General features: G+C 39.3%; 2 protein-coding genes across 3 annotated transcripts; one reads left to right on the forward strand and one right to left on the reverse strand.

The window, feature by feature from the left end:
• Window positions 1–10,762: 10,762 nt before the first annotated feature.
• Window positions 10,763–32,377, forward strand: si:dkey-183c6.8 (protein O-GlcNAcase). Of its 2 annotated transcripts, XM_042401447.1 has the most exons (17): window positions 10,763–10,999; window positions 13,592–13,643; window positions 17,640–17,737; window positions 18,159–18,289; window positions 19,863–20,034; window positions 20,127–20,225; window positions 21,266–21,535; window positions 22,683–22,769; window positions 22,986–23,461; window positions 23,657–23,831; window positions 25,575–25,631; window positions 26,067–26,152; window positions 26,263–26,367; window positions 26,968–27,059; window positions 27,197–27,386; window positions 28,514–28,673; window positions 28,836–32,377. In XM_042401447.1, exons 1-17 carry the CDS (start codon window positions 10,957–10,959, stop codon window positions 28,970–28,972), a joined length of 2,430 nt encoding a protein of 809 aa, XP_042257381.1. In that variant the 5' UTR covers window positions 10,763–10,956; the 3' UTR covers window positions 28,973–32,377. The 2 variants fall into 2 exon arrangements, with proteins under 2 accessions (XP_042257381.1, XP_042257382.1); XM_042401448.1 differs by lacking the exons at window positions 10,763–10,999; window positions 13,592–13,643 and adding an exon at window positions 16,448–17,134.
• Window positions 32,378–32,708: 331 nt separating this feature from the next.
• si:dkey-183c6.7 (urea transporter 1) lies at window positions 32,709–50,235 on the reverse strand. The gene is made up of 8 exons (XM_042401492.1): window positions 50,109–50,235; window positions 49,366–49,555; window positions 48,612–48,740; window positions 47,505–47,694; window positions 43,402–43,549; window positions 35,133–35,267; window positions 33,278–33,327; window positions 32,709–33,021 (listed from the first exon to the last, which is right to left on the reverse strand). Exons 1-8 carry the CDS (start codon window positions 50,233–50,235, stop codon window positions 32,839–32,841), a joined length of 1,152 nt encoding a protein of 383 aa, XP_042257426.1. The 3' UTR covers window positions 32,709–32,838.
• Window positions 50,236–72,089: the final 21,854 nt, after the last annotated feature.

Genomic DNA, 72,089 nt, shown 5'->3' on the forward strand with positions numbered 1-72,089 from the left:
CACCAGAATTGTTTTTCTCACTTTCCTATCAGGGCTTCTGCATAATCCACAATATAGAGAGTATCAAGTATATACAGCATAATACTGTGCATCTTATTTTGAGGGCGTGAAGACCTGCTCAATTGCTTAATTGAACATTCATGAAATTATATATCTCACCAGTGACTGCAGTGATGTTTACTCCACTGCTTCTGATGTTCTCAAACACAGAGAAGAGAGTGAATGTGTATTTAGTTCCAGCAGTGAGAGATGAGACTGTGTGAGTTACTGCTCCATCTCCATCTGGTGCAGTGATGTTTATCTCTGTACCATTAAACTGGAGAATAAAGCTGACATTGTTGTTCACTTTATTCCACTGCAGAGTGATGCTGGTCTCATCTTGTCCTGTTGATGTCAAACTGTTTGTGTTTGGAGGAGCTGCAAAAGAAAAGAAGTAGAAATTTATTTCATTTAGAAAGAACTGCCTGCAAACAAGTGTTTCATTCCATTGAAAAGAGCCGTAAATATAAATGTCACTCTATTAATGTGTTGATTCCTTTTACTATTACTGCTGATAAATACTACTAACCGTCCTATCACACCAGGTTCTACATGTGGTACGTGGTTCATTACATGATATTGTTGCTGCTAAGTGTTTGCTGTTCATACTTGCTGTTTACAGTTGCTAACAGTTATGGCCGCTACTAACTGGCATTGACTAGGTTGTCGCTGCCACCACAATTCAAGCTAATCCATGAACAGTTAGGTGACCATTCATACATCTGAATACATCTTTTATTATCTATCAGGTTGTCATATAGTATGTCAAGTAATTGACAGAACAACTGTGTTATGCCTGATTCAAAATAGATAAATTAAAATAATATATCATATAGTAAATGTGTGAAATATCTCACCAGTGACTGCAGTAATGATCACTCCACTGCTTCTGACGTTCTCAAACACAGAGAAGAGCGTGAAAGTGTATTGAGTTCCAGCAGTGAGAGATGAGATTGTGTGAGTTACTGCTCCATCTCCATCTGGTGCAGTGATGTTTATCTCTGTACCATCAACCTGGAAAATCACGTCGTCGGTGATGTTCGCATTATTCCATTCCAGAGTAATGCTGGTTTCATTTTGTGTTATCAGTCTGAAGATTTCTGCATTGGGTGGAATTGAGACAAAGAGGACAACATACAAGACAGAGATGACATGAAATGGTATAAATGTTTTTTTTTCATATTTGCTAATCCATCAGCTTTTTAATATATGTATTGTAACACATATATTGACCTATAGTACATCATGATGATCTGTTATATCAATGTCATAATCACTATTCTCAATGACAATCAACCTCCACTTATAAATCAGTTGATGAATTTACTTTTGTTACTGTAGGTAATCTACAGCATGCCTTCTTACATCAAACAGTATAATACTGTTGAGACACATTTAAGTAAGCCATGCTAACATTATGTACTAATATTTGTTATTAATGTTTAAAATAATACAGTTTCTATTTGAAATTACTGTATGTGTAGACAGTGGACAGTCAATCTCTTCTACAGTAACTTTTCGTGTTTTCTTTTGTTCAGAAAAATGTATTCTGAAATGAGAGTATTCATTTTATATGACTTGATTAAGGTTATGTGCCTGTTAACAACATTTTATTGATGGCAAGCATTCGTCTCATAGACGACAAAGTCCTTTCATTATCTTCTTAAATATCGTGCTATCAATATAACAAGGTGGAGATTTCCACAGGCTTATGTGTATTGTATTATCGCCTGATGAATTAGCCTCATTTATGCTGTACATCAGAACTGTAAAAATACAGAACCTTCCCGTTTCTATTTTTCTTCCCTTTTTTTAGACAGACTTGTCCATGTACACAAATTCACAAATCTAAATTAAACTGTCTTCTTTACATGTAAATTTGATTAGACAAACAGATTTGCAGTGTTATTTTCGGAATGATTGTTTGACAATATATCGTAAGCTGCCTTATAACAATAATGAAACTAAATGTGGGAGCAGGATTCAAGATGCATTACTTGTTTTGTAACAGATGAATGGAAAACTGAGGGCACACTCATCATCTGACCACTGTCCTGAGTCGCTAAACGATGTGGTGACACACTCCTCTGAGGCTAAGTTGGGCTGTGAGCTGGCCCAATGTCGAAACAGAGAGGTGCTCCCATCAGACCACAATTTTTCCCGGTAAAGACCAATCCACACAGTGATCCCACCCGTCAGGTTTGTGATGATGTCATTTTCTGTCTGGTTTCTTATACTGTAAGAGAAACAGTAGCATATGCATATCAAAATTGAGCATAACTGAAGAGGTAAAACATGACAGACATACATACAAAAAAAGAATCCACTGCACACTGCAACAGATTGTCAGTGATTGTTTGAGAATATATCATAGAGCCTTATGTAGTTATTTTAAATATTTGCTAATCAACCAAATGGACAATATAATTGACTGATTAAAAGTAGAAAACTTTAAGGACTTGTGGTCACCTTGGCAGCGTTTGGTGATGTAATTGAATTTTTATGAGATAAGCCTGATTTCATTAACAAAAGAGATAAAAAATTAAGTAGTTGGGTCAGCAGTGCACTTTGTCTCAGAGTCTTCATTAGGACATACTGTACCTGGCTAGATCCACATAATTCTCCCTGCAAAATCTCTGAGCTTCGGTCCAATTTAAACTTGTGGTGACCATAACAAAGGATGGAGTGCCATTTACTATACCTGGTTATATAGAGATGGAGATAAGTTGTAAAAAAAAAATGTCAGGATGAACTTGTAGGAAATACTCATATTGCTGCAATGTATGCATGAAGTGTCAATGAAAGAAAAAGTAGCAAGATCTGATGATCCGGATTAAGGGGGATAAAATATTGCTCATGTCTACTCCATGCCAAATGCCATATAGAAGATCTATTTGGACCTTTGTTAATTCTAACTTGATTAGAAAACCCACCGTTGTAGCACACAAAGAATTTTGTCTCGCTGCATGGCCTGTCTCGCCATTTGCCAGAGGATTGAAAAGATTCCACACAGTGGTCTTTCCCATTAAGACCATTGGGTTGACCAGTATTCCAGTTTCTAAACTCTGTCTCTCCTTCACCGTAGAAGCTGCTGTTACTCAGGGACCATCTCCAGCTGTTCACCAAGTCATCATAGAGACCGATCCAAGCACTGCCTGTTCAAAAAGATTTTCATTCTATGAAACAACTGCAATATACAGTATAGTGAGAAATAACTTAAAACATAAATTATTTTACTGAATAGACTTTGATCAGTTGATATGTTCTGAATGTTGTGTCTCCTCTATTTATCATTTTTTTGACATTACAAATAATATTTTATAATTGCCTTTATGTGTGGCAAGTTTACCAAGATGATTGCATGGTTAATGTACAGTACAGTACTTGATTCCAGTATTGAGAACTTGCCTGTGTAGTTTGATGCGATGCTGTTAACAGCACTGACGTCAGCTGTGTTTTCTATGGTGGCCAGGTCAGTGTAGACCTGTCTGCAGAAGCTCTGTGCTTCAGTCCAGTTCACTGATGTGTTCACAAAGTAGTACTGACGAGACTGACCAGAGGCAACACTGACTAGTGCTCCTAAAACAAAGCATATTCATTTATTTTATCACTTACTAGGGTGAAGCTTTATTTGTTTGCTGTTTACTGTTTGAAGAACAGTAAACAGCACTTTGTAAAGAGTTGAAATGTTTTTGTATATTTTTCATAGTGAGGCACAGTGATTGATTTACATCTAAGTTTCTAATTTATTTGTAATTATAATGAAACCCTCTTACCCCACAATGTCTGCCATGTAATTGACTACGGTGAGCTGTATCATCACTGTAGTGAATGAAAACATTGAATGCTCTACTGTACATGAACAAAACAGCCCCACAAGACTTTATCTCTAATGCCGTAACAATTTGTCTTGAGCCAGATCAAGTTTCCAGCTAAATCAGTGTTCACTACTGACAATAATAACAAAAGAACCAGTTCAACTACCAGTTGAAATAAAGCAGAATGCACGAACTGTTAAAGAATTGAACTACAGTGAGATAAAAAAGTGTTTTATTTATCCTCATAGAGCCTTTTTAAATAAAACAAGAGTGAGTTAAATGTTTAGGCTGAGACATGTACATATTCTCTCCCTAACATATTGCCTATTGGTTGACTTTCTTTGTAAATAAAAACCATTGTATCATAATCTTCATTTAAAACTATGATTTTAAAAATTGACCCTACTTAACAACTTTTCTGTACTGAGAATTCCTCCCCCAAAACCCTGTGTGTAGGCTACAACACTGAGAAAGATTGATTAAAAAAGTCAAACAGTCAGAATAATCAAACAAAAGGCACCAACCTGTGAGCACACTGATGATCAGTCCATAATCCATGTGTTAAACCTTTGAAAACCTTTGAAACTATGCCTTTGGAAAGATAATATCCTTCTTCTCATGAACTTTTGATTTAATGGATATGCATGTGTACCAGTATTTAAAAGCCATTTACCTAAAAACTATGGCACAGTTATTGATTCTACTTACTATTAGCTCTTTAACGGCCTCCTGCTTAAAAATGCACGACATCAAATGCCCTTGACTGTCAGTTACTCTGTGCTGCTTGATAAATACTTGTATGATGGTTATCAGTGCTCAGCTGCTGAGTGTTCAAAGTCCTTAGCACCTTCGTGAAGGAATCAGGAAGTAAAAGCTAAACCTAACTATCCTCTTTTTTCCTCTTTCAAATGCGGTGATTGAAAAGGAATGCAAGTTTGTTCAAACCCAACCTGTTCAACTCTGTGAGCTTGTCTTCATCTGTCTCACGCAACATCGCTCAGAGCAAAATCTTTTGTTCTCTGGTTGTCAAAAGTATTGATTCACATTAATGTTATTGGTTGACTGTTATGCACACTTGTACTGTACATATGGTACTTTCATTGAATAAGAATGCTGCTTCACCACATTTTAAATCACACCCATTACAAATAATATGAGCACTAAATCAAACTGCACCAGCATCACATTGTCAATACTGGGTTGATAAATTCTGCACATAATTAATGTACTTTAATTTCTTTTTTTAAAGGAAAAAAATAAAAATGATCATTTAGTGTATCACCTTTGCATTTAAGTGTGATTCTCTGTGGTTTACAGTTTTGTGGAAAGCAGGACTGGCTCCCTTTCTGCTGAACCTCTGAATGAACTGTCTTTCTTAATACAATGCCTGATCTGTGTACCACATTTATGTGTTTAATAACGTAAGGTTGAAATATAGCCCAGCTTGCACATTAACCCTTTCATGTTAATCTGAGACAAGAGAGTGCCTTCATTAGGGAAATGCCTTAATTTAATCATCAATGTGTTTCCTTTTATTGAATGTAACTAACATGTCATCTGTCACTAACATCTTTGTTCTTATGCATATGCACACAGCATCGATTCCTCAGTGGTCGCTGACTATCACTTTATAGGTTTCGGTCCTTTTGTGTAAAAGCTTAATAAATATACAAAGACAAATTTCTCTTTGTTGGTCTCCTTTATTGGGTCAACTTCCACCACAGTTTTGTTGTTTGTCTTTTTTGTGAAATAATGATATTAATAATAAAGTTACTAATCAAATAAACTACTACTAAATTTTATTTTATTCTATTGTTACATAATTGAATTATTTAAAGCAAATTGTGTTTGCACCAGCAATTCCACCAAAAAGGCATAAAATTAATATTTTAGTACAATATTTTCCTCTTTACAAACCTGATGCAAGCTTAATAGTTATTCAGCTTAGTACAGTTTCCCACTAAACCCAAGCTCATATTGTTTTTTATAATTCATATTGTTGAAATGACCCTTCAGGTGAAGTAAAACCATGCTGAAATCATTCCTGCAACACATAAATGAGTCAGAGTCTAAAAATCTGAGTCTGTTTGAGGTAATGATTAAAGAACTATTTACCTCCTTTATAATGTTTTGAATGCTATGCTTAGAGGAGGACAATGCCTACAAGTACTGAGGAATTTCCCCTGCAAATCTCTTGCAAGTAGAAAACATGAGACCTCTGATAATAATCATCATCATCACTCTTCTCTTTAGCTAAAAAATGTTCCTTGTTCACAAGGTTTATTTAAGCATATTAGGTTGATATTTTTCACTAAAAAGCTAACATCAAATGTTATGTCCCTGATTCCTCTTTCCTTACAAATATTCAACAACGCCCTCTGCCAAACATTGACTAGAGAGCAGAGGAGATCTCAGCATGATCATAAATTAAATCAAAGCCACATTTTCTGATGTGCTAATCTCGCTCCCTGGTTTCTTCAAGTACAGTTAAAGAGCCAACCATAAAAATACCTTACAGATTCTTACAAATTTAGAACCGGTTCCTATTCAGAATCACGTTTCTGAACAATAATCCCTAATTGTTGGGAACTTTGAACATACTGTATCTTTATAGTACACCCTCTCCAGGCCAACTGCATGAACATTTAAAAAAAAACAGAATAAAAGTTATGATTTCAGTTTCCTTACTGTAAATTAAAGTGAGGAAGAAGAAATGCAGCACAGTGTTAGTTCAGGCAGAGCCCTGAAGTCACTCGTTTTGGCTTCAGCTGTTTTCAGTATGCTTAAGAACCATTAGCTTATTGATGGCTGTGTGGCCAGTAACATCGACTCATATTCATCCAGGTGTACAGCATGGACATCATAACTTGACACTATTACTGCTAATCCTGCTCATGCCAAAGCCATCTGCTGCCCCTTACCTCCTCCCTATGTGGTATTTCGTATTGTTGATTTAACTGTTTATTGGGGGAATAACTCTCTCAGGAGAATGCTTGTCGCTCAAAGCACTTGACACAGTATCGACCCCCGGTATCGACCTTTCAAAGCAGAAGTATCTTGAGTTTTTGACACCTCGCTTCACCAAGCCACCACCAAGCCCTCCCGTGACGAGGCCTCGTTACACTCATATCAGAGAGTCAGGGTCAGCCACAGGATTCCCCTGAAGCTTGAGGGGTTTCTCTCTCTTGCTTAAGGATGCTAAGGAGTTTGAATCAAGTGATCGAGCAATAGTCTCTGAGGGCAACAAACTACCCTGCGTCCTAATGTCTCAATGTGTTTTCCACTTCCCCATCTGTCCTGTACTCACCTTGCTGGTGTTGTTGGCCTGGTTGCTTTGTCACTTCCCCTCGGAGAACAGTCTGACCTGGACAGCCAGTACGGTCCAATCATAACTCATGTAGGTCAACTCCTTCTGTAGCTTCAATATACTGGATAGGTACTGATACACACACACAGACACACACAAACTGAGATAGATGAACACTTAAAATATGAAATGGTACATATACAGAAGGACTAGCAGAGCAGAATACACGAGTCAAACAAATCCTGTAGCAGAGGAATGAATGGCAGCACCTGACACAAATAAGGGGATAAATTTTTTTGGTTGAGCTCTCTTCATAAAACACTTGCAGTGATTTTGCATAGATTTTAGAAACATGACAACTCATTTAAAACAAGCAATTCATTCAAATGTTCATACATTACATGTTAATACCTCTTCAGGAACTTTTTAATACTACTATTACGACTATCTGTTGGTCAGGGACAGTTTTTGCCAATTGCCAATACAGATACAGCACTTTCAAAACCAGTATACTATAAAAAATGAAACAAATTAAATTATTTGTTTTGGTTTGTGTTTGTATTCAGAAAATGTTTTTTTGTCAGCACATCCTGCTTCTTCTTTTTCAGGGAAACAATTCACACCTGGGAAAACCCCAGGTACACCACATCCTACTTGCCCAGGGGCATCTAGTTGTCAAGACTATTCGGAGTGTAATTTAGTGCATGATACTTTTGTATCTTTAGGAATGTTAACATTACACTTCCTGGTATACATACAGTACATTTCATGACCTGCTATTAAGTCATTACTTGAGATGTGGTATGTAGCCAAGAGGAAATTGTTTAGCTGGTGAATTCAGTCATTACATGTCTGGTATGAACGCTAAACTACTGTATATAGCATGAACACAAAATGCACACATGTTTCTCAAACTTCCAAACTGAGAGCTAGACAGGGTGGTACATGCTAACTGTACAGTAAATAACTGCTGGCTCCCTGCAGATCCACAGTGCATTTTACTGTTAGACTTTCTGGTCCACCTGCTAGTAGCTCCAGCAGCAGCAATCCCATATCAACCTGACATCAAATAATGAATTATTTATGAGAAAACATAATTCTATTTAATAAATCTACATTATAAATATCCATGCATTATATTTTTAATGTGTATTTTATGTGTGATAACTTTGCTGAAGGTATCTGGATGTCACACATAAATTATAGGTAGTGTCTAATACAATATTTGTGTCATCTAGTATTTTTACATACTTTTTCAAGTTAATGTTATGTATTCATGAAAACTTGCACATATTTTTGATCTGACCAGGTGTCCACCATGAGAAATTAACATGACCTGCTATCAGGTCACCATATGATTAAATGTGGCACTGGTGTAATTATATTTAATTCCAGCGAGGGGTGCTCAGAGTCAGAGAAAAGAAAGCAGTAGCTTATTTATTCACAATGATTGTAATACATGTATAATTTCTGAAAGATATTATACATATATCTAGTTATAAATGTATTTGATGTATGTATTACAATACTATGAGGTGTACAATGGTGTGTAAAAATACAGCAGTGTGTAACAGATAAAGAGCAATTATCCCCCATCATCTCCAAGGTTTGTTGATTGATCCAAATATGGGAAAATGAATAATGAGACTGTCAAGATACTCACTCACTCACTCATTCACTCACTTTCTCACTTACTCTTTCTCTCACTTTAACAAACACACCTTACTCGTTTTGCTTGCAGGTGGCCAGTGCGCCTGTGCATAACGGGGACTGGGAGCAGAGGCAGATGCTGCCTTCACTAACACCAGAAAAATCTGATTATGAAATTGCACAGAAAAAACAAATAGAAAAGGTGAATAAGTGAGTAAATTGGCAGTAGGCTGGAGTGGCTATAAAGAAGTATATTTATAATACACTTTTGTCACAAAAACTGTGTGGAACTAATTTATTTAAAGAAAATTGTTGAATTGTTTTATAAATTGAAAAGAGACATTGACGAGCTGCATGACAAGCAGCTGCGGGTCAATATTTTGTCCATTTCATTTCATTTCACTCAAATAAAAGGAAAGCAGCCATTATTAATGTTATTTATTAAACCTGTGATTTTCCTGCTATGATATGTAGAAATTTAAACCATAAAAATGTCTATTGCCCCACATATCTTCCCTTATGACTGTACTGTGCTCCCTGCTACAAAGTGTGTTATCTATCTATGCATATTAAACATATATATGTGTGTGTGTGTGTGTGTGTCAAGCCCGAAATTATTCATACCCCTGGCAAATTTTGACTTAAAGTTTCTTTTATTCAACAAGCAAGTTTTTTTGACCGGAAATGACACAGGCTTCTCCCAAAAGATAATAAGACCATGTACAAGAGGCATCATTGGGGAAAAAATTATTTCTCAGCTTTTATTTATTTTTGAACAAAAAGTGGCATGTCAAAGATTATTCATACCCTTTGTTCCACGGACGTAGACCAAGGAGGACACCACTTCTCTAGATAAGGTACACAAAAGCTCCGCTTGGCCTTTGCAAATGCTCATCTGGACAAAGAAGAAGACTTCTGGTCTTCTGTTTTATGGTCAGCTGAAACAAAAATTGAATTGTTTGGCCACAATGATGTATCCTTCATTTGGCGTAAAAAAGGAGAAGCCTTCAACCCTAAGAACACCATCCCCACTCTCAAACATGGTGGTGGGAACCTAATGCTTTGGGGGTGTTTTTCAGCCAATGGACCAGGGAACCTAATCACAGTAAACGGCACCATGAAAAAAGAGCAATACATCAAGATTCTCAACAACTACATCAGGCAGTCTGCAGAGAAACTTGGCCTTGGGCACCAGTGGACATTTCAGCACCACAACGACCCAAAACACTCAGCAAAAGTGGTGAAGAAATGGTTAGCGGACAAAAACATTAACGTTTTGCAGTGGCCCAGTCAGAGTCCTGACTTGAATCCAATTGAGAATCTGTGGAGGAAGCTAAAGATCAGGGTGATGGCAAAGAGACCTTCCAACCTGAAAGAGTTGGAGCTCATCGCTAAAGATGAATGGGCAAAAATACCAGTGGAGACATGCAAAAAGCTGGTCAGCAATTATAGGAAGCTTTGATTGCTGTAATAGCCAATAAAGGCTATTGATTATTGAGAAGGGTATGAATAATTTTGGACATGCCACTTTTTGTTCAAATGTAAATAAAAGCTGAGAAATATTTATTTCCACAGTGATGCCTCTTGTACATTGTCTTATTATCTTCTGGTAGATGCCTGTGTCATTTCCAATCAAGAAAAAACTTGCTGGTTGAATAAAAGTAACTTTAAGTCAAAATTTGCCAGGGGTATGAATAGGGGTATGACTGTATATACAGTTTTGTGGTTTTACTCTGTTATTTTTCTGTTGTTTTATTGTAAAGGACCTTGTAACTAAACTTCTAGAAATATAAAATTATTGCATAACAGCATAACAGCATGAAGTAACGTAGGCCTATATCTCGTATAAAACTGCAGACGTAACTCAGCCCCCCAAAAACTCTTTTACTGGGTTATTTGGCTCTTGTTCTCTCATGAGCGAGTGGGTGCTCAGAAGGACGAGCCTCCGTTGAGCACCTGAAGGCAGCACGAAAGCTCCAGCGATGTAGAGCGCAGGAGAGGTGGAGAAGGAGGTGGAGGCTGATCGGGGAGAAGCATGAAGAATAGACCCGGTGTCTAAGCTGACAGACGGGGAGAGCATCTCGTCTTCCCTCGCTCTTTAGGGGCCGACTGGAAGCGGAGGGAGGCAGCGGGGCTGAGGACATGATGGAGGAGAAGAAGCAGTTTCTTTGCGGGGTGGTGGAAGGTAAGAGCGGCCGACTTCATAACTGACCTGTCAGATCATGTGATTTTTCTTGTCTTGGGGAGATGATTATGAATAGACCTCCGTTTGACCTATATTTGTATTAGCGCCGTTTTCTCACCTTCTGTCGGGGAGGAGGGGTGGGGAGTGGTAATATGTGTCTGAACACCAACGTAGGTATGATATACAATAAATGTCTCTATGAGATGATGTGGTGGTGATCAGTCAGGCTTGAAGTGGAGATCAAAGAGCAGAGGCTGAAAAGCATGCAGTAATGTCTGGTTCAAAGGCTGCAGGCTAAGAAAAGGAAATACACTGATGATGATGATGATGGAGATGATGATGATAATAACCATGGTCATGATGATTAAGGTGGTTATGGTGATAAAGATGGTGATGGTGATTTAAGATTGGGATGATGTTGGGATTAGATGAAAGTGATGATGATGCTGGAAATGCTTTTACAGGATGGGAGGAGGAAGACTGTTGTTATGATGATGCTGATGAAGAAGATGATGATAATGGTGGTCATGATCATGATGATGTGAAAATCTTGACAATGATATTATTGGGAAAGATAATGATGTGGATGATGGTGGCGGTCATGATGATGATGATAATGTTTGTGAGGATGAAGATGACAATGAAAGGAAATAATAAGAGGGCTTTACTGTAAAGATGCTGATGAAGAGTAGTAATAATAGGAGATGATGAAGAGGATAATGGTGATTATAGTTGTAATGATGAGGATAATGAGGATAAGGATGATGAAGAGGAGAGGAGAACCACAACAGAATCAGTGGTGAAAATGCTGTTAATGAGGTTATTACTGCAGTTTCTCAAATCTGTCTCTAATTGTTTGATGAAAATATAGACCCTGAAAATAAACCAAAAATATCGTTCATGTGACCAGACAACAATAATAACAATCCATATGCATTAAATAATGTTCTGTCATCTGACAGATAGTGAGAACAGGTGTTTACCCACATCTGTCATTCATTATTTTACTTATCTGTAAAGCTAATCACACAAATATTGTTGTCTTTGGCATACAGTATCTGTGTCATCAAATGACTACGAGGACAATAAATTGATTTAAAAAGTAACATTTGTTTTTCTAGTTGTTTGTTATTGTTGTGCAGTTGTGATACCTCATTACATTGTGATCAGTATAATCATCAAAGAGATTATATGACCTCACGTGATCACAAAGATTACAGAAAGAGTCTTCTCAACACTGCTGGTAAGAACTAGGGCTGCAACTAATGATCATTTTCATTATTGATTAATTGTTTTGTCCACAAAAACATCAGAAAATAGTGAAAAATGCTTATTATAATTTCCCACAGTCCATGGTGGCGCCTTCAAAAGTCCAAAATCCAAAGATATTTGGATATAAGTTTACTATCATGTATGCCGAAGAAAAGCATCACATTCTCACATTTGAGAAGCTGGGACCAGCAAATGTTTGGCATTTACAGTGACTAAAATGATTTATCAATTATTAAAATAGTCTAAACAATCTAACTGACTAATCAAGTAATCGACTAATTGTTACAGCTCCAATAAGAACTTATACCGTATACTGCTGAGATGATGTGAAAACATGTTTGTCATCTCTGTCTGTTTCTCTGGTGTCTCAACTTTCCGCCTCTATGAATATTGCCTGTTCTAGTATTGCAGCACGTTGCAATGTGTTTATTGTGGATTTTCATTTTGCTGTAATAATAAAAATGTGACACATCATGCAGCTTCAGCTCCATCTCACACTTGATTACTAATTCTTAGACCTGTGTTTTTCTCTGCCCCATGTGGTGGCATCCAGCAGAGTAGATAATTGGTTCAGGCTTTGTGGGGAGCACTCTGCAGGATGGACATGCACATTCACAGGTAGACATGCACATGCACACATGTGCACAAAAACACACACTCCCTATGGGCATGCAGGAGAAAACAGTCCGGATTGTAAGTCGATCCGATTTCTTCTATGACCCACTTACTGTACACACATACATGTGCACGCACACACACACACACACACACACACATTACAGACTTATTCAGAAAACACAAAGGAGGGAGAGGGACACTGGAGATGCTCCCGTTTCTAAAAATAGCAAATGTGATGGAGAGTGTATAGCTGGAGATGAATTATGCCTCTGCCAAACACAGAGGGGATGGGACTAAGTAAGCACTGGAAGAGCTGGTAACTGTCCAGTTTATGATTAATCACTGCATAGCTGGTAACTGAAAAACAGTACAGAGAACCATATGAAATGATATACGCTATGTTAAATCCAGTTTCAGAGCTTACACAGTGTACTTGCTTTCAGTTACTGCTCGCTGCTCAATATAAAAAGAAATGTCAGAAAGGATTTTTACAAACTGTCACAGTTTATGATAGTAAACAGAGCTGAAATTATTATAGAAGTGTGTCCCCTGCATGGCCTTGTAGAACTAATCACTACTATGAGAGGTGTTTCATTATGCCAGTGGTTATCTATACGTGAAGGTGTAGATTTATAGCTTTTACTTGCTGCTAATATGAAATATATTCAGTATGCTTATTTCATTTTTCTTTTCCCTCTACAGGTTTCTATGGGAGGCCTTGGTCTATGGATCAGAGGAAAGTTCTCTTTCAATGGTAAGTCTGTCACCACTCTTCCAAGAAACTAATTAACCTGGTGTGTGCAAGCCTGCATGCACTCCACACTTAATGTGTGAGCATATGTGTGTAAACCCGGTTAGAGGGGATGTTTTTTTGTTGTTGTTCTTCTTCCCATAAATAACATGAGCTCAGGAATCACTGACCTGACGCCTCTGGGCTAAACCCAGTTGCACGCCTGTATTTCAGTGCAAGCCAGACCTGAGAGAAATCACTGAGGCAGAATGACTTTATAGCAGAGGGCAGGCTCGTTCTCAGTCCAGAGGCTCAGCCATGGATGACAGGAGGGGGAGAAAGAGGGGAGGGCAGATACTGCATTTTGTGTTAGAGGGAGAAAGAGAAAGAGGATCAGAGATAGTCTTGGGAGCATTTGGTTCCAATGGTATGGTTTTTAGGGATGGCTCTGTCAGTTGGTCCGCCACTTTGGTCCAGATTGAAATGTCCTTCTCCAGAGAAATATATATCAGCATCTACCAGATGGATTGGCACAATTGTTTGTACAGGCATTCATAGTTGCCAGCTGATGTATCCTAACGACTTTAGTGATCCTCTGACATTTAGGTTTAAGGTGAAAGGCAGCAACAACTATTTGATGGATTGCCTTGACATTTGGTACAGACATTCATGTCCCCCTCAGGATGAATTGTAGTCACTTTGGTGATCCCTTAACCTTTCATCTAGCTAGCACCATCATCAGCTCAAATTTCTAACTAATCCAATACTTACTGTTTTACTTTTTACTTAAGTTTATGACTGAATACCTTTGAAACTAATTACAACTGCATCAGCCTCAGATGAACTTTGTGTTTAGTATTAAGTGGCAAATGTTAGCGTGCTAACAAGCTAAACTAAGATGGTGAACCTGAACGTGTCCATTATACGCGCTAAGCATCATTGTGAGCATGTCAACATGCTGATGTTAGCACCACTGTGCCGAAGTACAGCATCACAGAGTCGCTAGCATGGCTGTAGACTTTTGTTTTGAGGCTTATACCAATATTTTTAGTATTATTTATCTATTAACAATGTTCAATGTTAGCATGTCAGCAATATGAAAGAGAATTTCAATGTGACTTTTTGATGTCCATCTTAAAGTTTATAGATTTAAATGCACAAAAACAAAAGCATTAATTTCTTTTCATTTTATAAAACATTTGTGAGGGTTGAAAGGCTTCCTTGTACAGTTTAGATGATCATGGGTCATGGAAACTCTACAATAACATTAAAATTTAGTACCATGGTACTAAATGATAGTACAATTCAGTTTTCTTTGAACTGAAATCAGTATATTTATAGATATTTTATGTGTCCTTTTCACCTTTAGAGAGGGAAGATTTTATTGAGCCCATGTATGCTCTTTATTTAGCAAAATGTTTTTTTCCATGCAGCGACCTTCACTAGGACACCAGAGAGCTGCTCAGCACAACCACACTGTTAAGTTGGCCACAGAGTGTCGATACAGCGCCAGCTAAGTGCAGTAATAGACTCTCATTTTTGAATGAGACCTGGAAGCATCAGGACAACATAAAAAGTGTGCCATTTAAAACCAGATGGAATCAACATTCAAGATAATCAAATGTACTGTACATTATGAATTTTCTATTCCAGTTTCAAGGCAGTAGGCCAAGTCTTTGACTAAACAAGGCAAAGAAGGCAGCTCCATATTGAGTCTGCCACAGCAGCTCTCATTAACAGTTTCATCAGCTCACAAAGAGAGACAAGCTCTTTCAGCATGAATTAGCTTGCTTAGTGATTTCAATGACAGTGAACTACAGTAGAATACTAAAAGGTCATTTCTCCACTTAAAGCATCATAGTCCATGCATGAACATCAAAACACGAACATACCAGTGGTCAAACATTAATTTTTGCACAAATAAGAGACATGGCATTCCCTTTTTCATATGTATTCATATTATCCCATGTGTATACCTTGTACTTCGAAAGGACCCAATTAATTCTTGATAACATACAGTACAGTACATGTCTTACATATGAGTGGAACGACACAAGTCCCTGTTGGGAGCTGTGACACAGTTTTGTAGTTGAGCAGCCAATAGTAGCAGTCATCGGCATCCCCGGAGATTAAGTTGTTCCCTCTGCTGTCTGCTTTCCACAGCTCTTAAATATGCTTGCAGTTTGAGGTTGAGCTACACCAGATCATATCACATTGTTTTAATTCACATTTATGGTTTAATGGGTGTATAATCTTTGTGATAAAAACTATAATGTGTCCCTGAATGTGTGCCCAAATGTTGCATTTCAGGAAAAGCTGTGCATTTAAATTGATAAACCTTAAGATATTGAACAACAAAAGGTCACATTGACTTGACATTAATTCATTGATATTGCTGGCATGCTAACGTTGGATACTGAAGGTTGTTGCTAGATAAGTATTACTAAAAATACTGGATAGCATTAAAGCAAAAACAGTGTTGGCAGCTCTGTGAAGCTCTAGTGAAGCACAGTGATGCTTTGAGCTAAATGCTAACATCTGCAGGCTAACATAGTCACAATGACAATGCTAACATGCAGATGTTTAGCAAGTATAATGTTATTGTGTTCACCATCTTAGTTTAGTTTCTTAGCACGCTAACATTAATTAGCAGTAAAATTTTAGACAAGTTTAGAATTTGACCTTATGGCAGTAGATGAAAAGTTAAGAAATCACCAAAGTTATTACAATTCTTCTTCAGTGGGACATGAACATGTGTACCAGATTTCATGGTAATCCATAGTTGTTGAGACATTTCACTCAAAACAACAAATAGGGGGGTTAAGATTCATCCTCTGTGGACCATGAATGTCTGCACCAAATGATAGTTGAGATATTTCAGCCTGGCCCATAGCAGATGACCGATCAACCCACCAACAGATTGATATTTCCATCCCTAGAGCCATGCTGCTAGTGTGGCGAAAAACTTAGATGTGCCCCTAAACATATGCCTAAATATTGAGTTTTCAGGTGAAAACAGCTGTGTAACAACTGGTCTTCCATGTGTAGTTTTGCAACTTTTTGTTTAACATCTACTTTTTGTATGATCGCTTGAATGTCTGCAGGAGACTATTTGGAAAGAAAAGTACCTCAGAAAGTATTTTGGTGGGTTCAACTGGAGGACATCAAAGCTTTGTGAGGAGATTATGAGGATGAATTTGACTTCCAAAACTTTGTCAGCGTAGCAGCAGCTGAGTGTGTAGGCTCCAGGTTTATTTATAGATCGGCTTTTTTTGGCTCAAGTGTGGGGTACGGGACAAATTCATAGCATTGCATAAGTTTGGCACAGTAGAGCTTTGGATGTGTGTGTGTGTTTGAGGGAGGTAGGTTGCAGCTTTGTGGAGGCGACTTACATACCATCTGTCCAGGAAATGAGGCAGAGAGAGAGTGAGAACACAGTCCACCCACAAATGACAAGAAAGACAAGAGCTGGTCCATTTCCAGCGAGAGCGAGAGAACAATATTCATGTGTTTATGTGCGTTTGTGTGAATGCATAGTCATGCAGATATTGTTTCACTCCTAGTACTATGCACTATTTATAATTCAAGAGGTCATTTCCTGTAACTTAGCCGGCCATGGAGCCCCACGATCGATACAGTGGATCTATTTTGTTGCTGCTTGTTGTTTTTTTTCCTCCTGCTGTCCTCACTTCACTCTCAGCTCTTAATCCCTGTCCCTCCTGGATTCCTACCTGACAAAGCTCAAGTTTTATTTGACATTTTGATCCTTAGACCATCATCTTGTGAAAGTAATGAATTTTACCTGAATTTAAACAGAATGTCAAGAATAAAACCAAATGTAAATCCAATTAAAATGTGAGTTACAGGGATATAGAGGAGTAAAATAACAGCTAAGGGACAAAAAATCTAATAATTACAAAAGAAGAAAAACAGATTTTGAAAATAATGATCTACTGTAAACTTGCACTTCAGTAACATCTCATCATGCCTTCTCTGTGTATCTATGTCTGTTTGTGCCAGGATGCAACGCTGGGGTTTGAACACCTACCTGTACGGTCCAAAAGATGACCTGAAACACAGATTGTTGTGGAGAGAAGTCTACTCTCCTGAAGAGGAGGGTAAGAACATCACTTCTATCCATCTATCCATCTGACTGACTGACTGCAGCCTAACTTGTTTCGCTTTCCTACTCCAGAACATTGTGTCTTCCATCAATGTGAAAAGTAATTGTCCCAAATATGAAATTGCCTTTTCGACATTATAGGTAGATTTATTTCTCGTTACCGTCCAGAAGGCATCAACAGTTTTCATGATGTTCATTATTAATTTTATTGTGCTCTGGAAGACGCCATGCCATTAGTCTGGAGGCCTGGTTGTTTACAGTCAAGCTGAATTTCCAAAGACAGACATAAAATGGAGATTAGAGAGAAACTTTAAAATGTTATGTGAAGAGTTTAGTAATGTTTATCACTCTCAGATATGATTGAGTAATTCAGCAAGTTCTGTTTCAAAATTTATTTCTCTCTCCTCTCCTCTTAGGTCAGTTGCGCACTCTCATAGCGGAGGCCCAGTCAAGGGGCCTGAGGTTTGTTTACGCCCTCTCTCCTGGTCAGGACATCGTCTTCTCCTCTTCCTGTGACCTGACACTACTCAAACGCAAGCTGAGACAGGTACAGTATATAATAAAACTGGGTACACCTCTGGTCAATATCACTAAAATGTTGAGTAATTACAAATCCTGTCCATTTAATACAGTTTTATTTGTTTTTAGACAAAACCTAAGAAGAATTAAGCCAATTCACTTAACAAACAGAATGTATGATGAAAGGTCAATATTTGAGATCAAACTGTAATAAAAGTCAGCACACTCTTTTATTTTTTAATATTTTGTGTGCCAGCCTTCATTTTTGATGACAGATTGGATCCTCCTGGGCAGAGATACCAGTCTTGCACAAATCTGTGGAGAGATGTTCTGCTGTCCTTCACTGATGATTCTTTTGAGCTGCTCTTTACTGGAGGGGATTTGTTGCTCTACCTTCTGTTTTAAAGGTGTTCTATTGGTTTCAGGTCAAGGGACATACTTGGCAAGGTCACGTTTTTTATTCTTTAAAAACTCTTATTTGATTTTTGCTGTGTGTTTGGGATCATTGTCATGTTGGAAAATTCCTCTCCTGCCAACCTTCTTCAGACTGGAAGTCATCTTTTCATTCAGTATTTGGGTATATAAACTTGCATTCATAGTGCCATCTATAAATGACATCTCCCCTTCACCTTTTGCCCTCATGTAGCCCCATATCAGCACACTCCCGCCTCCATGTTTCACGGTTGGCACTGTGATAGTCCTGGCCAGGTCCACGCCAAACATGCTGGACCCCATCTGACCCAAACAAATTTATTTTGCTTTCATCTGACCAAAGAATGTGCTGCCAGTATTCATCAGGCTTCCTTTCACGTTCTGGCAAAGTTTAATCTTGCAGTTTTGTGCCGTTTTGTGAGAAATGGTTTTCTTCTTGGACGTCATCCGTAGAGGTTGACTTCATGCCATGTCCTTCACTCTGTCTGAGCAGTCACTGAAACACCAATTTCCAAAGATAATCCTTGTGCCAAGTCAGAAGAACCTGCCCGTCTGTTTCTCAATGCAAGGTTGCGTAAAAGTGAATTGCGCATACCTTCTGAATTGTACCTTCTGTTATTGGCAGTATGGGTCCTCCTGTACCTCCTAACCACTGCTGCAACTGTGTTTTGGCTTCTGTTCAGTAGACTACTGATGATCTTGTACCCTCTCCCATCTTTATGAAGTCTCCCAATCTGGATTCTTACTTGTGGTGAAAGTTGTGGTGTTCAAAGGTTATTTTATAACCTTGTTCAGGCAATTAGTCTTAATTTTAAGTCACAGGTGTAATCATTTTTTGTATCAGTGATCACAGGTGTACTCACTTTCAGTACATTGAGGCTGTACTTTGAGGCCTATATATTTTCAATTTAGTCTATCTAACATGTTTGTTTTTAATTACAAATAAGATCAAATGCCCTACACTTCACCCTAAAAATACTACAATTATTGTAAGATGATATTATTTTGAACCATTTAACATTTGAATGATATTACACAGGGGTTTACTCAGTTTTGTTAGTGTATATACTGTATATAACACACAAATACTAACTGTAATGTGGCTTTTTATAGTTTGACCCTGTTTCTTTTTCTCTCTCATGTGTAACCTCACATCTCCCTCTCTCCAGGTATCAGACCTAGGTTGCCAGGCTTTTGCCATTCTGTTTGATGATATTGATCACTCCATGTGTCAGGCCGACAGCGAGGCCTTCTCTTCATTTGCTCATGCTCAGGTCACTGTAACAAATGAGATCTATCGGTTCTTGGGAGAACCGCCTGTCTTCCTCTTCTGTCCAACAGGTAAGAGTGCTAAACTGTGAAATGTACACATTGTGGCAGTGTTTAATGTCCGCCTGAAACTTGATGAAGCATCTCTTTTTCTCTCTTTGTAGAGTACTGTGGTTCTCTGTGTTCTCCCAGTGTATCTAAGTCTCCCTACCTGCAGACTGTTGGAGAGGATCTGCTGCCCAACATAACAGTAATATGGACAGGTGAGACACATGCCCAAATCTATAATTGATTAATTAACTGATTAAACTAATTGTAATTTATAAAAAATAAAATCACAAACGTCTTCCTCACTACTCTGTATAGCGTGGCAGAATCTTAAGGTACAGTTTCTTGTTTTCTGTTTTTTACTAAATCGCCTGCTTCATTAGTTGACCTGAAATTTCTCAGTTAATAACAGCACACATACTGGCAAACACACAGCTCGGCATGCACACATGCAAATACATTCAGGCACAAATCCACACAAAACCTCCTCCACAGACTAAAAAGCGATTTAGGTGCACAGCCACCTACACACATATGGAAGTACAGTAGAAACACACACGCATTATCGCCCACTCTCTTTTGGCTCATTTCTTGAAATATATTGCTTTAGCTCAAAAGATGTTCTATGGTAGTCTCTTTAAACATGTACCATGATAGTTACATTTTTATTGGTAATGTCACATTGTGGGATACAGCTTTTATTGTTTGATTTATTTATTGAATAGGACAGTGTGCAGTTTGAAACTGCATGCAAAATGTGCAAGAAAGCTGTTCAAGAAGTTATGTGTCATGAACATGTGGGCATCTTGTGACTCCTGACTGTCTGTTTAGTCAGAGAAAACATTTTTCTCCTGCATCACTCACAGTTTACGTAGTTATGTTGTGCTCTCAAAGCATGAGTACTTCATGATTATCAGACATCCATCTACATATTTACAGCACCAAAACTTAATATTTTGAGGGATTCAATGCAGTGGTCTGGAGGAGACAAACATACACCCATTATTATAAAGTCTCAGTGAATCTTAGTATATGAACCAAAAGAGGTAAACACTCCAAAGTTCATATACTCCTACTGCTCCAACATGCCTAATTTGAATGTGCCCTACATTGCCAGACAGGGAGAGAACAACTTGTACACTTCATTTTTCTGCTGTCTCCCTCTTATTTGGATGTGCTTCCCTCTGGTAAAGCTTGTTTCTCAAACCTTTATGCTGCCACTTGTCGACTTTTCCCTTCACTCTGGGCTCCACAGGCAGTAAGGTCATCTCCAGGAAGCTGTCTGTGGACTGCCTAGCTGAGGTGGAGTCTGTCCTCCAAAGGCCTCCAATCATCTGGGACAACTTGCACGCCAATGACTACGACTCCAGGCGTCTCTTCCTGGGTCCTTTCAAAGGCCGAGAGCCTCAGCTGAAGAGCCACCTGAGGGGCCTGCTGCTCAACCCCAACTGCGAGTTTGAAGCCAACTACATCCCACTGCATACACTGGGAAGCTGGAACAGAGCTGGAAAAGAGGAGAAGAAAGGTAAGAGGATCAGTGGGGGGAAGGCAAATGGAAGGAGGAAGTAGCAGTAATGAGCCAGGAGATGCCCCGAGTTAATAAACTAAAATTGGCTCTGCCAGAGTTGAGCCTTGTATAGTTAGTCCCAGTGCTTCTGGGAGAAATGTTAAATAAGCTTGTGTTGCTTGGCAACTTGCACGATTTCAACCACCAGGCACAATTTTAGTCAATATTACTTAACTAATTAATTATCTTGTTGGAATTAAAGTGGCATCTCTTGTCCTAGGCAAAGTTGTATGTGTATGTATGTGTAATAGCCCTTTCTTTACCTTAATTTAATGTTTGGTTAGTATTCATTGCATTTCATTTACTGTGACAGTAAAATACACAAGAATCCAGCCAGAGAGAGTGATAGGAAAAAAGGGAGGTAAGATGGGAAAATGTAGGAAGAGAAAACCACTGTAGCGTGTGACGTTGTTCTGAAGAGCGAGCAGGGAGGAAAGGTGGCGGTGGAGGAATAATTGTGTGGTGTGATGATGGAAGAAATGAGAAGAAGAGGAAGGACCTCTGAGGAGGAGAAACAAGGCTGGAGGAGAAACGGGCATTGAGGGAGGGGATGAGAAAAGAGATGAAGGGCAGGCCTGTGATGTGGATGGAAACGCAAGAGGAATTTTAATGATTACATGAGAAGGAGGGGGATGGGGTGTTTGTAGTCTGTAAGGCAATTACTGGATTCACTCTTTTTGTGTGAGAGGGGTCTAACTTTTTGATTTCTATTGCAGTCCAGATTGAAATAATCTAAAAAAAACTTTGTCTTCCTCTGGATGTGAATGAGGTGTAAGACTGTTATTATGTTTAACATTTAAGCATAGAGATAACGTTGGTCATTTTTAACATTTGACACTTCAGAACAGCCTTTGTTGATGTATAGTAACTTATATACAGTATCTGGGCTCATTTTGTTGTTTGGTGCTGTATTTCTTTATTCCCACAGATCACTTTCCAAACAGAGACATGACATAATATTCCAGTACAGCAGCAAAAAATGTAATGTAAAACAGCAATTGTAGATGTAAAGTTTTCGTTTTAGCCCTGTAGGAACAAGGAATAATATATACTCTTTCAGTTGCTTCAAAAGACAAGAAAACACATGTTGTTGTTTGTGCTCTAGATGAGGAGTGTGAGTACTGTCCTGATAGAGCTCTGTCTCTTGCACTACACGACTGGATGGAAGAACTCAACCAACCACTACAAGCAGGTAAATAAATAATAACAGTATGATTTGGTGCTGTGCTCATGCATATATGTGTGTTTCAGTGCTAACCTGCTTTGTTACATTAATGAGCTGTGATTGGATCATTGAAATTGATTCAAACCTGAACTGCCTTTTTTTTTCAGTGCACTGTTGAGTGCAAACTGAAAATGTGAAGGTTGCTTGTCAATAAAAAAAAACAATGCTATTTCCTCATCACAGGTCGACAGAGTGCACGAGCAGATCAGCGCACTTCTGCCCCAACATCACGCTGCAAAACCCCTGACAGATCTGACTGCCCTTCCACCTTTAGAGGGAACTCTACTGTGGCCAAACTCCCTGTCTTCCCCCTCAACTCCAGCTCACCCCCTCCCTCACCCACTAAGGTCAAAGGGGAGAGGGAGGGACGAGAGGGGGAGAAGAAGAGGCCAAACCAGCCCTCTCAACCCAACCACTCAGCTCTGGGATCCAGACCTGGAGCACCCTCAGGTGTAGGCCGGGGACAGAAGGCCCAGGGTCGGGGGCAAAGTGGTGGTAAGGGCCAACTAAGCGAGTCCCAGGTGCGGCTGCTGGTTGGTCTTCATTATCTGCCCCACGAGCATGGCCCGTCAGCCCAGAAACTGCTGCAGGATCTGACCTGGTTGAAAACAAACTGCCACGTGGTCAGCGCTAATAGCAAGAAGGCCCTGCCTCAGAAGGTCAGAGAGTGTTTGATGTGGCTATCTTTTTGATGAAATTTGAATTTGACCTTTTCGTTACCAATAGAAAGTAAAAAACTGAACTGTCACTGATGATTACATCAACCTCTACAGCCTAGAGAGTGGTGTATGTGAGAGCTTTGTACACACCATAGCAGCTATGACCTTGTTGTGTACATGTATCTATATCCCCAGGTTGATGAGTGGCGTGGCCGTGCCTCCAGGTTCCTGTCCCTCTGTGAAGACATAGCGCAGCTCCACTGCAGCGTGGTGGGTGGTGCCAACAGGGCAGTGCTCTATGACCTTTACCCTTATGTGTGGGACCTGAGGAACACAGCGCTAGTGGCAAAGGCTTTCATATGCTGGCTCGGTGAGGACAGAGAGATGGAAGCAGGAAATACAGGAATACACTTTGTCAAAATGTGTTGTTCTGTATTGTTCTGTATTCTGTATTGTGTAGAAATACCATAGACTGTAAAAAATATGGACGTAGTCACCGTGACGTCACCCGTTGGTTTGCGAACTGCTGTTTTGAAGTCTCGGCTGCGGTTGAATAGTCTTTTTTTGCTTAGGAAGGTTCCTAACTGAGTGAAATGACTCGGAAGTATCTAAGTGGCAGCCATGATAAGAGCTGGTCGAAATTCTCTAACTGCTAAGGAGAGGTGAATTCTCCTTCACATTTTTCCTTGACCTCGTGACGTTTTCCATCGAGGTTAAGGAAAGTGGTTAGGAAAAGACAATAGGAGGGACTTTTCAACCGCAGCCCTCGGGTGCATTGATGTAAAAAGAGTATATTAAGTGTATAAAGAGTTCTCTTTATACATCCATGCTCGAGTATAGCGATTTGACCATCGCTGTCTTGGATTTGGCCGTCGCCATGTTTGATTTTTGCAGCCAGAAGTGACCATATTTGGACGAGAGGGTGGAGTTGACCATAGCGCTAGCTGCTAGTTTGGTTAGCACGATGCATTTACGAGCCATGGTTAACAGAGATAATGCTAATGCTAATTTTCGGTAGGGAAAAACAGGCCTAAAACCGTTAAAACGAAATTTACTCACCGGAAAAACTGATCATCCGACTCATTGATGGGTCTTTTATTACAACCAAACGCTGAACAAGACTTTTTTTAGGCGACAACAATGTTACAATTAACTTTAGTGAACTGAAAACACACTGTGACATAGCAGCAGCTACGCCCATACGCAATGGTTACGTTACGTAAGCAAGTCGCCACCACGGCGATAACGACGCCACGGTGGCGACTTGTCAATCACAACGTAGCCACGCCCTAAAGCATACCCCGCTTTATTGTGTATTTTACTCTAAATGGGACCATAATTTTCAAAATGAACACCATGCTACATTGAAGAAGACTTGAAACTAGCAATTGAGACCATAAAGTCATCAGGAAACAGTTTACTGAGGTAATAAATCAAGTGAGAAGTTGGGTCATTTTCACAAAGACTTCCATACAATCGGACTTCTTTTTGCAGCCAGTGGAGTCGCCCCCTGCTGGCCATTAGAAAGAATGCAGGTTTTTGGCACTTCCGCATTGGCTTCATTTTTCAGCCCCGGAGGTTGCCGCTTGAGAAATACTTAGTATAGTATAGTGTAGTGTAGGATAGTAAAGTGTAGTATAGTATAATATAGAACAGGATAATTTAGTATTGCAATTTTTAGTATAGTATAGTATCGTATAGTATAGTATAGTAGTCTGTGGTATAGTAGTGTATAGTAGTGTATAGTAAAGAATTGTAAAGAATAGTATAGTATAATACAGTGTAGTATAGTATTGTTTATTGTTTTGTTTATTGTTTATTATTTTATTAGGATCCCTATTAGCTTCCAATTTAGTATATATAGTATAGTATAGTATAGTTCAGTATAGTATAGTATAGTATAATTTAGTATTGTAATTTATTGTAGTGTTGTATAGTTTAGTATAGTATATTGTAGTATATTGTAGTATAGTATAGTATATTAAAGATATTCTTGTGTCAGAAAGAGGACAAAGGATATTTAAAAAGGTTCTGTAGATTATTATGGAGTTACTGTCTCATTTTAATGACGCTGTCTCTTTCCTTACTCTCCACACCACCCACTCATCATCAGAGGGACGTGTGTTGAGTGACAGCTCCACACTGGGCTCTTGGAAGAATTGCTTTCATTGTGAGTAGGCATGACCTTTTGACTCTTTGTCTTCCTGTCTATGAAATAACTAACTACAAGCAGCCACTGCTGTGCAAATTGTTTCTATCAAAAGTTAATTCAGTCTGAAAAATTGCCACCTAACATTCAGTCATTTTTCTCAGTCCTAGCTCAATAAAGTACAGCTGAGAACGGTGCAGTGAGGACTGAAACACCAGTTATGCTTCAAATATTTATGGCACCAGCATAACGACTGAAAAGTAAATTAATTTCTGCCAACATCTCTTGAGAAGCTGAAATGCTGTAAAACACTGAACTTTTTTGCTGGCATTAATATTTAACGCTGGTTAAAATGTGCTGGACCATTTTCCATCTGCACTGACAACTTTCCTGGAATTTCATTGGCCCTAACTTCATGATGTCACCAGACTCACATATGATTCTTGTTTGTGGTAGGGTGTGGGAAGACCACAGGGGCAGACGTACTGGGAGTGGAGTCAGAGCCATGGGTGTTCAAGGGGGGCGTGTCTGGGGAGGTGCAGGTAGGGTGTGCTTCATTATATTATGTGACTTGTTAGTGTAATCTTTTCATAACCGACACTTATGTGCATGTATGTGTTTTGTGCGTGTGTTGTGCATGTGTTGTATGTAGATGCTTCTCCCAATAGGCAGCAGCAGTGAACTCTTCACTCACCCTCCTCCTCTCTTCCCTACCTCGCGTCTCTACAACATCAGGCCCTATCACAGCAAGGACAAGGTAGGAGAAGTCACACCCACGCACATTGTGTTTCTAACATTATGCAAGCGTTCCCACTAGTCACAGAATTCATGGAAACAGATAGAAAAAGTCTGGAAATGTGAACAGTTACCTAGTGAAGTCTGGAATATGTGTGTATTTTATAAAGAAGTCACTTTAAGTTTTTACTTGCACATCATATACAATCACTCCATCAACTGCAAATCTGTGGTTTAGCTGCCGTGCAAACCACAATGTAAAGAAAAATGTAGAAAAACGAGCTGGAAGCAAAGCAGGAGGGAAGAGAGTTTTACAGTAAGGTCATGGAGATGCTCTGACTTAGAGATGGAAAGTCATGTAAAATTTATAGATTTTTCAATGAGTGCTACAGAACGAAACATACATTGAGATATGTTGCGAAACTAAGGAAAGAGGTTTTTTTTTTTTTTTTTGGAGGATCTTGGTTGTTAAGTCACCAGTTTATTTTTAGTTAATCACTGGGAAAAATCACGTGTGTGGAGGGAAACACATGGCCTAGTAGAGTGGGACACGAAATCACAGCTACCTCTCAACATGGTAAGAATTTTTGAATTATTTTTTGCATCTTTTGTGTTTGTGAAGGTGGAATTGTATCGGATGGTGCGCCAACTTCACCTGAGGACTCAGGGTGGCCAAGAGTCCACTGCTGCTCATCCAGATGTCATAGGAGACAGGTGTGTGTTTGAGAGTGAGAAAAGCAAAGAGGCGATAGAGTAACCTTCTGGACCTCAAGAGATTTCCACAATGAACTTCTATCATGTTCAAATGTATGTATATTTCTCTTTTTACATGTATCTTTTCATTCTGCTAGATGTCTCGGACCATGCCTGGCATTGTGCCCTGAGTACAGCTTCATCCTGGAGGATGAGCTGGGTGTGTGTGGCTGTGTATTGGGCATCTTGGATGTTCGATCTTTTGCCAAGCGTTGTCAGGCCAGCTGGCTGCCTGCCATGAGGGATAAATACCCACCCAAAGGGGGCAACGCACACTCCAACACACAAGTAAGTAAACATGTGCATGTTATGGAGTAGAAGAAGTCAGTTAAACAAACATTCTGTCATGCTGAAGGGAACAGAAATGTAACCTTGTTACACACAGACAGACGCAACCTTGAGACACGAAAGTTTGTGGACACACAACACACAGACTCATACACATAAATGTAGCAGATCAGTACCTGCAGTCACACCATCTGGATCACTCTGGGATGGATAAATACCCACTGGGAAGTGGTAGGCACACACAGGTAAACAAAGCAAATCACACACACACACACACACACACATACACACACACACACACACACACACACACACACACACACACACACATACACACACACACACACAGACAGACACAGGCAGGGACAGTCAGCCTGTGACATCTGTGGAGGATTTAGCTTCCTCTTCACTGCCCACTCTGTGCGTCACGGCACGCATCAACAGTCCCTCTCTGGATGACTAGCATTGACACCACAGTCACAGGTGTATGATGGTAGAAAAATCCAATTTACTGTTAATCCACTTCAAATTGGCCAAATAAAAAGTTGGAAAGGGTTTGATTATCTATTCCTGCTTTATTGCACATAATAACATAACACTAGTATCACCCTGCATTAGATAGATGACTCTGCCTTAATATGTATTTTATAACCTGAAAGCTCAATAGCTAGAGAAAAACATCACTTTTATGATGATGAAGTCAGCTATTTCCTTGCCAGAAAAATAAATGCTTGCTACCAGCTGCCCAGACAGGAAGCTCATTAGAAGAAACATGGAGGTCTATCTATAAAATGAAAGCTGCTGATACAGTGGAGACACTGCTCATATTACAAGGCAATAAATGTTTACTCAAAAAGCATTTGAGAAAAAATATGAATTCACCCCGCCACAAAAATACACTGTCTGTTTCTTTGTCATTGCTGGGTAACTTGAAGGTACACTGGTCTACAGTCAGTCAAATTCGGCTTATTAGGGACATCCAGTGGTAGCTGTAGGCAACTGCAACAACTTACTGTAGGAGTCACAACCATTTAAGATACATATGACACAGTTAACTTTCAGGATCTGTGCCTCATCAGCAAAACATTGTGAGAATGTCCTCGTTTCTCTGCTTTCCTTCTGTGTAGGACCTGATCCAGTTGATGGAGGAGGACCAGGGAGAGTACCCAGACTCGCTGCTCTATCACTTCCCCTCCCAGCTGCGACTGGATGCCCTGCCTGAGCTGGTGGACATCAGCGTCAGCCGCACCCTGCTCACCGCCCTCCTCACTGCACTCAAGGCCAACGGTAAGGGCGGAGTGTTGAGTGTGTCAGAAAAATGAAAATATTTATTTGCCTGTCTGTGCAGGAGTTGATATTAATCCTGAATGTTGAAATCTACATTTGTTCAACTTTTAATGGCTGTGTGTATGACTGTGTATGTGTGTGTGTGTGTGTGTGTGTGTGTAGGTTCTCAGGGTGTGTTCTGCGAGGTGCAGCCCACAGACCGTCAGAGGCTGGAGTTCTTGACGAAACTGGGCTTCCTTGAGATCCTCAGAGGGGAAGCCAGGAGCAGAGAGGGCGTGGTGCTCGGGAGGCTGCTCTGAACACGAACACATACACATGCTCATATGCACACACACAGTCACACACAGACACCCAAATACTCACACACATATACACACCATCAGAAACATGTCAGGACACTTGCATCCCTACAGTAGATACACAGAGGCACTTACACAACAACACTACGTACACCAAAAGATGTTAAAAACACAGTATGTAGAGTACAGCGTAGCGACAGCTAAGCTTTGCAAAGAGGCGGGATCTGTATTTTCTTCGTCAAGAGAGAAACCTTTAAGGGACAATCCTGGATTCCTTTGAGTCGGTGTGGCAGTAATGAGGATGAACCCAGAGATTTCTGGAGGATTTACAAAATATAAAATAAGCTTTGAGTTGAAACCTTCAGCAGAGCTGTGCTAATCTTTCCCGGATTCCCGCCCTGGTTGAGGATTACAAGGGTTAGTCAAATTTCAAGGAAGTCAACAACAGAGTAGATTGAGATGGGAGCAGAGTGCTTGATGACAGCAGCTAGAGAGTTTTTGACATTCACACACATGTGCTTTAGCTATAAACAGCTATAAACAGAATAGCTATACACATGTGCAAAAGGTGTGTAATAACTTAGACCATCTTCATCATCATTAAATGATCAGTTGAAAAATTGAAAATGTATTAGACTACTTATGGGTGTAGAATTAAAAAAGAGGGCCTTGAAAACCTATTTTCTCAATCAGCTTCTTATTACGAGTGATGGGATCTTACATCAATACAACATTTTCTGCCAAAGTTACAACAGCTTTGGTCATTTTTCATGGGCTTTTGCTGTATTATTGTTCTTGTTTGTGCTCTGTTCACTGGTTAGAAGTGAGCAGGACCCTGTTGGAAAAGGTAACATCACAAATTGCTGTGCAATCAATCAGGATTTAGCAATATTTCAATCAATATCTGGCAGTTGTTGGATGTTTTGGCCACTGTCAATCAAATATGATCAAACTACATGCTCTACAGCAGTCCTAATGAGGCAAATAAGCTCAGTGAGTGTTAAACTCTAATCTTTACATTAAGTGTAATAGCGAAATACTTTCAATTTGAAACCATGTTTTCAGGAGCTTTAAAGCTGCTTATGAGAATTAACAGTCCAGGACATGAGGCTTGTTTATGTGTATTACAGGAAGCAGCAGAGTTGCTGATATTGAAATGACCATGTGGAGTTTCTGACCATTAGTAATGTTTTTACAAGTGGGTCCATGTTTTGTTTGTATCGCTCACGCAGGCGGTGTGATTTATATCCTGCCAATGGTTTCACACTATTCTTTTGATTGACAAGTGGTGGCGGTAATGTGCCAACAAACATGGCAATACTCCAACAAAGGCAGTGAAGAAGACTGCTGGCTAGCAAACTTGGGTGTAAAGAATGCATGATTTAAAGTACTGTATTAAAAAAAATATTTTGCAAATTTAGAAATATTTTCTAAGCAGGGAAATGCATTCAATATGTTTGTTAGACCAAGATCAAGGATACATACATACTTCAACCATCTGCCCTGCTGAAGTGTCCTTAAATAGGGCACTAAACCCTAAACGATCCTCAGAGCTGATGCTCCTAGTTGACCTTTACTCCTGACCTACCTGGACGGAGTAAGATCTTAACTTTTCTGTTTGGGTTGACATAAAACAATCCCCTGCTCACCAACGCCACAACTAAACTGCTGTTAAACTGTTGATCTTGTGCTCTGCTCCCACAGCTTTATTCATGAACAGTGATTTTTGCTTTCTTAAAAAGATAGGATGTTATTTTCTAGCTCCTGTCCTGTTGATTCAGTAGAGTCTGCTAACAGTAGGCCAGACCCAGGCACGGCGTCACTGTTTACACTTGCTTAGTTTAGATGAATGTTTACATGCATGAAGAAAAATACATTGTGTGGCTGTTCACAAAGTAGGATTACATGTATACTGACATTGACATAAACATATAATTATAATTTCAATGAAATGCTCCAACATGGCAACATTAACAAAGATATTTTTATTGGAATTTTTTCCAGCCATTATAGCTGTTAAGTCTTAGGAGAAAACATAAAAACAAAATGCAAGTGCATGCATGCTAAAATTCATTAGAAACAGCAAAAATCATCAAGTTGTTCAGATTTCTGTGAATAAAAAACAATCATGCTGACACATATGTTACATAAAACACACATACACACATACAGACACACTTACACACACTTATCTGAAGTTTACACTGGGTTTAATTGGATATAATAAATACCTCTCCCTCATTTCACATCATTTACAGCTTACAGTTGTTAGATACTGTAAACATCACCAGTGTGTGTGTGTGCGTCAGTATGTGTGTGTATACTTTGTACTTGGTGTATGTGTGTGTGTCTGTGCGTGTCTGTCCAAAATACCATTTAAGACAGCTTTGTCATTCTGCCTTCATTCTGAAACATGTTGAACACATACATACAAGTAAGCATTCACATATAAACACATGCGCACACACCTAGAAACATACAACACACACACATACACACACACAGTCATGCTAAAAGAAGCACAACAGCACTCACAATCAAATCTTCAACTGAAAGTACGTAGAACTACGAATGTTCATTTTTTTGTAATGCAGCTTAAAAAAAAAGACACAACTACTGTTTGTGCAACTATCTATATTTATACTTTTGTTCTTTTTTTATAATTATGCTCTATCAATCACAGACTGAAAGGCACTTTTGTATGTTTCATCTTATTACTAACCTCATCACCATTGTCTGTGAGGAAGTTCATGATAAGATGATAATCTCGTCCCAGAACTGAAAATCTTGTAGGCAAAAAATCCTAAAAGCAATGAGATAGAAATGCATGATGTAAAGAAATGTTTTAGAAAAGATGTCATTGTTTGTGGCAGAATGTCTTGTATTGGAAAAAAAAAATCCTTTTTAAATTTTTTTAATCTCATACTACAGTTTACGGTGTGCACATTTAAAAATGTGTGTGTGAATGTTGGCATGTGTGTGTTTGGGAATAGAGATGGTAAATATACATAAAAATAATCTACACAGGCAACGTGAAGCACTGTGAAAAAAAGTCTGATTAAAGAACCACATCTAAATACTTCACTTTTTCCATATAAGATCATTTAAAAATAACAATAACAATAATTCAAACAGTTGCCTTTAACCTCCTGGCCTAAGCAGCTGACCACTCCGTCCATTTCAGAAACACATTACCTGTCGTCTGTGTGTTCTCATTGTCTCACTGTCTGCCTGCACTGAGGTACATGTACAGTATGTTTTTACAGTGGAGTGCTTTATGTAGTAAGTCCATACAGGGTATCGGAGGGGTGAAAAAATAATTACTGTAGAATTCAGTCTGTGTTTTTATTGACAATAACAGTAAAACTGTCATTTTAACAAGTGATTTTATTGAACTGACTTGATTTCATGCCTATTAAAAGAAGTTTTCTTTCCCTTTAACTTGGCTACTTCCTTGTTTTTTTATGTGTCAGGGTAAGAAATGGTGAGTGCCAGTGATTAATTAAAAGCTTGGAAACTGGTGAAAGGGACAGAAACACAATCACGCAGATGGTAAAAACTTTCTTGAAACATGTACACATTTAATAGAAAAGTTTGGGTTACAATAATAAAGAGGTGCAGATCACAACTTTGTGATACTCCATAAACATTTTATTGCTCAATATACATACATAGTAGATACAATAAGAAACAAAGGCTTCCTCAAAGTGTTGAATCTCCTTTTTAGAGTCACTGGTAGAGCTATAGTGAAATGGCAGTGTAACGTATATTATAATAATGTGTATATGTATATATTCCCATTCAACTCAGCACTTTGAAGTACTGATACAGTACTGTGTGTGTGTGTTTGTGTGTGTGTCCTGGCGCTACACATCAGTGCTCTCTCTTTCTGTGGTGCTCCCAGCTTCCCATTGGCTGCGTGAGCGCAGGTTGTGTTCCGGGGCCATGACTTGACCAATAGGGATGCGGTACGCCGCTAAACTGCCAGTCAGCAGCAACATCAGTGTGGCTACCAGTGTAGCTGCCCAACTGCATGCTGGGAGACCCACCTAGGGAGTGAGAAAGAGAGAGTGTGTGTGTTTAATTATGTACAAGATTGGGTGGAGTGAGTAAAAAGGTTTGTTAAGTGTTAAATAGCTGTATGTCTACCATCAGTCAAAATTCAAATAAATCATACACAAGTAAATGCAGGTCAAGAATCAACAAAAAGAAAAAAAATGGACTAGACCTCTTCAAAAAAAAAAAAAGTGTTGCAGGCTTCTCTGTGTTGCAGCTTCATACATGGCTTGGGGTGTGTGTACTTACAGTTCCCAGCAGATTGCTCAGAGCAATGTCACCATATGCGGAGAGGAAGGCTGTGGTGGAGAAGAGAAGAGATTTGGAGCTAAATATATCCTCACACACACTCTGTATCTTTCTACAGGTTGCTGACATATATACAGTGGCAGGAGCAGAGGTTGACTGCAGTTGCTCCTGATAGTAGACAAGCTGGAATCTCCAATTAAGGCCAATTTACCAAATGGGAACAGATTATCTCTCTGCCAAACCGGTCAGTACTAATGGCCAGCTGGGTGCTCCAGCTGCAATTTCAGATTTAATTGTGTGCATGATTTTGTCAGTTTGTCTGTATTCGTGAAAGTGAGACAGGGCAGCTGGATCTAAATGGATTAATTAAATTAAGCTTTGATCTGACAAAATGATTCTTAACCTTTCAATGCAATTAAGGCCATTCAGCAAAGAGAAATGTAGAGACACTGTAAAAGGATGTAAAGGAGATGGTTTAGATAAAGACAGAGGGAAGGAGATGAAATCAATTTAAATAAGTTAAGAAAGATAAAGGAGGGAGTGGAGTGAAAGCTATTGGGAGTGAACTGGGTGCAGTGAAGGGGAAATATGTATGGAAACAAAGTGCCTGCACAGTATAAAAGCAGACTGAATAAGCTATGTAGTATGATGTATTTACCTACTCATCATTTTTAGAAGCACAGCTGAGTTTAACCAAAGCATATCTGCTGACTGTTTTTGGTCATAGTGCCCACATGCCTCCACATTTCTGCATTATGGAGCATGTAATTGATTCAGCAGGAGGATGAGTTCATGATTTACTGAGAGGAGCAGTGATGCGGTAAGTGACCAAGTGATGTCTCACAACTTGATACCTTTCAAACACAAGCAGGTGGAATTTATGACAATGTCATTGTCCCATAGAAACAGTTTTAGTTCTACTATCTAGTCCATGTCTGATAAAGGCTCCTAGGACAGAGAGTCTTATAAAAAGGTTCAGTTAGAACTGACACTGGAGAGCACTGGAGACTGACAGTCAGTGATTCTCCAGTCTTTTTATGTGTCTCTGAGAAATAAGTGTTTATAGATCAAAGAGTATGTAGCTGAACAGTTTGATATAAGTTTCTTTGGTTTCAAAATTGACAACAGCCATTGCAGCCAGTGTAGTCCCAAGATGAGGTCAGGAAAAGTGTGAAAAATACATAAAATGTAAAAGAACTCAGGGTATTTAGATTTAAAAAAATATAACAAGTTAAAAATCACATGGTAAAAATTTCAGTGTAAGTGCTAAAGCTAAAGGCTCCGGTTGAAGCACTTTAAAGAGATGTGGATTTGAGTATTCCTTGAAAAACTTGTCACTGTCACTGAGAATTGAATTGAAACAATTCAGCACTATGGACAGAGACAATGAGAAAGACAGCATATGAATGTTTCAGCACCATGGACAGAGCATGCTGAAGCAGCTTGTTTGTTTCTGTCGCCCTCCAGTGCCTGAGGTCAGTAATGAAAAGAATAATGACAATATCAATATCTTAATATTCCTGCAAAATACAAGTAAGGTTAACCAGTCTACAGCTGAATGTTTCGCAAAATCATATTAATTTGGTTCTTGTTCTTGCCAAAAACTATAAAAGGTATTAAAAGTTGAGTTAAAGCAAGACAGTTGCACAGATTTAGCTTGTAGTTGCAAGGCTTCAAAAAGGAGTGGGTTGAACCATGGATCTTCACTATTCTCTTTAAAAAAAATCTGATTTGTGAAAACTGTATGATTTATCATTAAGTAATAACACAAATTCTCACTGAATCACAGGAATGATGTATGTATGATACATGTAGTGCAAACATTTTGGGAAAGGGATGTGTGTTTGTGTCTCACCACTGGCGATGGCAAAGAGGTGAGTCCTCCAGCTGAAGGTGAAGAAGAGTCCTCCAACAGCCATGCAGCCCAGAGCTCCATTAAACCCTGACAGACCTGAGTACAGAGAGGCATGACGCACTGCCATGGATAAACCTACACACACACACACACACACACACACACAAACACAGATCATACTTATGTCTTCTTGAATCTGCAGTACTAAAAGAATCCATGTGATGGTGCTAGACACATACTGTTGTTGCCTTCAGTTCATTTAATTTGTGGGTTACCTAATAAGGAAATGTTGTTTTGTATTTCTGATTTGTCCAAGTCGGAAAAGATCATCTGTGTTCAGCTGTCAGTCAGTCATGTGATGATGGGATGATGGTGAGTAAGGGGAAGTGCTGACAAAGAACTGCTCTGTCTCCAGTGAGCTGGAGTTACACTATGACAAATGGTTTTACCTTCTCAAGTCTTTTACTGTAAATAGACTGTACGAGCAATGAGACGAGGAGACAAGAGAGAGAGTGAAAGCTCTGGAAGAAATTCATCCCAGATGACTATTAACCTCTGAGGATACTTTTGACTCACTTCATTGTCACATTATCCCCTCTTCATTTGCATTTGTATCACTTAATATTCATTTTCACATTATGTGAAACATGTAAATTGACATTTTAACACAGCCTTGTGATATCACAACACCAATATCAACATACTTTTTTGAGACAGCTTTTTATCCCTGATTCAACCTCTGAGGTACTGCTGCAGAGTATTGATGTGGTAGGTGGATGAACACCAGGTCAATGTCTCACCACTGACTCACATCCATATTAAGCAGGCACCTCACTCTGACGCTGAAGCCATACACAGACTGCGCAGGGGGCATATTGACAAAGGTAAATCTCAGCGAGGCCAAAGGCATTGCCAGCTTCAGCAGCAGCTGCACCATGTCTTTCTACCCACACGTGAGTGAGAATAACAATAGAATCACAGTGACATCAGAAAGAGTAGGGTCACTGATTTCAGCTGCAAAGGCCAGCAAGCTCCATGCAGAATAAGGAAACAAAATGCTTCATCAAATAGGTTTAGTTTTTGTATATACAGTATAAGAAATTGCAAAAATCAAATGAACTATGTCTTATTCTGGGTTGTTAAACCCCAAAAGTCACTCATGAATATTCCTATTTTGAAGGACTAACATTGTGAGAGAAGTTAGTAAAAAGTATCTCCTTCAATGTGGTCCACCACATTGGTCCAGACTGAGATATCTCAACAACTACTGGATAAACAGCTATGAAATTAGATACACATGGTGCCCAGAGGGTGAATGCTACTGACTCTGATTTCCTATAGCGCCACCAACAAGTTAAAGTTGTCACTTATTCAGTGAAATATCTCAACATCTGCTGGATGGATTGGCACAAAATGTAACATAAGTTGTTGCCAGAGGAATGAATCCTCTGACTTTTCCTCTTGCCCCACCATGAAATTCATAACTAATTGCTGGATTGCCATGAAATTAGGCACAATATTCATGTTGCTCTTAGGAGGAATTGTAATAACTTCAGCAATGGTTTTAACTTTTAATTTAGCACCATCATCAGGTCAAAAATATAATTTGATTGATTGATTGATTGATTTTGATTGATTGAACAAATAGATGCAACACTAATGACATTCTCATCAGCCTCTGTTGTAATTTGAGTTTAATGCTAATTAGCTAATGTTAGCATGGTAACACATTAAGACGCTGAACATTATACCTGCTAAACTGCTCACATCAAAATGTCATTGTGAGCTTGTTAGCATGAAAATGTTAGCATTAATCCATTAGCATTAATTGGTCAAATACAACACCACTACCGCCTACAGCCTTATAAATTATGCTGCACACCAAGCCAGAAGGGACAATGCTGCATCTCTCTCTCTCTCTCTCTCTCTGTCTCTCTCTCTCTCTCTCTCTCTCTCTCTCTCTCTCGATCTGTGTGTGTGTGTGTGTGTGTGTGTAAGCAGAGGCCATCAGTCCTGTTGCCCCACCCAGTTAATATTCTGCTGCTACTGTTCAGCTCTGAAAGGAAAGAGCTTTAAAATACTTACTGACTGTTTCTTTGATATATACAGGACTTATATTTGTGGGAGCATAAACCCTGCAGCAGAAATGTTGTATTTTTTACCTTCCTCAGTCACAGTAATATCATAAAAAATTACTGAATGCTGTCTGACTGTGCAGAAGAGTGACCCTCAAACCATCCATTTGCTTTAGGCCATATATTATTTACACACACATGCACAAGGCTGAATGTGCCCCCGTTTGCATTGTCATACGACAACTTTGGTAATTGTCACATTTTAGTCAGAAGAAGCCTTTTCAAACCTAATTAAAACTGAATAATAGCCAAGCTGAACAAATGACTAAAATTACATATAAATATTCATACAAATACTGTTGTTTGCTGTGTTAATTTTTAACCTTAGCCGTTGCTGCAGCTGCTAAACCCTGCATCATTCCTGTATTAATACTGCAGGATTTTCCAAAGAATTCATCTGCAGTAACTGTAAATTTTGGAAGCTCTTCTGCAGATAAATGACCCTCAGGCTGTGCTGTGATTGATTTCCTTATTATCAGCCTCTGTGAGCTGCAGTTTAGCAGTCTGGTCCTGAAGCAGACTGACCACACCCCAGTGCTGCCTCCTCACTCTGCGTGTGTTTGCTGGGCTACTCTGCCATCCGCTCCCTCTTCACCACTATCTGTGTTTGTTTTTTCTCTTTCACAGCTACCCTCTTCGCTCTTCTGTAGTTGGTCTTTAAACTCTCCGACTCCCTCCCTAATCATCTTGTCTTTTCCTAATTCCTCACTTCATTATCTATCTCTCCATCCTCCATGTTCCTGCTGTTTCATTCCCACCATTTCCCTTTTGTTTCTCTCACGCAGTGCTTCCCCTCCTTCCTTCCTTGCTTCCTTCATCACACCCCTCTGCTCCACTCGATCCCTCCCCATATAAGGGTGTCATTAAAGTCTAATGGCAATGTGGAAGGGAGGCCCCAGAGGATACTCAAATTTTTACTCTTTTTCTACAATGTGTGTGTGTGTGTGCGTGTAACTCTCAGTGTGATGTTGCCTATGCTAATAGAATGAGTCAGAGAGTTCTTATCATATCAAACCCAGTATCTCCTCTCCTCTCCTCTCCTCTCCTCTCCTCTCCTCTCCTCTCCTCTCCTCTCCTCTCCTCTCCTCTCCTCTCCTCTCCTCTCCTCTCCTCCGGTCGTTGCCTGCATCAAATCACAGTGACTGGTTGCAGACTAAATGGAGGACAGTGTAATAGGTTGGAATGAACAACTGAAATGAACTGTGCATAATGCCTTGTTTTGCAGTGTTAGAGGATAATGGCTAACTTTTCTTTGAGGGCTTTGCTCTTCATTCAGCGGATGGATCCATCATTCTGTCCTTTGATGCCTTCAGGGTGATAAGTGATGCTTCTCTGTATTTGGGCTCATTTGTCAACACTGTCCAGATATCAGCATGAGCTGTAGAGGGAAGTATTTGTTGCTGTCTGTGTTGCATTTAAGTATTGTTCTACTTTGTATGTGTGTGATTAGTCTTTATTTCTACCAACATTTTTCTTACTAGGAGACTTATTTCAGATGTCGTTTAGGCCTGTTTCATTGTGAATTCTTCTAATGCTTGTAATGGTGTGTGTTAAGCATTTTAAGTTTGTGTTTTATCCACCAAGGATTACCCTCAAGTTAATTAATTTATTTGCTCTTTTTAGAAGTAAATCCTCGCTGTATAAAACCTCTATTTGACCTTCATTACATTAATGAGGTCGTTCAGTAGCACTGAACACAAAGGCGAATGTGAATGCAATTTGTTTTTAGGGATATTTGGTCAAAAACCAAGGCATTTGCAGTCCAACCAATGAATCAACATTGTCATCCCTAGAGCCACGCTGCTAGCATGGCTAACTTCATTCCTTTCAGTCACTGACGTTGAATTCTTCAATCATTACCCAGACTGTATAGAGACAGTTGCTCTTCTTAAGGACTGTTATACAACACCCAGAGGTCTGACTCAAGACCATTAGTGTACAGCTTTGAAAATAACTCAGTGAACAGCTGAAATAAAGTTCTGAAAGTGGGTGTTACCATGCCCTCTGTGTTTTGCCTCAGGTGCAGATGAAGTAAACATCCCTACGCATTATGACGTTGCCATGTGGAGTGCCATGTAGCACAGGTCATAAAAAAACACAAAAAAATCTCTAACCATAACCTTCATGTCTCCAAAAAAATATAATTTCTTACTGGGCGCTGGGGCAGAATTGGATCTCTTTTGCTTCTTTTTCCTCTCTGCTGTCTGATATTCTGTCTACATTATGTCAAACCAGAGATGAAAGATGTGAGGTTCCTACTTGAAAATGTGTTTCATGTTTTGGTTTCACATCATAAATACAAAACTACTTTAAGAATTCAGAGTTGAGCAGTGAACTCCAGTTGACTCCAGCTGCTTCACACTCTATTTGATCCCTTTTCTGAAGCATTTCAACAATTATTCTTGTACAACACAAAAACAGCAGGAGGTGGACGCCCTGGCCTACATACAGCCCCTGAACTCCTCCTCCGGAAACCCCTCGTGGGAATAGTTCACACCACCAGTTTAGAGTGACAGCTCTAAATATGGCCTCACACTCGAATTTCATGTTGGTTTTCCTCTCTCTCACCCATGCTATTGTATTGCTCCCTCTCACAGACAAACAAAGTAGGCATCATACTGATTAGCATGGTGATAATGATGACATCACACACACCTCCTCACACACACTCCCACCTTCTCTTCCCCGAAACCAAATCGGAGTATCTTCACACTCAGCATTTTGCAAGTGGTAAAGGATAATGAATGCAGAGCAGCAGAGAAGAGGATGATGTGAGTGAATAAAATAAGAGGAAGAGTTATGAAAGATGATGAGATGAAAGGATTAAAGAAGATAAAGAACTTGGAAGAGAGAAAAAGGGGTTGTTAGTGAGGGGGAGGTAAGACAGAAGAGGAAAGACAGACTGTCAATTCAATACACACTAACACACACATTTTAAGATCTCTTGATCATTTAGGGCTTCCTCTTTTCTTCTCTACTGCATTTGTAAGCATTTTTTGGGACTACTTTTCCTCTTTCTGCCTTCCCTTTTCCTCCTCAACTCTTTATCCCTTTTCTCTCCTCTCCATCGCAATCTGACACTTTTCTCCATGTCTCCTGACACTGATCCTTCTTTTCCTCTCTGGTTCTCTGTCACGCAGGATTAAGTTTTGAATCTGACCCCGTGGCACTTATTCACACTCTTAACTCTCTCACTGTGTGTCGCAGCTTCATTTGTTTCTGTGTGCAGGCATGTGTGTGTGAGTTCAGGGCAGCCAGTTCCCAAAACTTAATGGTAAAAAAAACGCATCTAACAACACCAAAAGTTCAAATCCTATGATAACAACATGAAAAGTTTTCATATATCCCTTTTCTGTACAAATTACAAAGTGCTTAACAATACAAAAGATGATCAACGTAACACTATAATACTGCATGAAAGTACAAGACAAAAACAAAGACTAACAATGACAAAAAAATTAAAATGAGAGCAAAAACAGGTAAAAGAGGAAGATAAATACATGAAATATATTGTAGATTATATTATACATAGGTTTGAAAGAAGATATTTAAAAGGTGTTATTCAATATCTTTCTTATTCCCAAACAAAGTCCCGTCAAAAGATGAAAATCAATAGTTTGTATCTCAATACTCTCTGACTTCACTACCCTGTCTGTGACACTCAGCCGCAAGCAAATTCACTCCTGCTGAAGATTTAAATCTTTAAAATGTATAAAAAGATATATCTTCATTTCTATAAATGACTCAGTAAAAAAAGCAGCTGGGCACCATGGTTTTTAGCAAACGTTAATCAAACAAATGAAAGTTGTGCTGGGGACTATTTTTAGATGTGGATAAATAAACATTTGGTGCCCTAAAGCACAAAGACAGTGTAAGTGGAAGTGACTCAAAATAAACTTGTGATAATGAAATTTATAGCAATAAGGGAACATGTAACCCAGGGCAACAATGTGGCTCATGTGTTTTTGATGGTTTTGGTCTTTCCAGGGGATTTGTTGGCAAAAAGAAAAATATTGAATATTCTTTAAATAAATTGTTAAAATCAAAGACAACCAGAGAAGACAGGGAAGACTTAGTGTAATATGCTCTTGTCCCTTAGAATTAGTTAAACGACCAACAGCAGCATTTTAGATCTGCAGAAGACAGGATATTGCCTCTGGTGGAGCCCTGAATTGCAAGCATCCAAATGAGAGTAATAAAAGCACAGGTGACTTTTTTGAGATCAGTGAAGGCTGGTAATGACTTCATTTAGGCTAAAGTTGGAAAAAAAGAAAGTCACTGGAGTGAACATGGAAAAGCAATGAAGGAAGGAAGGGAGAGGATATACACATGACAGTAATCAGACCTCCTATTTGCTATTTTGCTCTTGTGCATTTAGCTGCCACGCTCCAGTCGTCTGTTTCCTCTCCACTCTTGCCTACACAATCTCATTACAGTCACATTACAGTCACAATCATCTTTGATTACTTTCTTGTCACACTGTTGTTTTTATTGCAGCAGTGTGTATGTGTGTGTACGTGTACCTGCCACTGTTAACATGTGTCCACGCCACGGGTTTGCGCAAGTGTGTATATGTACAGGCTCACTCACACTCCTCTGTTTTTTACAGTATGACTCATAACTACAAACACAAACACACACACGCACACACACACACACACACACACACACACACACACACACACACACACACACACACATAACATGTTTCAGGACACTGCATTGTACATATAGCAGTAGATGGAAGCAGAGGCTGAAGTCTTTTAAACTCCCAGCATTTCTTAGCCTTTCTATCTCCCTGAACAGAGTTGCAGTGAGGCAGATGCAAAAGGCAGATGCAGCCACAGGCCTGTGTGTTTGTATTTAAGCCAGTAGTTGTCAGCACCCTGGCTAATTGCTCTGTGTCTGTTGGAGCAGCCTGTGGGCAGCTGCTGCTGCTGCTGCCTGTTTTACAATTTCATATTTTATATGTGCTGCTGACATTCTGTCTTATTGCCAGAGGGATTCATAAACCCCACCCGCCTTTAACCTCGTTAAAACGTACTGTAATTCAACATTTGCCATGCGATGTGCCAGGCCTGAAATCTATATGAGGTTATGAGTGATGGTTTTATAAATGGAAGTTTTTTTTCTGTCACCTAAAAACAAAAGTGAATGATGCTGCAATATGGTTTTGGCACAAGTAGGATTACTAGTGCAACTGCGACTGCAGCACATAGTGTATAAACCAAATAAAGCAACTACTGTGTTGCTTATATACGTTTACATTATAGTTCACCATTATAGTTCACTACATATGCAATGTAGTGCAATATAAGAAATGACATAAGTGGAATTGATAAGATAAATTTAAAAAACATGAAGGGATGCTGTTTAACTTTCAAGCTGTATGTTTGTATGGAAACCTGTCCCGTCCAATCACAATTCATGATGCAAATTATGAAACTGGAAGTTGTTTATTGAGGGTAGTCCAGCCATGTAGTGTCACATGTCCATAAAGACAGATAAAAAATGGTTGATATCCTCACTCTGAGTTCTTTGTGTGGAGCAAGCTCCAAAAACACTGGGTCCTGCATTTTCCATAAACCCATTTTAACTAGTAAATGGCTACATTTTTCAGAAACCTTGCTCCCAGTTTGATATACAGGCTTTCCATTAAACATGTGTACTGTCTAAGTCTGAGCTGAGATAACCTTGTCAGTCTTGACAGAGCCACAGAAGGCATTATACAGCTCATTTAACAGGCTGAGTATTACTCCCCATGACTACTAAAATGACCTTTGTAAGAAAAATCAGTTAAATTGACTTTTAAATGATAATGCCCAAGAGGGAGTGTTATATAGTGTGATATTGGCAATGCTTGCACTCTTAACATAATTATTACATGTGATATTACATTTGTAGTTCCCTGTAGTAACCCTGAACCCCAAAACAACCTGGATACCAGGTCAAGGTTGCAATCGCTATGGAAATGTCAAAAACAGACCCAACCACTCCTGCATCTAATGTGACAAGGTCCTTATCACATCACAATGTATGAGGCTTGGTGTTGATGCAACAGAACTAAATAAGAACACAATAATATTTCTATTTTACTCCCACACAACTGCATAAACACACAGACTGAGACTCACCGGCTAACGTTCCGATTGCTGATCCCAGCAGGGCATGGACAGCCAGCAGCGGGGAGTAGAGAAGAACAGCTCCTAGGATGAGGAGGGAGGGCCCCAGAGCACCACAGGCGAAGATCTGACCCACACCAAGAGGGATGCCGTGCAACACCTGGGCAAGAGAGAGGAGTTAGAAGCCACAGTATTATTTAGCATATGATTACATACAAGTTGTATATAAAAAGAGAGCAGAAACACATACAAAAACATGATGACAAAATGTGTGGAACCTATTCAGTGGCTCTTTTCCCAGTTGAAATCACCCACTCTTTTCTTCACCCAGTTAAAAACATACACACACTCACATACACACATATGCTGCATTCCCAACAGTCAGTGAGAAGTGAAGAGTTTCCATGGCGACGTGATGGGTGCACCTGCCCGTCGCTGATATTTACAAGTCATAAATGGTCTTTAATTATATTGCTGCTGCACAAGTCTTTGTGTGTGTGTGTGTGTGTGTGTGTGTGTGTGTGTGCTTCTTTGCGTGCAGATGTGTGTGTGTTTGTGTGCAATAAGATTAAATACGCTGTCGTGGTGATGCAGCCAGAGCGCCATCCTCAGCAGAGTGAAAGCTGGAGACATTAAATATAAATAGGACCGACGTCATCGCGATCTCTGGAGAGAACCAGAGGAAAGATGAGAGGAGGAGAGAAGGAAGGAGGGAACGGAGATGGGTGAAAGAAATGGAAGGAAGAGAGCAATGGAAAAGATGAAAAGGGGGAAAAATAGAAGAAGGGGGAAGAGGAAAGAGGAAAGAGAGAGAAGGAGGGAATCTTGGGATGAAATTGTTTAATATTAAGGACCATAACAGAAAAAAAAAATCTGTGACTTTATTGTGCTGTCCTTGAAAATTGGTTTGCATGTAGCAGTTGTTTATTGTGAACTGAACTTTGGAAAGAGAGGAGAAGAGGATCAAAAAGACAGGGGCAAATGAAACAGTGATGGAGAAAGATGTAGAGAGTGGGAGAAGGAGGGAGATTTTCCTGACAGGAGCAGAGAAATGGAGAGAGGCTGAAAGGAAGAGAAGCAGACAGATAAAAAGCAGGATTTAGAGGTTTCAGATCTCTCAAGTAACAAACCAAAGGGAATTTATGAAATGAAAGGGACAGCACTTATAAGGTGAGAGGCAGTCAGATGGAGGGGAAAAGGAAGGAAAAGATATGAGCTGAATATTAAAAGGAAAGGAAAAGAGATGGAGGAGAGACATAATCTGAGATAGAGTGGCAGAAACTTGGAGAGATGGACATGCTGCGCCACAGGGCGTGATGCTCGTTAATAGAATAGTGTGTAAATCTTGACTTTATATTCAGGACACCTAACAGCGCTTAGAGGGTTTAGTCAGTGTAGCTAATCTTGTTTAAACAACTTCACAGTCAGTTTGCAGATCGCTGTGTGAAAGAATGCACTCAAACACCCTTCTCCACTCCTGGCTCTTAGCATGCATCTAAGACACATAAACGCCACGTGCTGAATAAATCCAACAACCTCAGTCGAATGTTCTCTCATTAGTCATGCAGTTTTATACCAAGAGACACTTATACAGCTCTAGTTAGATATTGTCTGTGTCTACAGTACTGTGTGAGGTTTCAAGGTTGTTTTTTTTTGCAGATGATAATGATGGCCTTCATTTCCACACTGATGTTGTAGAACATATTTATGGATTCATTTATTTTTAAATGATGGCAATTTGACTTCAATGGTCTCCTGATGTTTATAGTTTCCATTTCATCTCGGCAAAATGCGCTTCACATGACTCATTCTGATGAGATTACTGTAAAATCATGGAAATGCTGTGGGACTAATAGGGACGCCAAAGATGAGAGGAAAGACATTGGCCTTCTGAGGAAAGACCAATGTTTCAATTAAAAAACGATCAAAGTAGCCGTTAATTGATCACGACTTGGCCTTTCCAGTATTAAAGGAGCATCAATTGAATTTTTAGGCCACCATGGGAGCAGACGAACAAGCTGGAAACACAAAAATTGACATGTTATCTTTTAAAGTTGATATAGCAAAGATTTTAGCAAACATTTACCTATTTACTTTGCACATCCAGCAGACACATAGAGAAAAAGAAGTCCAATATTCATGCCTCCTGTGCCTCTGCTCTGGTATCCACCCACTCCTGAGGGAAATATCTGGCTTTTTAGCCGCTAAATGATTCATCATGTTCAGTTAGTCGCTAACTTTGTCTGTCAGCTGTTTGGTGTTGGGTAGGTAGTGCATAGAGGGTTTATCACATAATATGAGCTTTCTCACTGGAAACACGTGTCTGCCGTGGCTAAAAAGCGATGCCGATGAAAGCAGGGAAAATGAACCAAAACAGTAAAGATTGTGGGCCATAAAACCAAAACAATGAGCTGAAAGACAGTAAAAGGCTCAGTAGAGCTGAGGGGAACTGTAGAGTTGGGTTAAGATGTGAGTTCATCATTACAAACAAAACCTGTCACATGACACATAGTCATCTGACCCATTGTTTATATAAAAATATTGATTAGCGCACCTTTAAATCATCTCATTGGACAGTATACTGGACATATACCACAATATAATAGAGAAATGTATGTGTATGTGTCTATGTGAAGAAAGTTGTTTGATGTGTCTGAATGTGATGTCTTGTCTGAAATGTCTCTATATATTCCCTTCATTTGGAAGAGGATAAACTTTTGTGATTCAGATCACATATAGTAACGTGTTCTGTCTGTTTCCAAACACTCTTCATGCATCTAAATGCCAGTTGGCTCGTAGAAATCAAAAGAAGTCTACAGTGATAGGTGGATTCTGGTGCCAAAGTCTTATGAGAAGGAGTTCAAGGTAACTGCATTTCGTTTGAATTCACTGGTCAAATTTTCTTTACAAGGTTTACTGTGCAACAACTTGCATTCTGATTGACTGGACTCTCAGTAGCACAGGGATTTAGCTCTTGAGGTCTTATTGTTGTTTGTTTTTTCTCCTTTATTAAGGTAACAGCTGCCTACAAATTCTTCTTCAGTGTATCCTCTCTGCATCCTAAACATTACTGACACTCATGAAAAACCTTAAACCTGAGCTTCTCTGTCCCTCACCAATTCTGAATATTATGTCTCAGCTCACAGTAACTGAACAATATAACACCTCATCTTGAATGCAACAGCTTCACCTCCACTATGAGTTTCAATCACTAAGATTTGTTAATTAAAACAGTTTGGACTGATTATAATTTCCTGACAAGAGCTCCATCAATGGCTGTTGCTAAGTAACTGGTGAGTCATAGCTGGCTGATCTTATGCATATTGTGTTCCTATCAGTTACTTGTTCGCTCTGGAGACTGGGCTACACCACGGCAGCTGCATCAAGGATAACTCTGGCCTCAGTTCAGCTTGTTTTTTGTCTTTCAGTAATCTTGCTTTATCATATATCCTGCTTCTGCCTTCTAATATTTACCTTTGAGACTACTAATGAGCTGCACCTGTCCTAATCACGTGAATTGATGAGCTGCCTCTGTTTAAATATCACTGCAAATGTTACTCTGACAGATACCCTCATGATGGCAGCTCGCCTGGTGAAATGCTGATGAGGAAAAAATGCTAATTGAGCCTCAAAGTGAAGTTTCCCTTCCTGTCTGAGCAGATTCTGGTAAAAATACCACACTCACAAAACACAACTTGGCAAATGAAAACACATTAACCATCAACTATTTCACTAGATTGTAGTAGTAGTAGATTTTATTGTCATTCCAAGAAACTAATTTGCATTCATAAGAAACATGGTCTTTGTTAGTGAAATGTGCCTTACATACAAACAGAATGCACAAACTATGGCTTAAGGTAAAACCAAAAATCTTCAGCAGAGTAAATGTCACAGGTGTGTTTCTTAGATTTACAGTATTTATAGAAGATTTTAGAAAATGCTCCCTCTGTATTTGTATTCATGTTGTCACAAGCAGAAACTCTTTGGAAAGGTTTTTGTGTTGGTGAAGTTACAGTAAGTAAGCTGAGATTTGAGCGCTGGGTGCTGAATATCAACCTCCCAGCTACCAATTTATCTCAACCTACGCACAAACATTTAATGAAATGTTTCCGTACCTCTACTGCGCTCAGCCCTGTGCCATTGGGCTCCAGCGCACCCGGTGGTGTTGCAGGATGGTGAGGGAAATAGGGGTTATCTTGGCCGGTACAAAGGAGGTAGAGGACAATGACGATGTTGAAGGGAAACACAGCGACTGGCAAGTCCCAGCGATCCAACACTGAGGAGAGGCCACTGAATAGAAAGACACTAGAGAAAGGGAAGAAGGATGAGACATACTGATCGTTTTTAATTAAACTGACCTTGTTTATATGTAGCAATGAAAGCTATGCATGCTTGACCTTTGCACACTTTAAACACTAAATGCAAAGCCCTCCCAAAATTACTTCTTTGTGGCATCATTTGACATATGCTCCTCATGCACTCTATGTTGTGAGTGAACTGGAGGCGCTCCTAATGTATTCCCTTGGATGTTGTGATGAGACGAGGTGCATTTGCATATTACCTTTAGCTTTCACTCTGGAAATGTGCGTAGAAACTTTTGACATATGCAGGTTGATTTTTTTGTTTCCCTTGGAGACAGGGAGGTTTTCTAAAGTGCTTCCTACAGTGACTCAGCACTGTTGTGGCTGAAAAATGCCCATTAAGTTTTTGCTTTGGTCACTTGCAATGTAGTTTGCTAAAAATGAGTGTTACAGAAATTTTAAACCATTTCACCTCTACCTCATTTTTTTCAAAGAAGATATTGCTGTGAGGTACATTTTGATGGCTGAAGATGCAAACCTAGCTTTTGGTGTGATGATGCTTTACATGGTAGTTGAAATTGCAGTGATAGAATGTGATTAGGTGAACACTTAGTGTTTGTACTACTGTGCACATCCTCTTATGACCTACAGTACCCTCAGTAAAGTGTGTGACCTGGTTTTGTTTGCATCCCACTTCTCACCGACAGATGTGGCAGATAAGAAATATGGGTCATATGGATCATTCTTTTAATGGTTGAAGGTCTCAGACAAACATGACACCCTGATGACAGGGGCACCTGCTCCTATTTATTTTGGAAGGTAATGTAAAATAATGTATTTGGTTGTTTAGTTTGGAGGAGTTGTTGGATAGTCCCCCATAACTATTGTACTGTGAGTAGTGTGTGTATATGTGTGTCTCACCATGTAGCTGACCCCAAGCAAACAGGCAGCAGCAGCCACCAGTACCACTCTCCAGCTGAGCTAAACACTCCCATCAGCAGAGACACCAACATGCCATTAAAGCCATGGAGACCTTTTGACACCTCAGCACTACATACACACACACACACACACACACACAAACAGGGAGATTCACATTTACGTCTTGCATTTTCTGCCTTTAAAATACATAATATGGCAACTGTTCTGTAATACAGTGACGTCCAGTGAAATCATAATATGTCTTCATGATCAAAACACACATTAGCGTTGAAACAAACTGTTCATTTTTAATGAGCCGAGATCCCAGAGTGACACTTAATTTATTCAAAATATCAGACTTGAAAACATTTGGAAACCCAGCTCAAGCATAATTATTTTTAAACCTCAAAACAAGGTTGTGCACCAGCGTGCTACACTGTGCGTGTCATAAATACTGGGACAGGAACTAAAATAAGAATTGCCAGGCAGTGGGTGAACGCAGGACAATCAGTCACAGAGCTGTTATTCTCATGAATTTTAAGTACAGCCCTCGGTCAACTTTAGTTCCAGGCAGACTAAATTATAGGCTTGTGCTACAAGGTTGCCTTCCGAGCAACAGCTTTTTAATGAGGGTTCAATTATTTAAAAAGGACATTTTTGTTCTGTGTTTTTAAAGTACCTATAGGTCATTACAAATGTACATATAAATGTATGCTTTTTTGAGATTGTTTTGTATTTGTTCATATCATTCCACCTGTCCTGTCCTATGATAACAGCTGTTAGCGTAGAGGCCAGTACACCCAGAGTTCCCAGCAGGCCCTGCCAGGGGGAAGCCCAGTACAATGCAGCCAGGATGAGAGCACCACTCAGCGGGTTGTTGGCTAGAATCACCCTGGTCACCCCTCTCAGGCCCCACACCGCCAGCTGCAGCACAAACCACTTGTCTGAGGAACACAGAAAGAAAACACGGTCTCTGAAAACAACATTTTCCTTGATAGAGTCCAGTGATTCCTTCCAAACCTTGTGGGATTATTCGCATATCCTACTTATTTTTCACAAATGCGGCACAAAACTTTTTTCTCAGTTGGAGTTCTCGGTGCCAATAAAGGGTTTTTAAAAAAGAATCAAGATAGGAGTTTAATGATGATGATGATCTTTTATGTTAGCAGAAGAGTACAGCAGCATTCACTGTGGGAGTCCTGTGATGATTACATCTGCATATTTTAATGACAAAGTAAGCATTTCAGAATAATTTATTCATGATCACGGCAGCTAAATATAAACCAAAATCTTGTGATGTTCCTTTTTTGTGACGTTTTCGTAATTAATCACATTATAAGAAGACTCAGACTTGATAAATTGTGCTCTTTCCAAATCATATACTTAAAGGTCATACCATTTAATACAATTTATGCTTGACATTAAGAATAGAAGTAAAAAAGTTGGTTTGTTTGTACATAAACTTTAAGGATGTAGCAGCGTAGAGAGTTTTCCTACCCTGTATGTACTCATCCAAGTGCACCATGTCCCCAGTACACAACAGCAGACCGTTCAACACACGCCGACCGAGGCTGGCATGTTTCCTGCTGGCCTCCTCAACCTCTGTTTTGGTATCCATCCACATCCCTGCAGCTGCTGGGCCGCACTGCTACAAATGTGATAAATATGTTGTGGTAATGCTGGAAAATCCCCAAAGTTCCTCTATTCATTGATTCCTATTTTTGTTCTTTTCACTCCTCTGTTGCTTCTTTCTCCCTTCCTCCTTCTTGTTCATCCCTCTTCTTCCTCTCTCCTCTCCACTGAAGGTTTAAGGGGATGACTTATAAACTGGTAGACCAGGTAACGTATTCACTCAGCTTTTGACTGGTTGTGCCAGAGAAGAACAAAGTCCAACTCCATCAGGACTGGTCAAGGAGAGGAGGATTGAGTCCATCCCTCCCTCCTGCTCTGTTTTCACATTTCACAATCACCTCGCTCCTCTGTCCCCTCCACCCCCCCCACCCCAACCCCCCCGTCCCCCAACATCCGTTGTCTGCTAGTCTCACTGTGATCTCGTCACCTATTGTTTGTCCTTTTAAGCTACTCATCCACTTTTTATTGCAGCGTGTGCATCAATGTTTGTCTTTCCTTCATTTGTAGAGCCATTAGTGGGCGTTGCGTTATCTGATGTTTATTCAAAAGGTGTAATATATAACATGGCTGTCTGTGCTGCTCTGCTGTCCTTAAGAGAACAGATGCAGGAGAAGAAAATATTATTGACTCCGGCTTTTTCTGTAACTTCTGAGAGGCACTATACTTTTGACTTTCTGTTGACATTGGTTTTAAAAAGATCCTTACAATGCTGTTTCTTTTCTTAAAGGATTGTTTTCCTGGTTTGTTGCCTCTTTAAGAACAGTTGAGAGTACTTTGAGGTCAGAGAAAAGTGTATGTTGATATCTGGAAATCTACTTCTTGTAGCGACCTTTTTCCTCCCAACTTACTGAATGACATGAATAACGGAAAAGTGATTTTTTTTTTTTACTTGGAAGCGTGATAGCTCTCCTGCTATGATTTCACTTCCACTTGGAACAGAGAAATGTTGACTTCTGAGAGGTGTGTGCATGTATGGCTTTTTTTGTGCACATCCATTAGCTGGCTTAAAGTTCAGCAAGTGAAGGCAATAACAACACGTCAGATACCATCACAGAGAGAATCTTTTTTACTCTATCTTAGCCACTGCAGCGGGGATTCACAAGCCTTGTTTGTGCAGGTGGAAATTGCTCTGCCATTCAAAAAGCCCTGACAGCTCATTTCTCTCTCTCTTTCTCTCTCTCTCTCACTTCCTCTACCCTTGCTCTATCCATCTTTTACTTGCTTCAATAAATTCATCCTCCTCCCTCTGTCTGTCTGTGCTCCTGTGCTCATTCCATCAATCACGGGAGAAGGAGCTTCACATGGACACACACGCCAGAGTGGGCTATCATAAGAGGAAAGGATGCAGGTCATCGTTGGAAGATTAAAATTTGACCTGTGGCTGTGTTCGGATATTTTCAGATAATACAGACAGACACATGCGGCTGCACATGCTCCATGCATTAAGGCTTTCAGTATACTGTAGCTATAGTATTTTATTATTCATGTTCAATATTCATGGTGTGTGTCTGTTCCATTCCAGGCTTAGTCTAACACAGGCCAGAGGTCACTAAATGCATAATGAGGCTACAACACACTCAGAAGGTGGAGCCATTCTACAGTATGTGCTTGTTTACATTAATGTGTTACTGGTGTGTTGTGTTCTAACCGAATACTGATGCCACTGATAGGACTTGACATGAAGACCTTTATTCTGAAAAAAAATCTATATATACAGTATACCTATATAAAAAAGCACAAATCTATGCTCGAGTTTGTATGTGACTCAGCTAAGCACAAAATCAAGCTACAAGCTGTTCTGCTTGTGTTAAAAATGCATGAAGTTGTATTATGACCTGCAAATTTAAAATACAAATGCATTAAAATCTGAACTCCAACTGTGCAAATCATATTTCACCCAAGCAGTGAGCATTTCAGAAAACATTGCACATGTTTTAAGACTGACTGACTGCTTTAAAAGTGGGAGCATTTGGGCATAATAGGACTTCCACACAACCCTGCAGGAAGGTGCTACATTGCTGGATTTGGTGTGAATGCAGCCTTATATGTAACCTAAATGTCTGAACCGTACTAAAACAAAGTTTACTTTGTTTCACCATTGTCATATTACAATTATTAATCTTACATATCCACAAATAGATACATTACCTCATCCTCATCCTGCATCCTGTAAACAGCTGTGTTTAAAAGAGAAAAACAGTATTAAAAATTAGTTGCATCTTTCTTTCACTGGCTTCCAAAACAAATGCCAGATCAAGATCAAGACCTGCCACCTGCCAACTGCCACCTGCCACCTGCCACTGCCACGTGTCATAAACACACAACATAATTCTAGGGAACATTACCGCTTTTGTCCACAGGGGCCGCCAACATCAACACGAAATGAAAGTTCCTTGTAATAACTTTAATTAACACAAAAAGGCATCTTCAAAAAGCTCAGTTCATGCATTTATACAGTCTAATGTCACTTACTGAGGAGGATGAACAACATGCCTCCTGGTTAATCTCAGTTATCATTAGTGCCACATCAAAAACGACTGTGAACAGAACAACACAAAGGCACCACCTATTGTTCCCAATTTCAACATGACACAACATTATTTGCAAGTATTATTTTATTAGCCTCAGGCGGATCTGAATTAAAAAACAACAGCAACAAGATAACAATCAAAACTCATATGAGTGTTGAGATCAGTTTGCAGAAACTCCCTGAAGCCACTAAGATATCTAATTACTGAACTGGCTGAAAGAATCCAATCTCCACAGCAAATGAAGCATGAGGTCCTGATAACATCACAAATGAGGTGGAGAAATTACAGTCCATCTGGACTTCAAGATGCAATCTTCACACTGTTCATCATGGTACTTAGCTTCAGAGTTTTCAAGTCAACGCTAAAGGGCTAATCATCGTATAATGTTTTAACATTTCTTAGCTGTGTAAACACTATATTACTAAAACTATACATTACATATGTATATACATTAAAGAGTACTTTAAACACACTGATACAAGGAGGGCACTGATGTGGAGAGGGGTGAGGAGAGGAGAGGAGAATGAGCAATCCTTTCTCTCTGTTTCCATGGTGATGGAAATTTCTCGTATTGTTCTTCGTCTATCTCTCTTTCTCCCACTTTCTCTCTCTCCTCCTGTTGTGAAATACTGGAAAGTGAAACACACGCACACACACGCATGCACTGACACACAGATTTTATCTTATTTTGCCATTTTAGGTTAACATGATACTTGGTAATTTAATCAGTCTCCCACAGCACTTCAGAGTTGAGGTGAGGCACCAAACAACATCCTGCCTTGACACAAAAATGTGAAAGTTTGAACAACCATTAAGGCCAGCAGGCTCCTCCTGTCTGCAACACTGGTGTGTAACTTCATTACTGGAAGTCTGCTATTTGAGTTTTAAAACAAACTAATTTAATTGAGAACCTTAATGCTTGCATTTTAAACAGAAACAACTCAAGAAAACCATTAAGTTTGCCATTCATCTAGTGTACAGTGTAATCAGATACAGTATTAGAGCAGTAATTTACCATAATTTTGTTAGAGGGTGTTCACATCCATATTAAGTCAACACTATGGGACTTAACGCAATACTTATAAATAGTCCCTCAATTTTAGGATAATGCAAACTGTGAAATGAGTTTGACTGACATATCAGTCACATGACCTCAATCAAACTGATCATACGTTTCACCTGCTGAAGACCAAACTAAAGGCAAAAAGTCCCCAAACCAAGCAAGAAGTGAACATGACCTGGCTCAGCATGTGTGTGTGCTGCACTTCAGTCACTGATATTCAACCACATACTAAATCATCATTAATTGACTTTTTTGGCTACTTGAGGGCAGCAGAGCAAGATGAAAACTACGTTGAAATTGAATTATCATCATTAAAAATCAAATTATTATCTTATAAAGTTCAACAGTTGCCTACTTACGCATCCGGCAGACATGAAGCAACATTAGCATTTATTTGGAGAAAAATATCTGCTAACTGCTTCACTATTTTCAATAGTTAGTCACTAACTTTGCCTGTCAGGAGTTTGGTACAGATTGTGTGTGGCTGGTTTAGTGGAGCTTTTTCTCTTAAAGTAGTTGCCTGCTGTGAGTGGAAAGAAGTCGATGAGAGAAGTGAGACAGAACCAAAGCAAAGAGTTAAAAGACACTAAAATTTTCTGGAGATGAGGGGAATAATTCAAATTATCTGTGGGATTGTCGCTACAAGAGACACCTTTCACATTTAGTAATTTGCTCCATTGTTCATCTGATAATATTGATTAGTGCAGCTTTAAATAATATGATTCTTATGTGAATCTTGTTCAATTACATTTTCTCTCCTAATATGGGCATACTGAGTATAGCAAATGGCTACAGTCCCTGCACTGCTCATCTGATGTAGATGTAAACACAGTTAAATAAAGCAGATAGTCAGCATTTTAACCTCATAGTCATTGTTTCATTTAAATTCCAATGTGTTGCAGTATGGAGCACAACAACAAACGGTTCATCATCCTAATTCCCTCTGACTGCACTTTAGATTAGTTGTCCTCTACCACCTTGACAATTCAGCTTCTTGTGAGAAATTCTAAGTCTGGAGTGTGCAAACATACACGGTTTTATTTCATTGTGTGTCTTAGCCTTCTGGGATCTGACCCTCATCCAGTATTTGTTCAGGAGGATTTTACCTGGTTTTATTTTGTTTGTCCTGACCACAAAGGTGTATAGTGTATTTGATAAGACTTTACTTGCATTTTTCCATTCAAGGCAACACTTTCTCTCACTCACACACACACACCAAAATTAAGATTAAACCTAAACTCGAGACCCAAACCAAAATCAGTATCGTAGAGAAGAGACAACAGACATACATTTTCTAAAACCTTTTTATTATCATTTATCAGCCCATCAAATTGTAATTTTGTCCTTTTAACACATACAAACACACCAGCATCTTAATTAGCACTGGCATCTCAAGCATGAGTATCACTGCAATGGCTTCTTCACAGTCTATTAGAGAAAGCGTTGGAGACTATTAGACAGAAAAAACAAGAGGAGGAATATGACTGATGGAGGGATTGTTCATGCTGCTTCAGTGGAGAGCCCTCTGGGTGAAGAGTGAAGCTCCATCACTCCATCAAATCACTCTCTTAGCTCACTCCTTATTGCCTCACTCCATCATCTTCCAACATAAATATCCCCTCCTTTAAATCTTAATGTATGTATGGGTATGTAAAGTCATTCCATCTTTTTATCTCTATTGTTTTCTACTGGGTCAATATATTTTGGATGGTAGCTGCAGACAAGAGAGCCAAATTTGAAAGACAGTGAATTTAGTGGCACAACTGCTCTGAAATGATAAATACTCAGGATTAAAGCCTTGATGGACAAAAGCACCACAGGTTTTTATGATAAATGCTTGTTGACACAGAGTGTGATGATGCCAAACAATAATCAGGCTCCACATCAAATTGTGCATATTTGATGACATCCATTTGCAATCATGTGCCAAGGAGAGCCAACAGTGCAGGTTTTCTGTCCAACTGAGCACCTCAGCAGGTGATTTTAGAGAAAGCGCAGTCTGATTAATTAATGATTGGAAGCTCACTACCATTTGTATTTTAACTTTATATTTATTCCTTATTTGTCTGTTTTTTAGACTGCAGTCTGTAAAGCTTTGGTTTGAGATTGTTTGTATCTCAAGAGCAGCCCTGTCTCTGAAATGTTCTGAAATTAAATATTTATGTGGATACAACTCCAAGTTTTTGATATGGATGGCACTATATGCCAAGAAAAGAAAGTAAAAAAAACAACATCAAAAGTATGTTAGGCATGATAAAAATAAAACTACTACTGAGATACTAAGTCAAAATGATAACTTATTTAAGGAGTAGTGTGTAAGATTTAGAGAGATCTATTGGCAGAGGGTACCTCACCGCTAGATGCCAGTAAATCCTACACATAGGTCCTTTAAATATAAATTAGTAAATCAGAATTATGAGATAGTAGGTATATTATAGACTTATGAACATTTTTATCATACATAACATAACATTGAATCTATTTTGTTTTTTTACTTGGCTGAAATGGGCCTCCATACCAGTATTTCTATGTTTAAGCACATGAACACAAAGTGTTGTCACATTGTGAATGATGCTTTATGTCATGCATGTTTGTGAAGTCAGCATGGTCCTTCCTGAAGCTGCAGTGCTCAACAAATGTAACAAACGTGTAATTCCGCTTTTATTAGAAGATTTCTTATTCTTCATCTCTCTCTCTCTCTCTCGCTCTCTGTTTCTCTTTCTCTCTCTCTCTCTCTCACACACACACAGATATCAGTTTAATAAAAAACAATGATCAGTGTGTCACAGATTTTCTAAAGTCATTGTGTATGCATGCATATATGTATGTGTTAATATACAGTCTCTTGTGTGGTATGGCTAGTGTGTGTATTGTAGATGGAGAGAAACTCAGTGCTGGTAGATGGTGATAGATGGTGAGTCTACAGACCTAGGAAATATAACCTGGTTTGGACAGCATGAGGAGGAATTTTAAATTAGCCCTCTCTCTCTCTGTCACTGTTTTTTCCTCTGTGTGTGTGTTTCCTTGTTTGGCTCTTGCAGAAATGAGGACAATCAAACCTAATCCAATCAAATCAATGTACGACATAAGTGAAAAAGAGAACAGACAACATGGAGGCGGTGAATGACTTCTGTTTTGTGTTTGTGACTCACCACCTCAGACTACTTAGCTCCATTGCAGACAATGACACACCAGCTGTGTGTTGTTCATATGACTGCAAGGATTTGCTGTGTTTTCTATAGACATAAACCTGTTGACTGACCACAGTGAATTCAGGGTTGATAAAATTAAGAGAGCCTGGGAACAGGAGGGTGTATGTTGGTCAAAAACTAGATGTATATATCTAGAAAAGAGTTTTTAGGGGGTGGATCAGTACTCTATGTCATTATTCGTGTGTTTATTTGATAACTTATTATTGTTATATCAAAATATATTTGATTTAAACTAAACTGTCCAAAAAAGGCACATAAATTATTTTAATTAACATCTTTTTGACATGAATTGTACATTGTAGAGGAAGAGGAACATTGAGTCCACAGCCAACTCAGAATATTTTAGCCAGGGAAAAGGATGTCCAGGCAGAGTTTTTCTGTTACAAAAAATAGGCTTATTTGCATTTTTGCTTTGAGTTAGATGAGAAGATTGATACCACTCTCATTCAGCAGCTGGTTAGCTTAACTTAACATAAGCAGGGAGAAACAGCTAGCTTGTCTCTGTCCAAAGGTAACAAAAGTTGCCTATCAGCACCTCTAAAGTTCACTGATTAATACTTGTTTGTTTAATTTTTACAATAAACAAAGCTTAACAATGACAGTTTGTGGTTTTACAGAGATTATGTGCCTACTATTTCTTGACTCGGCACAGTGACTTCCTAGTCATTGTCACCTTTAGGTTTTTGCTCTGATTAAATAAATGCTAGCTAACCGTGCTAGCTGTTTCTCCTTGTTTCCAGTCTTTATGGTAAGCTAAGCTAAGCTAAGCTAAGCTAACTGTCTCCTAACTATAGCTTCTTATTAAGTGTACAGACATGAGAGTTGTAGAAATCCTGTCATCTAACTCTCCACAAGAACAAGTAAGAACAAATATTTATTTGTATATTTCCCAAAATTTTGAACTATTGCTTTAAGTTACATGAACTATTCCTCAAAACCTGCATTTCATCCTGTCATCATAATTTAATCTAGTTCCCAAACAAAACTCAAATAAATTTTATTTTGACACTCTGTGTTTGTTTTGTCCTGTGTAAAGAAAAAAATCTATCTCATTTTCTTTTCTTTATAATCTCATAGCCACTTTAGCCATTTTGTTTATATTGTTGTGGATTGGCCTTAAAGGTTAGAAAAGAAACTTTGTCATCAAGGGTCATATACAAAAACAAAGTTGACCCGAAGAGAAATAATCAAGTATTCTGTTTGACTTTATCTGGTGCTGAAATAGAGTTTCTGCAGCAACGTTAACATCAACTCAAATTCACATCCCAAGGTTAAAATCACAGGAGACAAACTGAAACAGAGTTACTCTTACCAAAACGTTTCCCAATTAAATTTCAACTGAGGTGCCCTTCGCAGAATACTTAACCCCAACTGAAGATGTCTGGTGTGAGTGCTAAAGCAGTGTAAAGCATTGGTGTAAACTACATTGTAAATGAAAGTATTCTGAATATAAACTATATTCTTCTTATTCAATAGGGGGATTTACTGGCTTTGAAATTTAAAGGTACAGTGTGTAGAATTTAGTGACATCTAGTGGTGAGGTTGCAGATTGCAACCAACTGAATACCCCTTCCCTTCCAAGAATGTGGGAGAACCTATGGAGGCTGCAAATCTCATGACAAACACGAAAGGCCCTCTCTAGAGGTAGAGTTTGGTTGTCCGTTCCGGGCTACTGTAGAAAAATGGTGGTGCAACATGGTGGGCTCTGTGGACCCACTCCTTATGTAGATATAAAGGCTCATACAAAGGTTATGAAAACACAACAATTCTTATTTTCAGGTGATTATACATTAATTAAGACATACTCTTGAATTTTATATTCCATATCTGCCAAGTCCGTTCCACAAGATGCCATTTAATTCTACACACAGCACCTTTAAAGTAAGGCTGTCACTGTTTTACTTCACTAGTATTTCTAAAGTGGATTCAGTTTCCATCTCTTTTGACATGTCCTTGAACAAGACACCAATCAAATGTATTCTGACCTCCCCTGTGCAACCCATGAATGCCTGATGCTCTGTAGAATTGACCACATAGTTTAATTTGTTGGTGCAGCACCCTGTGCTCACCAAGGAAATCTACAACTTTAAAACGCTTTCTTGGTTTGTGGACATGTCATGAATAAACTTGACAAGATTTATTGCCTTTACAGGTTCAGTGTTATCTGCTTCTTTCAAAATACAGATATTTTTTCCTTATTTAATTTCACTCACAGATTGGTAAGATTGGTATTTGATAGCAGTGCCAGGAGCATATCCTGTACAATACTATGAATTTTATCCTTGTATTGCAGGTCATCCAGTACCATTTCTGTCTCTATTAAGATGCAGTTTTATTGGACAAATTAGGGACTGACTACAACTTTGATCCAAACGTTTATCCCTCAGATATCTGAGTAAAACATGTGCTATCTGTGCGGTTAAGAATTTGGACTTCGCTCAGTCTAAACTGTTTATGCTGTATTAAAAATATCTGACCATTTTCTTTGGCCTATCAAAGCTTGAAGCCTTGATATGAAGTCCTTGATCTTAAAATAGCTTTTATTGAGTTTATGTCAGCTGTTTGATCTCAGGCTGTGAAAACAGCAGATTTTCAGTGAAAGCTTGACAGGGAGTTTGGGATGCTTTTCCCCATAAGGCCACATGTTAGATCAGCATTTTATCTTCCTTCCTCTGAGCTGTAGTTGAAATATAAACCTAAATGGAAATAAATATTCTGAAGCCTGGCTGGAGAGAACATCTCCCAGTCTGGATTTTCATTTCTCTTTCCTGTATGTTCAACTATTCATTTCACAAGTAATTCAAATCCTAGGAGGTGAAATGAGTACAATATTCTTGCCCCAAAAAGCAATTTCTTTCTTTTATTCCAAAACCCATTTGGGAGGTAAGAACAGATAGTAACTGGAAGAATTTGAAGTTTTATTACTGAAGTTTACTGCCAGAGTTAGATCGGATGACGAACAACTGCCGCACTCAATTTCCAAACCAAGGATCTACACTCAGAGTAGAAATTTATCTTAAGCTCTCATGCAAGACTTACAATAAAACTCCAGATTTGCCAATATATTACAACTAAAGCCTTGGAGACCATAAATACATATAAAGTCAGCATATTTGTACCAACTCAAACCTTCAAATTACTTTTTATACAGTTGTTTATTGAATTTTCAAGGTAACCAACACTTACAAAATAACTGCACATGTAAGTTATATGGTAGGAATATAAAATGACACATCAAAGACAACAATACAACAAAACAGGGTGTGGACAGAAATAACAAAGAAAGAAAGAAAAGAAAAGAAAGGAAAATGTATATTTTGATACAACTGTTTACAGGTCAACTAGATCAGAAAATGAAGTCCTTAATTTAAACCCCTTAAATTATAAAAATAAATATGAATATAGATATACATCACTCTGAAACTGCAGGGAAATGTAGTCTCTTAACATGAAAAAGAAGGTGGTCCACATTGCATAGAATTTGTTTATAGACCCTTTAAGTATGTGTTTAATTTTTTCCAACTTTATGCAATTTAAAACGGCTTTAATCTAAAGATCATGAGATGGGGGCGCAGAGGATTTCCATCTAAGCAAGATTAATTATCTTGTCAACAAAGTGACAAATGCAATTATATCCTTATTAATTTTGGAAAGTTGTAATGTGGGTGAGAAAACCCCCCAAATAATGTAATAAAAGGGTCTAGTTCAATGCTTGTACTGCTTATTTCTGAACGTGTGTTAAAAAATATCTTTCCAGAAACCAACAAGGTATGGGTAACACCAAAACATGTTTACAGGATTTTCAGGAGGCTGGTTTCATCTTACACAATTAGAGTTTACATCCTTGTGAATTTTGGATAATCTTGCTTTGGTCCAATGAGCCCTATGAATGAGTTTACATTGAATAAGATTGTGCCGAGTGCCTTTTTAAGTGCCCACTTCTCATAGTTCATCAGATATTTTCTCAACCAGTTCCTCCGCCCATGAGGATTTAATGTCGTTTAATGAGGTGGTTCGTAAAGAAATTTGTCTATAGATTATTGTCAAGGTACCTTTCAGAGTAGGAAGTGAGGTAAGGAAAGTGTCAAACTGTGTTTCACCAGGAAGGGTGGGGAATTGGGGATCTTTGTTACGGATGTAACTCCAGATCTGTGAGAACCTAAAAAAATGATATCTGGGGACACCAAATTTAACTGATAATTGTACAAATATAATAAATGTATTGTTAATATAGAGATCTCTAAATCTTTAAATCTTCAAATTGATATTTAAAAAAAAAGTCATGTCACTCAATTCCTCATATTTTACATCGACAATAAATCTCAAAGCATTGCACACTTTTTATGTTTATATTTAAATCAAAATCCCATTGCTTTCTAAAAAAAAAAAAAGTGCAGTCACTGCATAAACCCTAACCCTAATCTGATTTATGTCCTATCTGAGTACACTTTTATTGACTCATTCACCCACATATCCTCTTCAGCGGCAAATATTTCAAATTATGGAAGCAAGATGCTCTCAGATTCACTTTTCATTTGTGTCACTATTTGTGACCTGGTTTTCTACCCTACTGCTAATGCTGGTCTAAAAATATGAGCAGATTTATAAAGGCATCATCACATCATGACACAGCTTTATATCAATGACAATTTCTCCAGAATGGCTTGGGAAAATGTTTTAATCTTACAACGACCTGACCTTTTCCTTCTTGACATAGTCATGTGATTACGATGACTGAAATTGTTATGTCAAGCTGGTCGATAACCTTCCTTCTTCCCTCCAGCAGCTGAGCAATTAGCCGCCAAGAGCAGATGAAGACAAGAGATCATTACGGAGGCTAAGCCCTAACGATCGACTCTGCATGTGTGCGTGTGTTTACGCTTGTGAGCGTTTGTCTGCTGTCTGTCTGTGTTTGTGCAAGTCTTCCTATGTCAGTAAATGTGTAGGTTGTGCCACCATCGACAGAGAAAATCATTAGACTCGGCTCTGCTTCTCCACGCCTCAGATCTCACCATCCTCCTTTTTATTAGAGCAGATGCTGGATCCCAGTTGGATGTTGAATGTGACCTCCTTACTTTTAAGTGGTCCAGCGGGGAAAAAGATAAAACAGAGACCAATGAGATTTTTCATCTTCAATCTTCTCTTCGTAACTGTTAATGCAGTTTTAGTTCAATATATACAATAAACATTTAAGTGCAGCTTACCACACAAGTCATTTGGACAACTGAGTTGTAAACAGTGCTAAAAGTTTTGCACTTAAACCTGCATTAATAGATTTTTTGGTCACTTGGGGGCAACCAACAAGCTGTAAATACAACATTAAAGTTGATATGGGGTGTTAGGAAACACTTTCCTATTTACACTTCCAGTAGACATGGAACAACATTAGCACTCATTTGGAGTTGTGTCTTTAGCCACATTATGATGTAAGTCAAATATTCACTTTGCTTTAAGCTTTGTTTTGGTCTCAACGGCATCCATCCAATAGTTGTTGAGGCATTTCACTTAAAACCAAAGCTGTCAACCTCATGGTGGTGCTGGAGGAAAAGTCAAGGGTTAATCAACGTCATTAGGATTTGTCCTCCGGGAACCATGAATGTCTGCAACAAATGTTGTGGCAATCTTTCCAGTACTTGTTCAGAGATTTCACTAAAAGCCAAAAATGTTATATAATGTATAAGGAAAAGTCAGAGGATCAGCAAGGTCAGGAGGATTCATCCTCTACAGGACCATGAATGTCTATACAAAATTTCATGGGAATCCAGTCACAGTTGTTTAGCTATTTCCACCAACTTACATTGCCCTCTCTACAGCTGCTAGCATGGCTATATATAATTAGAGTAGCTTTAAAATTTGTTTTGACTGTTATAACCAGGGTAATGATTATGTGAAGATATGTAGCATTTACACTGTATGAGACCATGGTGATAGGTTGGAAAATTTTGCCTGGTATCCTACTGGAAATCTGGAAATGCAATCTTACTTTAAACAACTCTGGGATGCAGCATCAGCACATTCTTACATGCACAACCTGTCAGCTGGTCTGTCTCTTTCTCTGTCCAGTCAGTCTGCTCATGTCTGCACTGCCAATGCCATCTGTGCTCCAGACAAACCAGCACTGACTGTCCACTAAGCCTACAATAGCTGCCATTTCTCTGGGGTTCTTGGCCCAGTCTTACCCCTTCAAATCCAGGTTGTGTTTGCTAAATCTGCAGAGCAAAAAGTGGAGGAGGCTGGATTAGTGGTGTCAGAGTGAGAGTTATTGGGACCTCAAAGGAAGTAAATTAGCATCAGTCTGTACCCTCAAGTTTGGGGAAATTTGAGACGGTAAAATCTACATAGACTGAGCTGTCTGGACTCACAAAGACTATGTTGTGAAGGTAATCTCTGCGTTTTTTGTGCCTCAGCAGCTTGAGCTGAGAGGTTGAAAGCACAGGATTTTGTTCACTTAAAATATATGCAAATGAAGTTGTGGCAGCCCCTGCAAAGAGCACTGTGCAAGCAAACAGCCTTTTCAACAGCAACTGCAATAGCATGCTTCAGCTGCTAATCCACTGAGCCTGGCACCTGTTAACTCCAAAAAGCCTTCTATAACTGAAGCGTTAAGTGATCCGATCTGTCCTCCACAACATCTGACCTCCCTGCAGTCAGCTTGATGGTTGTTACATGTGCAACATCCTTCATGTAAAACACAGGGATTTATTATTTTCTTCAACTCTGAATGGCCAAGCAAATGAACTATTATCTTCAAGTCCAACTGAAATTAAATAGCCTTTTTTTGTTTACTACAGCATACATATCTGCTCTGTAAATCACTTGTCCTGTGTGAGAAATGTATATTTTAAATCCTTTGATTTAAAATATACATTAGTTTTACATTGTTTCGATTGACAACTGTTCCCTGATTCACTTATGTAGCTGGCCTTATTTTGATACAGCAATTCAAATCTTACATAAAGCAATATTGTGCCTGCTACACAATGCGAGAGCCATAAACTCTGAACAAACATGAACACAAGTTTCATGTTTGTAGTTTTCACTGCAAAGAGTGATGTGAAATGGGATTTCAGTGGGACTTTAAATGTGCTATACTAGTTTTAGGCAATTTGTTTTTTAAAATAATATTGAACTTTACTGAAAAAAATCTTGACTCAAATTTTAAAAATTAAGCTAATGATTCACACTAAATATTTTAAGACATTGTTTATTGTTTAATTATTATAATACATGAATACATTACTATAGCATAGTATATACTAGTTAGCATATATGCACTAATTTGTGCCTATTACATATTTCCAGATCTGTTTGATTTTGTACTCCATTTTGTATCTCTTTATTATACAATAAATAATTGATCACAAAAAGCAAAGCAAAACAAAACAAAACAAAAGACAACACAACACACCCACATGGGGACGTTATGGTATAAACTCACAGAGACTTTATGGCAATTTATTAGTTGACAAACCATTTTTAAGTAAGTATAGAAAAGTAAGTAAACGCTTATTTGTATAGAACCTTTCACAGCAAGACTGAGACACATAAACAAGTACTGTACAGAAGGTCTGAAAAACAGACAAGGAAATAAGCCATTAAAAAGCAATAAATAAAGTGGGGCAGCTATTCAGACTGAAAGCCTGTCTGAATAAAAACGTTTTCAGCTGTTTCATAAAGATGTCACAGGAGTCCAGGGATCGCAAAGATAAGGGAGAGCATTCCATAGACTGGGTGCAACAGCTTGAAAAGCACAGTCACCTCAGGCTTTATAGCAGGTTTGAGGGACAGCCAGTAATTTCTGTAACAAATCATTTATCTTCTTAGGCCTACATGAATGTTAGATACCATAGTCAAAATCCAAATAAATTCAGCTAGTCCACATTTATCATATTTGACATTAAAGCATTTGATTTCTCCCAATAAAATAATAAAAAAATAACAAAAATATATACTGTAGACTGAAACAATAAATAATGAAAATGAACATAATAAAAAAGATAAAAATAAACACATTAACATATGATTGAAAAGTTTTTCCTTTTCACAAGGGAAGATGTTGATTTAAAATACACGCATACACAACTAAAGACACTCAATGTGAGTGATAGGTAGTCAGTTAAAGGTTAAGCAGGTGATTACATTGAGCTGATCCTTAAGCGAGGATGAAATGCAATATGTGCGGAACAGTGTGTGTATTTGTGTGTATGTGTGTGTGTGTACGAACTGCTACACAATTGCCGTAAGTTGTTATGTACTCTGTAGCCTTCTTAAGGTTACAGAGCACATTTCCGACAACAGATATTGTGTGTGTGTGTGTGTGTGTGTGTGTGTGTGTGTGTGTGTGTGTGTGTGTGTGTGTGTGTGTGTGCATGTGTGTGCGCACGCGTGTGGATATGTTCATGTTGTGTCAATTGTCATGCAGTCCAGTGCCTCAGTGAGTCATGTTGTAGAATCTAACGTCAGTGTTCCCTCATCTATTTATTTATTAATTTATTTGCCTCAAGGGAAAATAAAGTGTCATATTGTGTTTGATCGGATCTTATGAGTGTATATTTGCATGCATGTGTGTATGTGTGTGTATCAAGCAGATACTCAGATAGAAAAACGTGATGAAGAGACTGACAGCGGAGAGAAGGATGAGAAGTGAGTGGCAATCGATGGGGATATATGATCTCTATGGGTTTTACAACACGACAGGAGACTGATGTTGGTGGGAAAGAGAGCTAGGTCAGAGATCAAGCGTGTGTGTGTGTGTGTGTGTAAGTGTGCGTGACTGATGGCTCTCCATGGCAGGCCACTACTGACCACTGGGAATGCGGTGAGAAGGGCAGTGAGAGCAGGGTGGATGGTCGGTAACAAGAGCTGCATCTGAAAGATGATGCGGTGAGGAGGAGGGGAGGATGTTCTGAGAATTGCTCAGAGAGAGATTGGTCGAATGAGAGCGATAAATAAAAGTGAAGAAACACAGAGCGGGAGATGCAGGAAGAGATGGAGATATGGAGGGAAAGCAGGGGAGATGGGGGTGGGTGGGCGTTATGGGAGAGATCAAAAGGAAGTTTTTCTCTGGCTTCATCTGTCGCCTGGGGCTGTAAAATGTCTGTTAACAACACATGCAATTCGCACCAATCTCACACGCTCACACAATCTTCCATGTTCAGATTCAGTTGCTCTTTTGATCCTCCTCTGCCTTCCTCTCCTCAGACCATTAGCCACACCTTCCTTCTGTCTCTGAGAGCAGCTGTGGGAATACAAGGCAATAAAGATGATGAAGGAAGATTACATCCAAGAAACAAATCTGACATCCATTTTGCTTTAACATAAAGAAAAGCAGCTAATTTTTAAGAAGTCAGTAACTACTAGCACTGAGCAATAGGATTCAGACATTTCTCTAAACATACTTAAAATAAATGATAAGTGATAAGTGATAAACATCACGCATGACTGTTATTCCATATCATAGTATGGATCTTCCAGTGTGTCCATAGTGTGATGTAATTTTTGATAACAACCCATTCTAACTTAGGATGGCCCAACCAGAACCAAGAGTGAGGTGTACTGTAGTGCTACAATATGAGATTCTGAAGATTTTGTGTTTATTTTAGTGTCTATTGAACTCAAATGTCATGTGTGCTTAGGGATTTGGACCTTGGGTCCATTGAATGCTTGCAGACCTGGGTATCATCCTGTTTGCAGACATTTTTAGCCACACTTGAGGGCTTGAGGGATGGCAACATTAGTTGTAGCATGACACACTGCACAAGGTAAATGGGACTGGTTATATTATATTTTAGTGTGTTATAGCTTGCGTAGTGGGAAAATATTGAATGATACTGTCCCAACAGTTCTGAGGGGGAAAAAATGGTCACAGTAAAATCAGAACAAGCTCCATGGATTGTTCTGTGAAATCTAGGCATGAAGAGAGTTACATCACCTTGGATTAGGCTAACTGATGAAATGAAAGCAGTAACTTAACCTGAGGCTAACTTCTGATGCCTGTGGGAAAACCTTGAACTACTGTATATATAGTGCAGTACAAAAAAAATGGCTATGAAAGGACACTAAGGACAGTATTGAAATATTGTGAACGACAGCAATGTCAGTGTTTTAACCTCTGATCCTCCTTGAATTAAGGTGATCAAATAAAGTGTGAAAAAAGGCTGCAGGACAGGCAGAACGTGTTGGGTTGACACATGCTGTAATGGATTGTTCTCAAGCAGGAAATCTTCAATTGATCACAGAAAAAAAAATGTAATGGCAGGAAATCTAAAGTATACAGTACATGCTATTCTTTACTCTCAAAGTATGTTTAATCTGGAGAAACATGCTGCGGCATGAACAAACAGGTGCATATGACTGAGTCTGTCAGTTGATTTCTTTTCTACTGGTCTCTCATCCTGGTGAGAAAACTAGATCACACAGTCTGTGATATAAATATCCACTTCTGTGTGAGTGATATTATTTCATTAAGTCACATGTTATTATTACAGGAAGAGAAGCATTTTAAGTGTTTGAATGGCCAATCTATGTATGTCTGTATCTATATGGCTACGCTGTCTTACTGGAATGAGCTGAAATGTATTTTCTCACATTATTCGAAAACAGGATTTTTTAAGCAGTGCATGACAGACAGGTACCAACTCTCTCTAATTGGAGAGTTACATGTAAATGCGTGTGGGGTTTTGTTTGCAAGTTCTTATTTGCCAACAGTTGAGAAGTGTGAAGCTTCAGTAAATGAATGACCATGTGAAAGGTTTTGCTTGTAGTAAAGAACCCATAGAAAATTACACCATGACTCTGCAGTTCCTCTAAGCTCTACAGTGATTAAAACGTCTTTTAGCACATTGTTCTGGTTTTCTGATCCATACAGTTGTGGTTGATTTTCACCACTCTCATAGTGTAAGCCTAAGCAGGCACTTATTTTCATTGAAAAAGCTCTAAAATTGACTGTACACTACCTGTCCAGCACCAAACCTGTCCAGCACACAGACAAAACTGAACTTTGAAGCACAAGCATTTGTTTTGTTTGAGGAAACTGTCCTATTTCCATTTTGACAAAACCATTGTGACCTTAATCTATCATGCTTTTACTGAATCGATTTTTATCTTTTTCCTTAATGTCATGGTTTGGAAAACTAACTTTAAAGAACAGAAACTCTCTGAATCAAATTGTTAAATGATCTAGTAAGCTGATTGGTGATTCACAGCTTACCCCAGCATCCTTGTACACTAGACAGTTATAGCGCATAACCAGCTTGATTTTAAATGATGACGCCCACCCTTTGCACAGTGAATTCCAGCTTCTCCCCTCTGGACGGAGGTTTATAGTCCCAAGGTGTAGAACAAAGCAATATAAAAATAGTTTTATTCCAGCAGCCATCACTCAGATGAACAAGACGCAGCAACATTGCACAGATGCTATAGAAGCGATGTTCATTTATTTCTTTTTACCTGTATTGTACCTTATTTATTCGAGTGTTAATGTATTTTAGTGTTTTTATTGTTTTGTTTATTTGCGATTGTGCCATAATTTTTGTTCTTTAAATGAGATCGTTGTCATGCTACACAATCCTCAAAAGTGCTGACACAACATTTAGACCAACAAGGACTGCATAACTGCATAAACCCATATGTTAAACTGCTTCATGTAGCAGATGTGTTTACATTCTGAAGGCCATTTTGCCATCTGCTACACAGAGATCTTTTGCGTTGTGACCAGATTAAGAGGCAATGTTGACATTTCACCTCCTTATGCATTCCCTTTGTCTGTCTCATGAGCTGTAGTCCCTGCAGGCAAGTAAACCCAAGAAACTGTTCTCTGTTTTGACAGACTATTGTGCTGTTTAATCTCTCCACTCTTCCTTTCCTGTGTTGATTTTTCCTTCATGTTTGCCTCAGATTTATTCAACACCTCAAAGCTATCCTCTCTCTCGCTCTCTATCTCTCTCTCTCTCTCTCTCTCTCTCTGTTGCAAGGAGCAAGCTGATGATGTCCTTAAAGCTCTGTGGAGGCAGGGTGACAACAGACCCTAAGGAAATGAGGAGTCATGCTGTGCCTTTTTACTGTTCCTTCTTTGGAGCAGAGGAGTGTGATCCAGACAGTGCTGCAGAGCTGCTGGAGGGGCGTCCTCAGCTCAGTCCTGAGGAAAAGACAGACTTGTACATAGAACTCAATCTGAAGGAGCTGACTGCAGCTGTTGGTCAGATGGCTTCAGGTCAAGCTCCAGGAATAGTTGGGCTCACCACTGACTTTTATAAGCATTTCTGGTGTTCTGTTGGACCTGACCTGCATGAAGTACTATTGGATTGCTTTCATACAGGGACAATAATGGACAACCTCTTTCTGTTTTGAGACGTGCTTGGCCTGTGTAAACTCTGTGAACTTGACATTGGAATTCTCTCTTTAGACCAAGAGAAAGCATTTGACAGGGTGGACCTTGGCTATTTGTTTTCAGTACTTAAGGCTTCTGGTTTCGGTGACCATTTTGTATCATGGGTGAGGTTGTTGTACAGTGGTGCTGAGTGTTTAGTGAAGATTGGGTTAGGGCTGAGCCGGCCAATCCCTGTGCAGAGGGGGATAAGAGAGGGTTGTCCGATCTCAGAGCAGCTTTACAGTCTGACTTTTCACTGTCAGGGACACAACACTTTTTACCCTTGATAGTCTCCGCTTATGTGGACGATTTAAATGTGTGTGTCAGGGATAAGGGGGACATGGTGGGTCTACAGGACAGTCTGGTGTTGTATCAGAAGGCCTCATCAGCAGAGGTAAACTGGGCAAAAAGTGAAGCCTTACAGGTGAGGCAGCACCCAGTCTGCCTGCAGGTCTGCATTGGGAGAGAATATAATGCATTGGGAGAGAAGATAAAGGTTTTGGGGGTGTTTTTGGGCACAGAGGATTACTAGAGGCAGAATTTGGGAGAGCGTGATGGAGAAAGTATGTGCCAAGTTAAATGGAAATGGTTGCTACCCCAGCTGTATAGGGGTCGAGTTTTGATTGCCAATACATTGGTTGCCTCAGCGCCATGGCATGGACTGATTGTCCTACCTTCACCAAGAGGCCTGATTGAAGACCTCCAGCGGGCCATAGTGGACTTTTTTTGGTCAGGGCAACACTGGATACGAGCTCCTGCCTTATACTTGCCAGCGGAAGAAGGAGGACAGGGCCTAATGGACATTACCTTTCAGTAGATGGCCTTTAACCGAAAACTGCACAGAGACTGCTGTACCACTGTGGTGTGTGGTGGCACAGTAGTCATCTGGGCTACAGTAAACAACTGTTTCTTCTGAGGCTGGAGGAGGCAGATCTGACAGGCCTGCTGCCTTTCTCCACCTCTGTCCTGGATGCATGGAAGATCCTGAAGGCTGCCAGGGACCCTGCTGCTACGGCCGGCCTGTGGCTGTTTGAAGAGCCACTGTTTTTTAGCTAGCGTAAGATCTTCCCTGAGGGAGGCTGGATGTGTGAAGCTGGGACATCTGCTGACACCTGCAAGAACTCACCAACATCAGACCCAGGCTTTTAAGTCGGATTGTTGAAGAAGTGTGTGCTCCACTTCCGGAGCATCTGAGGACCTTCATGGAGGAGAACCGTGTGCTAGCTGGCCAATGGGAGGAGAGTGTGGAATATAGTTTTCCACAACTGGCTGTCTGCCCCCATGTGGGAAATTGGCAGGAGGGGCAGGGCTATCTCCTTTCTTTCACAACCCCACAGCTTGATGTTTTTGAGGAATTGGAAAAAAGGCAACTTATATCCTGTGTGTGTAGGTGAGGTACTTTCAGTCTCTGCAGGCCATGAAAGCATTGAGGTGGACTGAGTTTTATGGCCCAGGCTCTTCGCCAAAAGGCTGCTGGCAGTCCCTGTTCAAGCTACCAGTTGAGGATTGTGCACGGGGCAATAGCAACGAACAGACAAGGAGTGCACCTGGATCCTGAGCATGGGGAGGTGTGTGTCTTTCGTTCACAATATGAATCTCTAACACCTTTATTTGTCCAGTGTCCTAGGTTGGTAGGTTTGTTTGAGTTTTTAAGGGGTTGGTTTTTGGGGGTAGGGGAGCTTTTTTCATTTTTTGTCTATGGTCCCAAATACCTAGCCAGGAAAAAAGGTACACACACACTGATGAACTTCCTATCAGCTACTGGCAAGTTAGCCATTTTGAGCTGTAAGAACCAGGACTGAGATGTGGGCTGTGTGGAGGCTGGGAAGGTTATTACAGGACTGCTGAAGGCTCAGCTAAGGATGGAGCATGCCTATTAAAAAATGGTGGACAATCTGGAGGGGGAGTATTGTGCTCACTTGGGGATGCTGAAGATTTGGTCTACTTTTTCTAACTGGTGTAACAAGGGAAAGTCCTGTATGTATTGTTGGTTCACTGGACATATTTCTTGCTTTTTTTTGTGTGCTTTTTTAAAAATTTTTTCTTCACTCACAGTGAGGCACTTATGTAGCTGAGGTCCTTCATCTGTATACCTTTTGTAGTGCTTAATTAAGGGCTTTGTAAATTCAAATCAAAATCTCTCTTTCTATTTTTATTAATGTATTATTTATTTCTTTTATGACCACAGCTACAACCCAATACTTTATGTTGTTCTGTGAAAACAAAAGATAGGCCTTAAGCCTTAAGCACTGGGGATTGTCACTGAAAGTAAAAACTTATCAGTGCATTCATGCCAGTCCTTTCCTTTCATGCCCATTATCTCACAGAGCCTCCCTTTCTAATTCGTCTGCCTCCCTGCCAGGCTGACAGAGCGAGACTGCAAAGGCTGACCAAGTTATTTGCCTCTTCAGTCTTCCATTCCCACCTCTGTCCCTACTCTACCTATCTCCTGCCTCCTGCACAACATGCTTCCTCCTTCTCTCCCAAATTATCATCCTCCATGTGTTATTCTCTCACTGTGTCTCTCACGCTCTCCACCGCCCTCCCACCTTAGAACCACCAAAGCACTCTGTTGCCATGACAGCAAAGGTGATGTCGAGGCAACATATTGGGTAACCTGTTTTAACCTTTTGTTTGTGTGTGTGTGTATGCCTAAATTATACACACACATAC

This window comes from Thunnus maccoyii, chromosome 22 (genome assembly GCF_910596095.1).
Source record: "Thunnus maccoyii chromosome 22, fThuMac1.1, whole genome shotgun sequence".
NCBI classification, from domain to species: Eukaryota; Metazoa; Chordata; class Actinopteri; order Scombriformes; family Scombridae; genus Thunnus; species Thunnus maccoyii.

Excerpts from the sequence above, each read along its gene's own strand:
- si:dkey-183c6.8 (XM_042401447.1), top strand. The coding sequence starts at position 10,957 with ATGATGGAGGAGAAGAAGCAGTTTCTTTGCGGGGTGGTGGAAG. Across the intron at positions 21,536-22,682 it reads TGGAAAAGAGGAGAAGAAAG|ATGAGGAGTGTGAGTACTGT; the intron begins GTAAGAGGATCA and ends TTTGTGCTCTAG. Across the intron at positions 25,632-26,066 it reads TTGGAAGAATTGCTTTCATT|GGTGTGGGAAGACCACAGGG; the intron begins GTGAGTAGGCAT and ends TGTTTGTGGTAG.
- si:dkey-183c6.7 (XM_042401492.1), bottom strand. The coding sequence starts at position 50,235 with ATGTGGATGGATACCAAAACAGAGGTTGAGGAGGCCAGCAGGAAACAT. Across the intron at positions 47,695-48,611 it reads TGCTTGGGGTCAGCTACATG|TGTCTTTCTATTCAGTGGCC; the intron begins GTGAGACACACA and ends CCCTTTCTCTAG. Across the intron at positions 35,268-43,401 it reads AGCAATCGGAACGTTAGCCG|GTTTATCCATGGCAGTGCGT; the intron begins GTGAGTCTCAGT and ends GTGTGTGTGTAG.